This window comes from Hevea brasiliensis, chromosome 3 (assembly GCF_030052815.1).
Source record: "Hevea brasiliensis isolate MT/VB/25A 57/8 chromosome 3, ASM3005281v1, whole genome shotgun sequence".
NCBI classification, from domain to species: domain Eukaryota; kingdom Viridiplantae; phylum Streptophyta; class Magnoliopsida; order Malpighiales; family Euphorbiaceae; genus Hevea; species Hevea brasiliensis.
This window is the reverse complement of record NC_079495.1, coordinates 11,884,528-11,956,616: the sequence shown is the minus strand read 5'-3', so window position 1 is coordinate 11,956,616 and position 72,089 is coordinate 11,884,528. Positions and strand designations below refer to the sequence as shown.

The following is a 72,089-nucleotide window of genomic DNA, read 5'->3' as shown; positions in this document are numbered from 1 at the left end:
ATATTCTCGTGTATCATATCATTTACAGTTATTTATGAGATCTAAAAATGAAGTATCATCTATTGCATTCAAATAGAACTTCATAGATAATAAATTACAAGTTTTCATTTCAACCTCAAAGTTTAATTACAAGTCCAAAATGAAATACATCATGATTAGACATAATGAACCAAAATACTAGTCTATACATGGGCCCTACCAAAATACAAAAGACCGGTGAGGTGACTCTGGACAATGGCGGATCCGGTCGAGCTCACGCTGTACTCACTGCATGCTGCCGGTGATGGGACTGATCTCCAGTACCTACGCGATGGAAAATCAACGCGCTAAGCATAACGCTTAGTAGTGCATAATTTATAATAACAATAATTTAATAATTGAAATAATATCTGCAAATCATAATTTCTGGGTCTTTTACATTTTTATTGCTCTTTGGAAGTAATTAACATTATCGGGATCTTTTATGATTACTTATTGTATTTTAAGTCTTAATTAATTTTTATTAGTGCCCAAGAAACCTATAACAAATTATAAAAACTAGATGCACGGGTGTATATTGATTAAACAGCCATATGTCTATCCAGTATACGTCTGTCAGGCACGAGGCCAGCTATCGGGCACGAGACCCGTTGTCAGGCTTGTAAAGCCAGAAATAAAGTAGACACAATGGCCAGTAAGTAGGCATATAGCCTATAGAACAATCATACCAAACATATTTTGTCAGTTCATGATTTCCTCGGTAGGCAGTACTGCTATCTGTAGTCCCTAATTGGTATATCAATTTATCCAAACTAAAAAAATAAGTCTAAGTATACTATGGGCAATTAAACATTTTTAATTATTTTAGCACTATTAACTGTTACTATTTTCTGGTACTGTTCATTGGTATCATTAATTTCATATTAATAGTACATTAGTCCCAATTTACATATTCATATCATTTTTAATATTTAATTATCCTTATGAGTATTTTAATTATCATATATAGCATTTTTCCCATGAACATTTCTTTAGGTTCATGTTGATGTGTTATCTTTATCTAGGAATTTGACTAGGTTAGGATGTCTATTTAGTCACACTTCCTTCATAACAATTGCTCCTCTATGTTTAAACTTGAATTTCAATTTTTGAATCACTGAATTTGGGGTTATAGAACTCAAGTTATGGTAAAAATACCATAACTGGTCCCTTTGCCTCTAAGCTGTCCAGAATTTACAATTCCTGGTCAATAAATTTTGACCAGTCATTTGATCATTTTATGGTCATTTTTAGACTTAGGTTCCTTCACAAGATATGTTCCTCTATGTCTTAGGGACTCCCAGGTACAATTTCATAATTTTTCAAGCTTGGTATAGTGAGTTATAGTCAATGTATTAACCTGGACTCTCAGTCCTATAAGGGCAATAACCAATTTCAGGGCAGTATGTTTGACCCTCTTTTTAGGGTCTTTATACTTAGAATTTGATAAAGGTGTCTAAATCAAAGTTGTAGCCCTAAGTATCATGTTTCCAGATCATATTGGCACATCTAAAATGGAATTTCCTAGTGGGAGTTATGGCCAAATGAACACACAGGTATCAAATGGCATTCTAGGTTCAACTTAACATTTTCCAGATTTCAATTCCTAACTTTGGCTAATATTTTCCCTAGGATGCAATGGTTTCTAGAGCTTGGTCAAAACATAAAAATTGTTGTGCTATGTCTTATAAAACTTTTGGCACTAGTTTCACTCAATTTGCAGCTTTGGAGACCAAGTTATGGCATTTTTGCCAAAACTGGTCAAGCATACCAAAGGAACAGTATTTTGGACAATTTCTGGGTTGGTAGTTTTAGTGACCCAACTTGTGCTAACAATTTGACTTGGTTAAAGGCAAAACTGGGTCAAGTGGTCTTCATGAAAAGTGTAGTCCTATGTCTAAGCTTTCCATTGATGTAAATTTTAGGTCATTTGGACCAGTATAGAGAGAGTTATGACTAAGTGAACATGTACTATTCATTTGGTCATTTTTTGGGTTGGCAGTTTTAGTGACCCAACTTGTGCTAACAATTTGAATTGGTTAAAGGCAAAACTGGGTCAAGTGGTCTTCATGAAAAGTGTAGCCCTATGTCTAAGCTTTCCATTGATGTAAATTTTATGTCATTTAGACCAGTATAGAGAGAGTTATATCCAAATGAATATACTGTTCATTTGGTCATTTTCTGGGTTGGCAGTGTTTGGTCATCCGAGTTTGGGCAGATGATTTTGGCAAAATTTGGGCATGATGTCTGCATGAAAAATGGGTTATTTTGAGTCTATTTTCACCTCCAATTGGCCTCATACCAATTAGAGTCACACATTTTCAGTTATGGGTCAATAAACCCACTGGACTCATTGAGTCCAAACCTGCAGAAAATTGAACACTCCCAATATCTCAATTCCTTCAACTTCTTTACTTCAATTTGCATGCAATACACTTCTATAAGCAACAATCTCAACTCAATAGGTCAATTTCAACATTTACACCAAGTCCTCAAGCATTTACACAAACCCTAGTTTTCAAAGTTTTAAATTTTCACAAACACTACACAATCAAACACCCAAACATTTCAACTCATCACACATTCTCATGGAACCATTTTTCATCACTTAAAAGCAACAAACTTCAAGTTCCATGGCTGCCAAAAATTCAAGGGTTCTTTCCTCAAGATTTTCTTTTTGTTTTAATGATATTTATGCTTGGCTAAACATGCTTTTCATGTTTAATAAAGAGAAGAAGAGGGATTAGTGCACTAACCTTACTTGAGCTTCCCTAACTTCAAATTTCTTGCTTCCAATGGGTGTCTATAGCTTCCTTAGGGTGTGGGGAGTATTTTTTGTGAAGTGGGCTATGGGTTTTGGTGTGTAGAAGCTTGGGAAATCAAGCTTGGAAGCTTGACAACAATGGAGGAAATGAGGGAAAGAGAGAGAGAAGAAATGGAGGAAGAAGATGGAAGTGGGTGGGAGTTTGTCCTCTAGTGCCTATTTATAATTTTTTTTGAATTTTCCTAAGCTTTTTCTTTTCTTTTCTTTTCTTTTCCTTTCTTTTCTTTTCTTTTCTTTTCTTTTCTCTTCTCATTTTCCTAATCTATTTCATAAATTTTAATTAATGTTAATTATTTTATTCTCTAAATTTTTTTATTTTGACATTTAGGTCAAAATTCACCTTTGGGGGTGAAATGACCAAAATGCCCTTAGTAGTGCATATTGGGTTATTTTTATTATTTTTGTACCAATTTATAAATTCTCTAAACTTTAATTTATTTTTTTTCTCTACATTTTTCCTATATTTTCTTAACATTTATTTCTTCAATTTATGCCTCCTCACTATAGTCTAGGTGTAGTTCCAGACATTTTAACTGTCCGAACAGACATTAGTCGTCGGAACAGTAAAATGTACGGACTACCTATGGTGAGGGCGTTACAATATCTATCTTTATGGTATAAGGATGGGTATGACATTTAATTGCATTAGAGCATAGGTTTATAGGTTCTATAAGCCCTTCTACTTCTAGTGTCAATGTTATTGAGTATATCCTGATATTTTGTTCCTTATATTTGTTTTATAGGACAATGCCACCCAAAGTAGTTGGTAGTAGAGGCCATGCAACACCCTAACCCTATCTGCAGCTAGAGTAGTGTGTACATACCCCCGAGATACACCCAAGAGTATATCTCGAGGGATTAACACTCTGTTTAACAAATCTTGATTTCTTTATTTCCAATTTTGTTTCATATTAGAGAAAATAGTAGGAGATTTAAAAATTTCAAATTTATTTAAGTTATAAGAAAACCAAACTTATAAATTTTCCATCTATTTGGAATTTCTCAAATAACGAAATTTAATTTCAAATTTTAAGACAAAAATCGTACAAAGTTTTCTTTAAAATTTTAAGTAATTGTAAGTGACCTGTTAAAATACCTGTCAACATTTATCATATCAATCCAAGACACATATGAAGCCTATGTGGTTTCTTTCACAACCCATCTCACAATAACCATAATGTATACACACATCTCATTAATTGAAAATAAATTTTCATACTAAGAAATTTACAGTATGTGCATATGAAAGTGTTTACAAGATACAAGACTTGTTATAACATCCATGTAGTTTGTAGATTTTAAATAATTACACATTAAAGGATTACATTACATAACCAAAAATGCTTAATACAATGTAATCTCTTAATGTGTACAAAACAACAAGTTGTCTTCTCAAGTGTTGAGCAAAATGCTCCCTTTCGCGTTCACTCTCATTTCGGCTCTTTATCCTTTCTTTTATTACCTATGGAAAGTTCAAACAACTCTCCGCTAAGCAACTTGCTTAGTGGTGCTATAACTTAATAATATTATGTCAGACAATATGTATGCAAGCCAATCATGCATAATATGATGAATCATGTTTCTAAAAATTTTATTTTAATAATACATGTGCAATCCTACACAATTTAATTATGACATGATATAACTTTTAATTACATAAAATTCTTGCATGATTAAATTAATAGTATTTATAATTAAAGTGCATAGCATTTCATAAATAATCTTTTTCACATACCCCTTTTCATTTATTTTCTTAACCTAATTATAATGTCTAGACAATTCAAGTGACAAGTATCCTCATCATAGCATAAGCCAAGAACCATCATTATGGCATAAAGCCAAGTACCTCATCATGGCATAAAGCCAAGTTATTGTGCATAATTTCAGCAATTGACTAGTCAATTTCCTCATGCCACCTATTTCTAGACTTGTAATAGGTATACACATTATCAATATTACATGTAATTTATTCAATCAAGACATGCTCACTAATTTCCCCTTTTATTCATAACTCATTCACAATCAATATCATTAAAAACACACAATTACATTTTCCAGTCAATTCTAGTAAATAGGGCAGCAAGTTTAAAATTCTACCAAAAATCATAGAAATAGGCTTTTATTGCCATATTTTTTAGAATTCAACTTTCATATGTCTCTTTTAATCTCCAATTTGAATCATATCAAAATCAGGTCTACATCTTAAGTTATGAACAAAAATGTGTAACCTGCTCTAGACTTCAATCACATTCAGAGTAATAATAAGAAATGTAAAAATATCACTATGTAGCCCGCAAAATCGATTCTTAGCCATAACTAAAAAGTTTCAAGGCATTCATTAAGCTTTCCAACAGTTCAAGAATCACACTATTTCAAGTCCTGTAACACAAGATATGAATTTTTAAAATTGATTGTCCTGCTTCTGGAAACCATCAGGTCAGTTTTCTAAATTTAAGCAATAAAAAGTTTTTCCTTCAAACACTAACTTAACAAGTCTGACATGAAACTACAAAGTTTCATAGACATAAATATCATAGCAATCCAACTTTCCTAACTCAATTTATGAATTTTTAAAAGTAATTGATCCTGCAGCCTACTGGCAGATTCAAATCTCCACATACACACACAAGCTATTATTTTCATCAATTTACATATCTTCCTTATCCCTAATGAACTCTTTACTCGAATATGATAAAAAACATAGGTTATGGCACTAACTTTAGTTGTGAACCAGCTACTCCCCGCGCTCCCCCCCCCCCCCCCCTCCCTCCTCTTCCCTTTTCCTTCAAATATCCACCAAACCCTTTGAGGAGTTAGGGTTCTTCAAGCTTGATTAAACTAGTCTCTTGCTCCCTTTGCTTAAGCCTCCAAAAATGGGTTGATCAAGGGTTTTTGCTTGAGATTCTCTCTTCAAATTTGAGAGAATTTGGGCTATTGAAAGAAGACAAAAGAAAGGAGGAAGAAGGATGAATGGCAGGTAGCTTTAGGAGGAAGAAGATAAGGCTGATTTTTATTAGTTTTACCCATTGGTCCTTCATCCTTTACCCATGGGTCCATGAGGTGTTTCCTATTATTTTTAATCTTTTCTCAAAATTTTGTAATTTATTCAAGTTAGTTCTCTAATCTTTTGTTTGCCCCTTAACTTATTAATTAATTTAATTTGGTCCTCTAACCTTTGGTGGTCGGATTCCTAGGTATGCATGGAGGCAATTTCACATATAAATAAATTTTAAAATTTATATGAATACCTTTTAGGGTAAATTGAGGATGTTACAACCCTCTCCCACTTAGGATATTTCATCCTTAAAATAAGAATGTACCTCATTCTGGGAATAGATAAGGGTATTATTTCTTTATGTCATCCTCGCGCTCCCAAGTGGCTTCTTGCCCTGAATGGTGTCTCCATAACACTTTAACCAGGGGTGTTTACTTGTTCCTCAACTGTGTCACTTCATGTGCCAAAATTCTCATGGGTTCTTCGTTATAGGTCAAATTTGGGTTCACCTCAATTTCTTCCACTAGTAAAATGTGTAAGGGATCCAATCTATACCTCCTCAATATGGAGACATTAAAACATTATGGATTTTCTCCAACTCCAGAGGTAATGCTAGTCTATATGCTACTAGTCTAACCTCATCAATCACCTCATAAGGCCCAATGAATCTGGGACTCAATTTGCCCTTGCGCCCAACTCTTACAATTTTCTTACATGGAGAGACTTTCAAAAACACCTTGTCTCTCACTTGGTACTCGATCTCTCACCTCTTTAAGTCTGCACATGACTTCTATCTATCAGAGGTTGCTTTAAGTCTGTCCCTAATTAATCTCACCTTATCATTAGTCTCTTGAACAAGTTCAGGCCCAACATCTTCCTTTCACCAACCTCACCCCAACATAGAGGCGTCCTGCATTTTCTACCATACAAAGTTTCACAGGGAGGCATGCTAATGCTAGTTTGATAGCTATTGTTATAGGCAAACTCCATTAAGGGTAGATGTTTATCCCAGCAACCTTCAAATTCCATCACACAAGCCCGTAATATGTCTTCCACAACTTGAATAACCCTCTCTGATTACCCATCTGATTGTGAGTGAAAAACTGTACTGAAGTTCAATCTAGTCTCAAGGGCCTTGTGTAGGCTATCCCAAAATCTAAAAGTGAACCTTGGATCCCTATCAGATGTGATGGACGCAGGTACTCCATGTAATCTCACAATCTCTGCAATATACAATTCTACCAACCTTTCCAGAGAATAGTCCATCATGACTGGTAGGAAATGTATAAACTTCATCAAATGATCTACTATGACCCATATAGCATCATGATTCCTCTGAGTACGAGGTAGACCAGTGACAAAATCCATAGTAATCTACTCCCATTTCCATTCGAGCACTAACAGAGGTCGAAGTAACTCAGCTGGCACCTAATGCTCGACCTTGATCTGCTAGCACACCAAACACTTGGAAACAAATTCTATAATGTCCCTCTTCATCTCTTTCCACCAGTAGTTCTCCTTCAGATTTTAGTACATTTTAGTACTACTAGGATGCATGGAGAAAGTAAAGCTATGGGCTTCCTTTAGGATTTTCTCTTTCAATTTTGGAACATCAGGGATACATATTCTACCTTGGTACTCAATTATTCTATCCTTCCTTATAGAGTAGTCAGATTCTCCCCCCTTTTGCAAATTAAGCAAGATCTTCATTAACTGATCATCTTTCTTTTGTGCCTCTGCCACCTCATCAATTTAAAGTGGCTTTACCATATCTTGATCCTTCACTCTCAACTGATAATACCCTGACCTTAGATCAATTTTGGAGAAAACACTAGCACCCCTGAGTTGATCAAATAAATCATCAGTTCTAGGCAATGGATACCTTTTCTTAACTATGACTTTATTCAACTGTCAGTAGTCAATGCATTATCTAAGACTACCATCATTCTTTTTAACAAAAAAAAAAAAAAGGTGCTTCCCAAGGAGAAGAGCTAGGCCTAATAAAGTCTTTATTAAGTAGCTCTTGTAATTACACCTTTAACTCCTTTAGTTCTACTGGTGCCATTCTATATGGCGTCATGGAAATGGGATTTGTCCCAGGTAGAACTTCTATCCCAAATTCTACTTCCCGCTCCAATGGTAGCCCAGGCAAGTCTTCTGGAAAGACATTCTCAAAATCACTCACAGTGGGGATATCCTTAATGTTAGGACTCTCCAATTGTGTATCAACTACATGAGCCAAATAAGCCATACATCCACTCCTCGTTATCCGTTTAGCCATAGCTGCGGAGATTATATTAGATGGCATACTATGCCTTTGACCTTTAACCACAATATGAGCACATTCTGGGGTTTTGAAGGTCACTTGCTTCTATTTACAATCTACTGCTGCATGATGCCTCTGCAGCCAGTCCATTCCAATGATCACATTATAATCTTGGAATGGCATTTCAATTAAATCAACAGGAAACTCTACCCCTTGGATAACTAGAGGACAATCTCGAAATACTCTATTAACCTCAACCTCTTTCCCCATAGGGCTAGAAATAAGCACATCATAACTCATGCGAACTGGCTCTACATTAGCATGACAATACAATGCAGCACTAACATATGAGTGTGTGGATCCAGGATAAAACAGCATAAATGCAACTGAGTTAAAGAGAGAAAATATACCGACAACCACATCCGGTGCATCAGCCTCATCCTTCTATCGGATAGCATAAACCCTTGCCGGTGTACCAGAACCTCCTGGCTGATCAATAGTGGCTGATGGGGATGCTCGTGAACTGCCTCCTTTACCCCTCCTCGGTCCATCAATGGTAGGAGTCTGTGGTCTCCTTTTATCTGAACTGGGGCCATAGTAGTTCTGAAAAATCTCCTAAACATAAATTTTTCCAAAAAAAAAAAGGCAAATTTTGTAAGAAAAATATTTAAGGAGCAATTTCTAAAAACATGATTTTAAGATCGATTGGTGTGCCTCAACTGATCTGACCAGTTAGATAAATCAAATTTAAATTATTTTTGTGAATAAAGTGATTTTAGTATATTTTTAAAAAATAACAACTATCATTAATATAAAAGAGAATTTAATAATTTATTTATTTAATTACGTCGCAAATTAATTAAAAAATGTAACACTAAAATAGGTGAAAAATAGTTTAAATTAAATTAATGAAGAGAGTTTTGAATGAAAATTAATTTAATTGTAATAATAATAATAATTTATCATTATGTAAAAGTAAAGTTAATTAAGAAATAAATTTTAAATTATAATTAACGTATTAAATTAAAAAACTATAAAAATTATATATTATCATGTAGGAATATTTCGCCAGTATTAATATATTTTTTCAAATTTTGCATGCATACGCAACTCAGCAATATTTTTAAACTTGGATCATTCAATAAGTTGATTAAGTCATAAGTTGGTCCCTATAATCATCTCAATTTGTTCAATAGCAACAATTAATCAACTAAAATTTTAAAAATTATAATTAAAAATAAGGTGACAAAATACACGTTAAGGCTCCAATTGTTTCACAAAAAAATAACTTGTATATAGAAAATATTTTTTATAGAAAATATTTTTCAAAAAAATATTTTCTACGAAAATATTTTTCGTTGTTTTGTTGCAATGTTAAATTAATGAAATGTGTTTATTTTATGTATGTATAAATTTGTTCACATTTTAATAAGATCATTAAAGTTTAAAAAACGGAAAATGACTTCATCTTTTTGAAAATGGGAAGTCATTTTCCTAAAAATATGACTTAGTTTTCTCTTTGATCAGAAAAATATTTTCCGTTGATCAATTTTTTTAAGTACTCCAAACACAAAAAAATATGAAAAATGTTTTCTAGTAAAATATTTTCCATAAAACAAACATAGCCTAAAAATAAAATTTAATTACACTAAAATGTTATAGGCTTGATTTCCGGTTAAGCTAGTTATCCGATTTTTAAACAATATTAAAAAATTTAATAGTTAAATGTTTGTTAGATAGAGCTTGAAAAGAAAAATAAAACGTAATTTCAAATGCTAGTATATTATGATAGATTTAAGCAACAATTCTAAAATGTGTAACTAATTAATTTATCTACATAAATACAACCTCAAAACTGCCTATAAAAATCTTTCATTCTTAACACTTGCTATCAATAGTACACCTTCACTAATCTTTGCCAATTACCGACCCAATTTTTGTAAGGACATGTTTGGAATCACTATTTCCTTTTCTTCTTTTTTTCCTTGTCGAAATTATATAGGCTTGTGACCATAAGTAAACCAGTTTTCACACACCATATTTAGGTCTATTTTTACATATCTTACCAATTAAATTGGATAATGGCAAAAAAATATTCTGAAACTTCCTCGTTTTATAATTGTATCCTGAATTTCTTTTTTTGCAACCTGAACTATTGACAATAGTGCAATTGTACCTTCCATTAACCACACTAATAGAAATTAATAGAATTTTCTTCTTATCTATATTGATCCCGCAAATTAAACTTAAACCTTATTAATCTAATGTAATTAAAAGAGATAAATTGTTGAGGTGACAATTTTAATCTACGGGTAAACAATTATATTTTAATTTACGTGGCATTTTCTATGAAGAGATTTATTTGCTTTATATTCATTTAAGTATTATTGTTGTTGCCATTACCGCCTCAAGTTTTATGATTTAAATGATTATTTCCAAATCAATTAGTTAAATTTATCATTTAAAAATTTATTATATTGATTTTTTTATCAAAGATATAAATAAAATTGTTTTTTTCTTTAATGTTCATAAATCTCATAATATGAATATATTTATCATGAATTATTTTTTTCCCTCTTTTACAAGTTCTTAGCTAGTATGCTTGGTCAAATGTTATGCACTAATTTATAACATCTATGAATAAATCTTTACTCATTTTAGTTGAATAATATTTTAGTAAAATAATTTTGGAGAGATTAATAATTTAATTAAATAAAATTGAATTAAGATTTTATGATTTCTTAATAATTATAATTTGTAATAATATTATATATAATTTAATTAAATAAAATTAAATTAAGATTTGAAAATTTCCTAATTATTATAATTTATAAAAATATTTTTCATTTAAAATATGATATATTTAATAGAATTAATTTGAATTAAGGAGAGATTATCAGAATTATAATATAATATGTGATAATTTTTATAACCGTATATAAAAAGATCTTATTAATATCAAAATAGTTTTACCTAATGAGAATATTAAGTGTATTTAATTAATATTTATTTTAATTTTAAAAATTTTATAAATATCCTTTTAATATTTTTAATATTTCAATTAATTATAATGAAATTTATAAATGCTAAATTTAAAATTTATAAAAAAAAAAAAATTGAAGTGATATTTTAAAAATAAAATTTTAAATACATCATATGCAGTACGCGGCTATTTAGCTAGTACTAATATATTTTCTTTAAATTTAGCATAAATACGCAACTCAACAATATTTTTAAAATCGGATCCTTTAATAAGTTGATTGGTTCATCACATTATTCATATAATCATCTCAATTTGCCCAATAGTGAAAATTAATCAACTAAAAATTTAAAAATTATAACTAAAAAATTAATCAATAAGATGATAAAATATCTATTAAATGTAAAATTGAATTTGACTAAAAAGTTGTAGGCTTGATTTCCAGTTTAACTCGTTAATCCGATTTTTAAAATAATATTAAAGAATTTAGTAATTAAATTTTTGTTAGATTGAGTTTGAAGAGGAAAATAAAATGTAATTCAAATGCTAGATTATGATAGATTCAATCAACAATTCCAAAATGTTGGTTTTCGAGAGAGAGAGATATATATATATATATATATATATATATATATTAAGGCGAATGAATCTACATTTTAAATAAATAGGTAATTTGTAATATTAATTAGTAATTAAATCAGTAGGCTAACAAATCATTACAGCTATATCTAGAATTTATAGGAATTTAATTAATTATGATGTGTAACTAATTAATTTAGCCACCTAAATTATTCCAAAATTGTAGAATTTCTAAAACATATTCTAACATAAATAGAGTGTAAAACAAAGTTAGCAAGCTATAATGATTTCTTCCCATATTCATCAAATGCAACCTCACAACTCCCTATAAGAACCTTCCATTCTTAACACTTGCTATCAATAGTATACCTTCTAAATTCTTTGTCAATTTTGGCAAGGACATGTTTTGGAATCACCATTTTATTTTCCTTTTCTTCTTTTTTCCTTGTCAACATTTTTTAGGCTTGTGATGATAAGTAAGCCAGCTTTCACACACCATATTTAGGTCTATTTTTACATATCTTACTAATTAAATCGTGATAATGGCAAAAAAAAAAAATCCTAAAGTTTACTAATTTTTGTAATTACACCTTAATCTTTTTAACAATTGCATACTAAATTATTGATAACAATGCAATTGTACCCTACCGTTAATTACAAGGTTAAAAATTAATAGAACTCTCATTTTAACTATATTAGACCCCAAATTAACCTTAAACCCTAATAATCTAACCTAATTAAAAGAGATAAATTGTTGAGGTAGTAGTTTTAATTTACGGATAAACAATTATATTTTAATTAATGGGCAAATTATCTCTTTTAATTAGATTAGATTATTAAGGTTTAAGTTTAATTTTGAGGGATTAATATAGTTAAGATGAAATTTATATTAGTTTCTAATGGTGTAATTAGCGAAAAGGATACAATTGTGCTATTATCAACAATTTAAGGTGCAGTTGTTAAAAATAAAGGTTCATGTTATAATTATAGAGATGAGTAAAGTTTGGAAATTTTTGGCCATTTTTCCAATTAAATTCAGCAATTCATCTTTCTATATTGACAGGAGATGTACCCACACTTATCCAATATTTTATTTTTTTCATATATTTTTAAAATTTTTAATAGGAAAAAGATATTGAGATTTGAATGTATAATCTTATACTCTATTATTTATACTATAAAAGGTTTTCTTGGTGCATGCATGTAATTAAGCACCCATGCGTTAAATAGCAAAAGTTCCCAAAAAGGCAAATTATACCTACTGCCTACGTAATTAGAAGAACCCTAATTTGGATAAAATGCTAGAAATAGAATCCAATCTGTCACCTTTTCATGACCTATACGAATTCTGGTCATTCTTCCTTTCTTTCATTAGACCCACAGAATCCTTATCAATTCAGCGCACATAGTTATATATAGCGACTGCATAATTAAGTAATTAATTAATTATATTTCTTCTTCTTGTTTCTGAATATGTATATATATAGATGTATTCCATTCCTCTGATTACAGTGTACTCTTGTTAGCCACATACCCTTTAATTAGATGACAGAAGAGAGGAAAACAATGGGCACAGGGAAGATAGAGATGAAGAGGATTGAAAATTTAAATAGCAGACAAGTCACCTTCTCTAAGCGACGCAATGGGTTGCTCAAGAAGGCTAAGGAATTGTCTGTTCTCTGCGATGCCGAAGTTGCTGTCATAGTCTTCTCTAGTACTGGGAAGCTATACGAATTCTCTAGCACTAGGTAACTATCTATCTATCTATCTATTTTTCTTTCTCTCTTTTTTATAGATGTTATTGTTTTGATTCTAAAATCAGTTATACATACATACTTACATATCAGTTCTACATACATACATACATATACACACACCCACACACACACTAGCAGAATAAATGTTTGAACATTCTCTAGTAGAGGTTCATTTTCTTAACACCAATTGTTTGTTTATTTTGGAAGCATGGAGAACACTCTCACAAGATACTGCAAAGGCGTGGATTTAAAATGGCTTGAACTTTCTCCTGATGAACATGAAATAGAGGTATGTTAGCAACAAAAACACATATTTTGAATCATTTGAGAGTCCCTGATGAACATGATGATTGTTTTGTGAGAATCATTTCAGAAACGGAAAGCAGAAAGTGCAAAAATGAATGCACTGAAAGATGAAGTCTCACAACTACGGTTGACATGCTCGTAAGTGAGGATGAATTAGTCTGAATTTGAGGCAATTAATCTTCAGTTTCTAATAATCTAATGTTATTTACAGGCAGATGATGGGTCAACAACGTTTGATGCAATTTAATCGCCTGAGCTTCAAAGAACTGCACCACCTAGAACGTCAATTGAGTGAAGGGTTACACTCTGTTGAGGATAAGAAGGTACAATTTTAATAGAAACATTTAATCAGTATCAATAATAATTAATCTTATGTATTAAAAAATGATCATATGAAAAATCTAGATTAAATTGAAATTTATTGACAGTTAAAGTTTTCATCTGGTAAAACTATAAACAGTTTAGTACAATAAGTTTCACTTTTGTAATAATTTAGCCCCTGGTTGTTTTATTATTTGTAACAAAGTAGTCCCTTAAAATATATAGATTGCAGGTAATTAATCAAATTAACTAGCTAGAAATTTTGCCAACATGTATATAATCTCCTTAGTTTCCTTTCTTTTTATATTAAATCTTTTGATTTTTGTCAGGTGCAGATGATCATTGAAGAGAATGAAAAGCTGCGGAAACAGGTAAATTTTAATTAATTAGTCAATTAAATTATGATAAACCTGATTTAATGAAACATGTCAGTGTAAAAATATTTTCATATTTGATAGAATTTTATGTACTGATTAATTAATTATAGTGGAGGAGCTTCAACGAAGTTCATCATTGTCAAAATCAACATTGCTGGAGTTTAATCCATTCGAAAGGAGATTCTCTGTTGCAAGAACTGCTAGCAATGATGGAGGAGAGAAGGAAGAAGAAAGTGATAATGATATTTCAGTGACTTGACTGAAACTTGGGTATGTTCCATGCATCTCCATATATACTTGTTTAAAATTTAGATAAATTTAAATAAAATATTATTTTTTAGAATAATTAATTATGTTTACTTAATTTTCTTTTCAAAAATTTAAATTAACAAACAGTTAAATTAAATTATATGAGTCATCAGTTTAATTTTCAATTGAATCTTCAATTTTATCCTTTTAAATTTTATGTGAACTAAAAAAAATTACATACAAATTTGAATCAAATTAATGAAATAAATCAAAATTTATTATCTCAAATCTTAGTTAATTTTCATTCTTTTAAAACTTTTTTCTTTTTGTTGTTCTTACAGGCTGTCTTGTGATGGTAATAAGAAGAGGAAAGCAAGTAAGAGTGAGTCCATGTGTAACAATTCAGAGAGTCAAGTGGGCTCAGAGCGATTCACTATGAGAAGAAATCATTTTTATGCAATTGTTGCATGTAGAAAGAATAGGTTTTAATTTTTAATAAAGATGGAATTCATATGAACTCCATCATGATTAATTACTGAAATCGCAATGGTACTCTAAAATTCTTGTCATGAAAAGAAAAATGCTTGTCATAAAAATCTGACATCAAAGCATTTTAATTTCTTTTCACTTGATTTTTTGTCATGAATTGAATAATATCATGGTTTTTTTTTCCCCACCGAATTCATAATAACTCTGTTGTAGCGTCAATTAGAACATGATAATTTAGCTTTAAATGTAATAAGCAGCTTGCTTATTCACATAAATTTGGCGACAACCAAACAAAAACTTTTGGTTGAACAAAAAGGGAATGGGACAGAGTGAAGACAAGGATCAGAGTGCTTTGATACTTATGAATGTGCATTTACATCTTATAAATATTTTACCATCGATGTTAGGGGTTTACAAAAAAACTGCTAAATCAGAAAAATCGATCAACTCGAATGAATCTAAGCTGAAGTTAATGATTTTATACATTTAAATCTTGGTTACATTTTGAAAATAATTATAAATCGAATTTTCAGTTTGATTTCGGATTAACATAATAAAAATTTAATCTAAACCATGTGTGTATATATATTATATTAAAGAAACATAAAAATAACATTATTTTATTTTTTTCATTTTTATTAACTAATAAATTTTAAATTAATATATATATATATATATATATATATATATATATATATATATATATATATATATATATAAAAGGTTGGATGAGAGTTGAATTATAAATCTAAAAAGTATTAAAAGAAGTGAAAACCATAAAATCAATCCAACTCGTTTAATATGAAAATTGAATATATGTTATTATATAATTTAATTTGTTCATATTGGTTTGAATATCGTTTTGAATATTGTTAAAACCAACTTTTTGAATTTGGTTTAATGAAATACAGGAAATCCATCCAAATCTAGCCATGTAATATAACATTCCTAGCCCATTAAACAACTAATAAGAGCCCATGAAAAAATAATTTTAAGGGCCCATAAGAAATCTCTAGAAAATAGTAATAATAATAATAATAATAAGCTAAAATGAGCAGATGAGGGCGTAGTCCAATTTTTTTTCGAGCAGAAGCAGGAACTCCACAACCACTAAGCTAAATTTCCCTTTGCTCCCTTCCTTCACTTCCAGTTTTCAAATCAACCCATAAACCCACAAAATTCAATAGTTAAACACCCATTTCAACAAAAACCCTAACCCAAAACCCATTTTCCACTTGCAAGAGTAGCATATTCAATTTTTAAATGGGAAAGTTCTTCCTTCTTTTCTTGCTAATTATTAAAATTTATTTTGATATTCCATTGTTCTATGGTAAGTCCTTGGCATGAGATTATGAGGGAGATAGGTTTTGTATTAAATTAGTGGGTAAAGTTTTATTTTGAAATGATTGGTTTCTAGGGTTAATGAAAATGTAATTTCTAGCTAATAGGTGTGTGCTCTTTAATAGGTGAAATTGAAAGTTGATATTTTTTATATGGAGAGGATTGGATTTAAATTTTTAAGTCTTAAATGCTAGGTTGAGAATGGAGAAAATTAAAGTATGAGGTGGTTGATTTTAGAAATAATAATGGATATTAATTATATTCATGTTAGCAAGAATTTTGATTTAATTTTGGATGATATTTTAGCATGAAGTGCTTAAGGAGAGGAAAGATATGTTGAATGGAGAAGAAGAAATAAATGAAAGAAAAAGGTAGATTTTTATAAATATTTTGTGTAGGCTTGGAATTGGCATTTTAAATTAATTGCAACATATTGAGGATTGCTGAGCATTTGGAATAATTTTAGGGAAACATCCACCGGAATGCTGTTAGATTTTTTTTTTTTTAGAATTTTGAAAAATGAGTTATGCATTTCACCTTCCATATTCTCATTCTAGATTTAAATTCATTCATTGATTCTTTTTTTTTTTTTCCTCTCTAACCTTAGGAGAGGATCTAGTTCTGTAGTATCCTAGGGGAGCTCCACTGGTCTAAGCTCCATTATATATGTTTTTAGTACAGGTGAGTAAATAAATATGTAACACTAGTATTTTATTAAACATATCTTTATGTATTTTATTTTCGTCATGCAAAAATGGGAATGGATAATGGTAGATTTGTGTTCTTTAATAAATAAAATGATTAACTTTACAACTGAATAAATTGCTGAATATACTATAAGTATGCACCAAATAGATAGCATTTTAATGACAGATGGTTTATTTTCAGCTCAACTTATACTTATACTGTCTTTGGGACAACGCTTGATATACACATAGCCTTTGGGGCGTATATCAAGTGGTCATCCTTTAGGAGTAGCTCTACACATGTGTATGACTAGCATTTTGATTTCTCTTATGCCGTTAGTGTCATCATAGAGTCCAAGATGCTAGCATTGCTATCAGGTGCTGGCATTTTTATTTTTATTACACTTGAGATGCCAGCATTATCTATAAGAAAGCATGTTATGATTGTATGCGGATTTTATAGATTTTATGATGTTTTAGCAAATTTATTTAGAATCATTGTTACAACAAATATTTTATTTCAACTTAATTATGTGATTTTAGACATATGATATTTATTGAATTTTCTTAATTTAGCATCGCATGTTATATTAATAAGTATAAAAACCTTATATGTTCCCCTTTTGTTATTTATTTATCCACTCACAGAGTGGTTGTACTCACCCTTTATATTGTTTAACATTTCATATTCTTTTTGTTGATTCTACTTCTACTAGTTCTTATTCATTAGTATTGTCCTTTCTTTCACTTCACCAACTATAGAGTTTAGTGGACGTCGAGCCAATATTTTCCTTTTGTAAGACTCTTTCTTTTTGGATTGTAATATATTAATTTATATGCTCAGGCTATTAGACATTTATGGTCTATAAATATTATTTTAATCCTCACAGAGAGGATAATTATGCTCTAATGTAATAGTTATGCTTACTTAGCATGAAGTCACTCTCAAGTATATTTTTCCAAGTTCTGAACATGTTTATACATGTTCAACTAGTTATATTTTTAAAAGAGACTTTGTCAGTTTTTTGAGTTACATCTATCTTTATGGGATAGGGATGAGTATGACATTTAATGGTATCATAGCATAGGTTTATATGTTCTATAAACCCTTCTACATCAAGTGTCAATTTCATTGATTTTATCCTGATATTCTGTTACTTGTATTTGTTTTACAGAACAATACCACCCAAAGTAGTTGGTAGTAGAGGCTATGGTGTTAACCATGGCCGTGGTGCTTATAGAATTAGATTACTTAGTGTTGGCCAACCTCATAGGAATCCTGCAGTTCCACCTCCAACTCCAAAAGAGGTGGCAGATCATGAGTTACATAAGTGTGGAGATGAGCATGGTAATGCCGCTTCTCATGGGGTTGTATCGGTGCATATCCAGTTGCACTAACACCACCAGCCCTAGCAATTGCACCTCCTTTTGCACCTACAGCTGCACCTCTTATTCCACCTATAGCACTAGCAATCCCTTTTCTTTTGAACATAGATCTTAGTGCTTTTTGTGGCACAGATAGTTACAGCAGATATTAGAGCTAAGCCTACAGATCCATGGGAGGTAGTGGACCGTGATAGACGTTTGGAGGCTTATGAATTTGAAGGTTCTTCTATTGCTGATATTGCATATAAATGGTTGATGTGACACCCCTTGCCCTTCTACAGTATAGTCGAGTAAGATATGTCATACAGTGTACCGGAACACCCTATTTTATCTCAATAATTTTATTCTTCCTTAATTTATTTTTATCATAGTTATGAAGTATAATTTGTGAAATATAATTCATTTAAGTCATTTATTGAAATTATAATTTATTTGAGGTTTCGCAAATTTTATAGAAAATCCGGCAGAGTGCCGGCTAAAAATGGATAAAAAAGTTCTTCGGAACCTGTGAAAAACACTTCCAAAATTTTCAATCAATCCCAAACTCCATTTCATCAACAAAATCTCAGTATTTTTCAACACTATTTCCATTTCTCAATCATTCATTCATATGATATTCATGTAAAAGTCATCAATAAATATTCACTTTTTCATTTACAAACACAATTTCCATAATTTACATCAATACTAAAATACATTACATAAGTCTTAATTACACATGAGAAAATAAAAGTTAATTACAAAATACCAAAATAAAACCTAGTGTCCTCCTACCAATGCACTGATGACGGTGAGGTGACATGGACACTATGCAGAGTTGCAGAAGATCTCACCCAGTCTGTGGTCTACTGGGCTCTCGATCGGTCTCTCCAGAACCTACGCGTGGCAAAAAGCAATGCGCTAAGCAATAATGCTTAATTGTTCCAATAATAAAATAAAAAGAAATTACAGAAAATAAATATGCAGTGCATGTCCTGATGTCTTATGCAGACAATTTTTCTATCATTATTGGTAATCTTATTTATTTTGTACTTGTTATATTCATAATTTCATTAAATTTATCCACTTCCATTTTTTGGTTGCCCAAGTAACCTATCTTTGGATGATTTGGATAAGCGGGTAAGCCTTTGGGTATCTAGTACCTCGGGCCGTCATACCATCGGTCACATATGCATCTCCCGGTGTACAACAGAACAGCTAATAAGTTGTAATAACATTAGGCACAAGCCCAAGTATCAACACAATGTCAGAATGGCTAAAAGCCATAAAATCACATATTAACATAATGCCATGTGCAGTGCTGCTAACTGAACCCTATTGGCATGCCAACCTATCCAAACCAATCTTGCTAGGTGTACTAGGGCATGTTACACTTTTAAACTTTACAATTCTTGAAATTTAAGTTTAGGTGTTACTATTCATTTCATTAGTCAACTAAAATGTTGACTTTTACATAGACAATAGGTACATTGGTTCTAATACTCCCAACATACCACATTTTGTATTCTAAATTTGTTGGTATTGGTTTCCAATACCATTTCTAAGCTTAGTGTTAGTTGTTCAAAATTTTTAGATTTCAAACCTTGTGTTTACTGTTCCATTGGTCATTTTTATAGTAGGAATTTGGCAAAGTTGTCTTCATGAAAGTTGTTTCTTATTATGTCTAGTTACATTTCTTTTTTTTAATCACTCCATTTGGAATTTTGTAGCTCAAGTTATGGCCTAAATAACTGGCCGGATTGCAAACTTTCCAAATTTTCTGGACTGACCAAATCTACAATGTTTTGTGTAGTGATTGCAGGTCACTTTTTGAATATGTTATGGTCAAATTTTGGGTTAGGTTTATTCATGAAAGTTGTAGGTCTATATCTCAGCTTTCTGCTGGTAAAATTTTAGGTCAATTGGACCTTTCTACACTGGGTTATGACCAAATGAATAAACACTATTTATTTAGTTATTTTGCCCAGGCAGAATGCAAGTCACCCGGATTAGGGTAATTTTTAGGTTAACTTGGTTTGGTTTTCTGGGCAAGGTTTCTATACCAAAGTTGTGCTATTATGTGTCTAGTTTCATGTCCAATTGGTCTTGCACCAATTGAACCTCTACAATTCCATTTATAACTGTCCAAACCTGCTGTACTCATGCTCAGTCCTACAGGTCAGCCAAGGCAGCTCACCCATACACAAATGCCAATCCTCAACTCACTTTATTTCCTCATCATACACATTCAAATGGTCACTAATTGACCATTACAAGGTTAATGAACCATCACATGAGCAAACCCTAGAATTGTTCAAGTGTCCAATTTTTTTTCATTTCATACATGCACAATTCTTGCATTTCACTTAATTATGTTCAATACCCCATCCACTACCAAAGGCTGCTCATAACCATTTTTCTACCAAGAAAAATCATCAAACCCTAGTTAACCCTAGCTGCCAAAAATTGTAAGTTTCACACACACACTTGTTTGCTTTATTTCCTTATATTTCCTACACAATTCATGCCATTGAACATGAATTAAGGCAAAAGGAGTAATAGTTGGACACTAATCACAAGTGAGCAGAATTTTCTCCCTTCATAACTTCAGTTTCTTGGCTTTTCTTGGTAGCCAATCACCTTGCCAAGTTGTATAGACAAATTTTATTAAAGTGGACTTAGGGTTTCAAGTGAGATTTGGGTGGGTTATAAAGCTTAGATAAGCTTTAATGGTGGGAAAGGTTAGGGAAGAGGAAACGGCACAAAGAGGTAGGAGAAGCTGATGGGTTTTTTTTTCTGATTTTTCTTTCCTTTTTGTCTTCTTTAATTACTTAATTTAGTGGCTTTTAATTTTGATTGGTGGAGATAGAGGTGATGACATCATGTGATGTCAAAATTCAATTTTTCTTCATTTTTCCTTTCTTTTCTTTTCTACTCATTTTCAATTTGATTTTTAGCAATATTTATTCACATTTTATATCATGATAATTATTTACTTAACTGGACAAGTCGGCCAAAAATCACCTCTAAAGGCGAAATGACCAAAATGCCCTCCGTTTGGCTTAATAGACTAAAATTGTCTGTACTAATTAAAAAATTTTTCTAAGCATTTTCTTGGCATTCTAATGCCATAGGAACCTCAATGACCCTTTTTTGGAGTCTCAAAAATTATTTTATGAATTTTCTCTCGGGTCTAGGGCTCCTAATTGCGAGAACCGCAACTTCCCACTAGGTTACCCATCGCTAGGGCACCAGCTCATTTAACTTGGTTGTATTTTATTTCTAAAATTTTTCCTAAATTTTTCTTATTAATATTTGAGTTAATTATGGTTCCTCAATTTAGTTTAAATATTTTTCCGGACGTTCTAGCTGTCCAGATCGACACTAGTCATCGAAACGGTAGACTGTACAGAGTTGCTACAAGGAGTGTGTTACAGTTGAAGAGAATGATAAAGGTATTTGATTTGATGAAATTATCAAATATAGATAGGATGGATAATGTACATGGGCTGCTATAGGGTAAGGCATATAGTTGATTTGATGGCATACACCATAGACATGGGACTAAATTGACATGGGATAGATTTATGTTCCAATTCTATCATGAGCATTTGATTGAGAGCTACAAGAAAGGGAAATAAGATGCCCTTTTCAGGTTATTTTAGGGAGTCTTTTAGTAAGGGAGTATGTTGACCAGTTTCAAGATCTCTATTATTTATTTTAAACATCTTACCTTCTGAGGAAGCTAAATGTGACAAATTTAGACAGAGTATGCATGTTGGCATTAGATCATCCATGACTTGGTTTAAGGGTGGTAATTTCCATGAATTAGTAGAAATAGCTTTGAATGCTGAAAAAGTGAAATAATAAGAGAAAGAGTATGAAAAGAAAATGAGTAGGAAGCATGGGTAAAGTTCCTCATAAGGGTTCAGAGAGAGACAAGCTAAGAGAGGAGGTAGTTTATCTCAATCTAAAGTTGACTATAGTAATAGTGGCAGAGGTTCTCTTATGAATACAAGATAACAAATTACTCAACCCCAGGCTAGTCAGGGTTGAGTGGCACAGTCAATAGGTAGTTCCTTTGGGGCATAGAGAAAAAAAATAGGGACAAGGAAATAGTTCTGGCTCTGAGCAGAAGAAGAGATGTCTTCCATAGTGTGCCATTTGTGGCAAGGACCATGATTGAGAGTGTAGGAAGTTTGACTGGGACTATTTTGAGCGTGGTGCTCAAGGACATTTTAAGAGGGATTATCCTTTTCTTATGGCTAAAGGTAGTGTTTTTAGGCATGGATCAGTGGCACCCAAAAATCTACGAACTGATACAACACCACTACACTACAATATATGTTGGACCTAGTGTGAGTTAGGCTAGTGGGGCTATTTCATTTGCTTAGTCTAAACCTACAACAAAACTTGGTAGGCCCCACATGTAGGCTAGAGTCTTTACTATGACACAGCAGGAGGCACGAACATCTCTAAATGTAGTAATGAGTATGTTAAATATTTTTGGCAAAGATGCACACATTCTTATAGACCCTGGGTCCACTCATTCCTTTGTATCTCAATCATTTTCTATGCCTGCCAATAAAGAGTTGAAATCCTTAGATGATGGTTTAGTTATGGGTACTCTAGGTGGAAAGTTTGTTGTATGTGAGCATGTGTATAAGGACTGTGTTGTCAAGCTGGGTGATCATGAGTTATTAGTAGACTTGATTCCCTTTCATCTCTAGGATCTTGATGCTATCCTGGGCATAAATTAGTGATCTCACCATCATGCCACTTATCTCACCATCATGCCACAGTAGATTGCTTTGAGAAGTTGATGGTGTTTGATTGTCCTAAAGAGTACAAGTTCACTTTTCATGGAGAAAGGCATTTTCTTCCTTCTTGTGTGATTTCTACAATAGCTGCTAGGAAGATGCTTAAGAAAGGTTGTCATGCATACCTAGCCATATCATTAATAGTAGCCTAGAAAGGCCTAAGTTAGAAAACATACTAATAGTGTGCAATTTTCTTAATGTTTTCCCTGATGAGCTTCTTGGGCTGCCTCTAAATAGAGAGATTGAGTTCTCCATCAATCTGAACCCAAGTATAACTCTTATCTCTAAGGCACCATATAGAATGGCTCTAGCAGAGTTGAGGGAGTTAATAGTGTAGTTGCAAGAGTTACTTAATAAACACTTTATAAGGCCTAGTGTTTCACCTTAGGGAGCTCCTATGTTGTTTGTGAAGAAGAAGAATAGTTCCTTGAGATTATGCATTGATTATAGGTAGCTAAATTGAGTTACAGTGCGTAATAAGTATCCTCTAGCATGAGCTAATGATCTCTTTGATCAACTTTGAGTTGCTAAAGTGTTCTCTAAGATTGATTTGCAGTATGGGTATCATCAATTGAAGATCAAGGTGTTTGATGTACCTAAGAGGGCTTTTAGAACTCATTATGGGAACTATGAGTTTCTTGTTATGCCTTTTAGGTTAACCAATGCACTAGCTGCTTTTATGGACCTCATGAATAGGGTGTTTAACAACTTTGTCACTGTGTTTATCGATGACATTCTGCTGTATTCTCATAGTAAAGAAGAACATGAGAAGCATTTGTGTATTGTACTACAAACTTTTAGAAGCAAGCAATTACATGCCAAGTTAAGTAAGTGTGAGTTCTGGCTTGATAGAGTTGTCTTTTTGAGGTATGTTATTTCAGCAAATGGTGTATTTGTTGATCCTAAGATGATTGAGGCAATATTCAATTGGGATCCTCTAACTAATGCTATAGAAATTAGGAGTTTCTTGGGCTTAGCAAGGTACAATCGCCACTTTGCCCAACATTTCTCCATCACTATAGCACTATTGACTAAACTACTTAGGAAGAATGTAAAGTTTGAATGTACAGATAAATGTCAAGAAAGTCTTAAGAAGTTTAAGACATGTTTAACTTCAGCTCTAGTTTCCACTCTACCTTTGGGAGTAAGCCGGTTTGTGGTGTATAGTGATGCTTCTCGCAAGGGTTTAGGCTGCGTTCTAATGGAATGTTGGAAGGTGATAATTTATGTTTCTAGACAACTTAGACCACATGAATTAAATTATCCTATCCATAATCTAGAACTAGTTGTAGTTGTGTTTGCCTTAAAGAAATAAAGGAACTACCTTTATCGTGAGACTTGTCAGATTTTTATAGATCACAAAAGCTTGAAGTATTTCATCACAAAGAAAAGAGTTGAATTTGAGTCAAAAGTGATGGATTGAATTGCTTAAGGACTACGACTGTACTATTAAATATTAGCTAGGTAAGGCTAATGTGGTAGTTAATGCCCTTAGTTGCAAGCCCTTTAAAAATTTAGCTCATCTTATGGCTGTTCGACTTCCTTTGTTGTTGGAAATTCAATCCTTAAGGGTATAGTTAGTAGTGGATAATGCAAAGGCATTGTTGGCAACTGTCAATGTTAGGCCAATTTTGGTGGAAAATGTTAGAAAAGCACAAAACCAAGATGAAAAATTGGGCAAGATCATTAGTGAGGTGAGAAATGGCACGATACTCATACAAACTTTTCCCTAAGGAAGGATGGAACCTTGATGTTTGCTGATAGATTATATGTACCTAAGGAAGAAAGCTTGAAGAGAGAAATTATAGAGGAAGCTCATTGTTCTGCTTACTCTATGCATGTAGGTAGAACTAAGATGTATCAAGATCTTGGAGAAAATTATTGGTGGCCAAGTATGAAGAAAGAAATAGCAGACTTTGTGTCGAGATGCTTGGTGAGCCAACAAATTAAAACAGAGCATCAACATCCAATGGGGAAGCTGTAGCCACTTCCCATTCCAAGAAGGAAGTGGGAACACATTACCATGGATTTTGTTTCTGGGTTGCCTTGTAATTCACAAGAGCATGATACAGTGTGAGTGGTAGTTGATAGATTGACCAAATTAGCACACTTTTTGCCTATCAGGATGAATTACTCTCTAGACAAGTTAGCAGAAATCTATGTAAATAAGATTGTAAGACTTCATGGTGCTCCAATTTCCATTGTTTTATATAGAAATCTAAGATATTTATCTCGATTCTGGCCTAGCTTGCAATATGCTTGAGGCACTAAGGTGAAGTTTAATACTTCCTTCCACTCATAGATTGATGGTCAATCAGAACAAACTATTCAGACCTTAAAAGATATGCTTAGGGCATGTGTGATGGAATTTAAAGGAAGTTGGGACAAGTATACGAGTTTAATGGAGTTTGCTTACAACAATAGCTAGCATGCTAGTCTTGGTAGGCATCTTACGAAACGTTTTATGGAAAGGGATGCAAAACACTATTGTTTTGGACTGAAGTAGGAGAAAGAAAGCTAGAGGGTCCAAAAATGGTGCAACACACTACAAATAAGATTCAAATGATTAGAAGTAGATTAAAGGCTTCACAAGATAGGCAAAAGAGTTATGCAGATATAAAGAGATGAGATATTGAGTATAGTGTAGGTGATAAGTTATTCTTGAAGATTTTTCCTTAGAAAGGGGTTATACATTTTGGAAAGCATGGAAAGTTGAGTTCTTAGTTCATATGGCCTTATGAGTTTTTACAGAGGACTGGACCAATTGCTTATCATTTAGCTTTACCACTAGAGCTGTCACGAATTCACAACGTCTTCCATGTATCCATGTTAAGAATATATAAAATTTGGTCCTTCTCATGTCCTTTAGAGATAACCTATCGAGTTGAGAGAGGATTTGATTCATGAGGAAGAATTAGTGGACATAACTGCTAGAGAAGACAAAGTTCTAAGGAATAAGGTAATTCCTCTAATTAAAGTCCATTGGAACAACCACTTTAAAAAGGAAGCCACTTGGAAAAGAGAAGAGAATATATGGCTCTAGTATCCAAACTTGTTTGTTATACCTGGTAAATACATTTTGAAAATGAAATTTCTCTAACATTCTTGGCCCATTAAACAAGTAATAAGTCTCATTCTTTTTCGAGCAGAAGTAGGTAGCTCTACAAAACCACTAGCCAAATTTCCCTTTGCTCCTTTCCTTCACTTCTAATTTTTAAATCAACCCATATACCCATAAAATTCAATAGTTAAACACCCATTTCAACAAAAACCTAACCCAAAACCCATTTCCCACTTATGAGAGTAATATATTCAATTTTTAACTGGGAAGCTTTTTTTCTTGCTAAATTTTGATATTCCATTGTTCTATGGTAATTCCTTGGCATGAGAAATGAGGGAGATAAGTTTTATGTTAGATTAGTGGGTAAAGTTTTATTTTGAAATAATTGGTTTCTTGGGTTAATGAAAATGTAATTTCTAGTTATTAGGTGTGTGCTCTTTAATAGGTGAAATTAAAAGTTGGCATTTTTCATATGGAAGGATTGGATTTAAGTTTTTAAGTCTTAAATGCTAGGCTGAGAATGGAGAAAATTAAAGTATGACGTGGCGTATTTTGGAACTAATTTAATTATATTCATGTTAGCGAGAATTTTGATTTAATTTTGGAAGAGATTTTAGCATGAAATGCTTAAGGAGAAGAAAAATATGTTGAATGAAGGATAAATAAATGGAAGAAAAAGGTGGATTTTTATAAATATTTTGTGTAGGCTTCGAATGGGTGTTTTAAATTAATTGTAATGTGTTGAGGATTGTTGAGCTATTGGAATTTTTGGGAAACGTCTGGTTTATGCCATAATACTGCCAGATTTTTTTTTTTTTTGAATTTTAAAAAAAGAGTCATGCATTTCACATTCCATATTATCATTCTATATTTAAATGCCTTCCTTGATTCAATTGTTTTTATCTAACCCTAGGAGAGGATCCAGTTCTTGTAATAGATACTAGGGGTGCTACATCGGTCTAAACTCTATTCTTCATTTAGTATAAGTGAGTGGATAAATATATAACACTATTATTTTATTAAATGTATCTTTATGTACTTTATTTTCTTTATGCAAAAATGGCAATGGATACTGGTAGATATGTGTTCTTTAATAAATAAAATCAGAATTTAACTTTACAGTCGAATAAAAGGTCGAATATACTCTAAGTATGCACCAAATAGATAGCACATTGATGACAGGTGATTTTTTTTTAGCTCAACTTATATCTATACTATCTTTGAGACAACGCTTGATATATATATAAAGCCTTTGACGTATATTAGGTAGTCACCTTTTGGGGGTAGCTCTGCACATGTGCGTAACCAACATTTTGATTGCTCTTGGGTCGTTGGTGTCATCATAAAGCTCAAGATGCCAGCATGGTTGCCAGCATTTTTATTTTTATTGCACTTGAAATGCCAGCATTAACTATAAGGAAACATGTTATGAGTGTATGCGGATTTTATAGATTTTATGATATTTTAGCAAATTTATTTTAGAAACTTTGTTGTAACAAATGTTTTATTTCAACATAATTATGCGATTTGAGATATATGACATTTATTCAGCTTACTTAATTTAGCATAGTATATGGTATTAATAAGTATCAAAACCTTATATGTTCCCCCTTTGTTATTTATTTATCTATTCACTGAATAGTTGTACTCACCCTTTATATCATTTAACATTTCAGATTCTTTTTCGGTGATTCCACTTCTAGTAGCTCTTGTTCATTAGCATTGTCCTTTCTTCCACTTCACAAACTATAGAGTCTAGTGGAGGTCAGCCAACATGTTCCTTTATAAAACTTTGATTCTTTTTGGATTGTAATATATTAATTTATAAGCTTAGGCTGCTAGACATTTATGATCTGTAAAAATATTCTTTTGAACCTTATAGAGAGGATAAGAGAGGATAATTATACTCTGACGTAATAGTTATGTTTGGTTGGTGTGAAGCCACTTCCTAGTATAGTCTTCCAAGTTCTCAGCCGATTTAGACATGTTCAACTTGTTATATTTTTAGGGGAGACTCTGTAAGTTTTTTGAGTAACATCTATCTTTATGGGATGGGGATGGGTGTGACATGTGCAGCCCTAATTGATAGAATTAAGAAGTTCATTGAAGAGAATGAAAAGCTGCGGAAACAGGTAATTTTAATTAATTAATTAATTATTGATAAATCTTATTTAATGAAACATGTGAAAGTGTAAAATATTTTCATGTTTGATAGAATGTTATGTAATGATTTATTAATTATAGGTGGAGGAGCTTCAAAGAAGTTCATCATTGTCAAAATCAACATTTCTGGAGTTTAATCCATTTGAAAGGAGATTCTTTATTGTAAGAACTGCCAAAACTGCTAGCTATGACGGAGGAGAGAAGGAAGAAGAAAGTGATAATGAGATTTCAATGACTTCACTGCAACTGAGGTATGCTCCATTTATGCATCGCCATATATACTTGTTTAAAATTTAGATCAATTTAAATAAAATATTGATTTTTTAGAAAAATTAATTATGTTTACTTGATTTTCTTGTCAAAAATTTAAATTGACAAATGGTTAATTTAAATTGTATGAGTCATTAGTTTAACTTTCAATTGAATCTTCAATTTATTATTTTAAAATTTATGTGAACTAAATTAAATTACATACAAATTTGAATCAAATTAATGAAATGAATCAAAATTTATTATCTCCGATCTTAGTTAATTTTCATTTTTTAAAACTTCTGTTTTCTTTGTTCTTACAGGCTGTCTTGTGATGGTATTAAGAAGAAGAAAGCAAGTAAGAGTGAATCCTTGTGCAACGATTCAGGAAGTCAAGTGGGCTTAGAGTGATTCACTGTGAGAAGAAATCGTACTATGCAATTATTGTATGTACAATGAATATGTTTTCATTTTTAATGGGATTCATATAAACTCCATCATGATTAGTTACTACCATAAAATCATTGTAATACAACAATTGTACTCTAAAATTCTTGTCATGAAAAGAAAAAAATGCTTGTCGTGAAAATATGACGTCAAAGCATTTTAATTTCTTTTCACTCGATTTTTGGTCATGAATTGAATAATATCAATTTTTTTTTTCCACTGAATCCATCACAACTCTGATGTAGCATCAATTAGAACATGATAACTTAGCTTTAAACAAAAACTTTTGGTTAAACAAAAAGGGAATGACACAGAGCAAAGACAAGGATCAAAGAGTGCTTTGATACTTATGATTAGGGCTGAGCACGGTTCTTGGGAGAACTGAACCGAACCTGTGAACCACACCGAATTAACAAAAACTGTACCAAACCGAATTTATTTTGATACTTTGGTTCTATTCTGGTTCTTTACTAAGAACTGAATCGGAACTGTATCGAAATCGAACTGAAACTATACTGAATTGGAATCGAACCGAGAACCGAATTTATATATATGTTTTTCTATATTTTTTTTAGATATATTATATACTTTCAATATAATTATATATACTTATGTATGTATATATTATTATGAACTACATATAACTTAATATTACATTTCATTTTTCTATATTTTTTTAATAATTTTAGTTATAAATACATTAAATTACCTTATTTTTCTTAATTATAAATATACTATTATCTTATATATATATATATATATATTAATTCTTAATTATATTTGTATCCTATAGTTAAATATTATATGATTAACAAATAATTAAAATGTATATTATATGATATATTATGTATTAATAACTCAACTCAAAACTTAAATGCTGATACAAATATGACTTTTTAAGGAAGTAATTACATAAAATTATTTTAAGAATCGAGAACCGAACTGGAATCGTACCAAATCAAATCGGAACTGTAACGCCCTCACCGTAGGTAATCCGTACATTTTACTGTTCCGACGACTAATGTCTGTTCGAACTGTCAGGATGTTTGGAACTACACTTAAATTATAGTGAGGAGGCATAAATTAATGAAATAAATATTAAAAAAAATATAGGAAAAATTTTGAGAAATAAAATAAAATTTAGAGAATTTATTAATTGGTATAAAATAATAAAAATAACCCGATGAGCACCATAAAGGGCATTTTGGTCATTTTACTGCTAGATGTGATGTGACGCCCCTTACTCGTCTACTATATAGTCGAGCAAGAAATGCCACATTCGGTGCTGGAGCATCCTATTTTGTCTTGTCATGTCATGTCTATTGTAAATTTTAATGTCATTTAAATTAGGTAATTCATGTGTAGATTTTATATATATATATATCTTATTTCTGTGGAGATCCGGACCGAGTCTCCCCTGTTTTATTAGCGTCTGGTGGGTTTTCACTAATCACCTGTTAACGTGTCCACATTCATTTCACACATTTTCCTATCATGTTCTCTTTTATCATATCATTCACAACTATTTATGAGATCTCAAAATGAAGTATCATCTATTGCATTCATATGGAAATTCATAGATAATAAATTACAAGTTTTCATTTCAATCTTAAATTTAATTACAAGTCCAAAATGAAATACATCATGACTAGACATAATGAACCAAAATACTAGTCTATACATGGGCCCTACCAAAATACAAAAGACTGGTATGGTGACTCTGGTTAGTGGCAGATCTGGTCAGAACTCTGTCCGAACACTACTGTGGCGGCTGCTGATCTTCAGTGCCTACGCGATGGAAAACCAACGCTTAGTGGTGCATAACTTATAATAACAATAATTAAACAATTGAATTAATATCTGTAAATCATGATTTCTGGGTCTTTTACGTTTTTATTGCTCTTTGGAAACAATTAACATTATCGGGATCTTTTATAATTACTTATTGTATTTTAAGTCTTAATTAATTTTTATCAGTGCCCAAGAAACCTATAACAAATTATAAAAGATGGATGCACGGGTGTATACTGGTTAGACAGCCATATGTCTGTCCAGTATACGTCTGTCAGGCACGAGGCCAGCTGTAGGGCACGAGACCCGCTGTCAGGCTGTAAAGCCAGAAAAAAGTTAGGCACAATGGCCAATAGATAAGCATGCATATAGCCTGTAGAACAATCATATCAAACATATATTGTCAGTTCATGATTTGCTCTATAAGCAGTACTGCAATGTGTGGTCCTTAATTGGTATGCCAATCGATCCAACTATATACATATAAGCCTAGGCATACTTTGAGCAAATTAGTACTATTAAGCACTTATAGTTTTATTATTTCATGCTATGTACTATTAAGGGTTCATAACATATTTTTATTTCACTTCATGTATTACCTATGCTTAATACTATTTTCATGTTATTATAATAGGAACATAGGTCCCAAGCACTTATTCGTATAACTTATGTATTTATCACTCTCATTATTTTATGTCATGTACTATACATATTTATAGTATTGTTATTTCATATATGATGGAAAGATAGTTTCCAAGTGTATTTTCCTATGACTTATGTGTTTAGCAAACCATTTAGGTAAATTTACATTTTATGTATCAACTAATTTCATGTCACCTTATAGTGGAAAAGTAGGTTCCACATACCTATTTCATGTAATTTAGTGTTTAATGGCTTGTTAGGCTTAAATTCCTACTATAAGATAATTTATCTCATGGACCTTTCTTTAGTTTCAGTTTTTGTGTCTTACTTTTACCTTTCCATATAATCAGTTTGTAGCCACTGTTCGGCTACACTTCCTTCATGGAAGTTGTTCCTCTATGTCTTATCTTTATTTTCCCTTTTGAATCATATCAATTTGATTTTCAGAACTCAAGTTATGGTCGAATAACCATAACTGACTCATTCCCAGATTCTAGTTCCTTAACTAGGCAGCTTTTGGACTTAAATTTTACCTAATTAATGGAACAGGTTGCAATCACTTTTAGGCATGGTGATTTTCATAAAAATTGTTGCCCTATTTCTTATGATCATTGAGAAATTTGTATCACAATTTTTCAAGTTTTGTGGAATTATTTATGGCCAATTAACTAACCTGGGTTCATGTATCCTGTGCCAACAGGGGCTCAGTTTAGGACAGTGATTGCAGGTCCCTTTTTGAGATTCTTAAATTCATAATTTGAGGATGGTTCCTGAAACAAAGTTGTAGCCCTATTTCTTAGGTTTATAGAAAGGTATGGCTCATCTTAATTGGATTTTTCTAGTGGGAGTTATGACTAAAAGACTATTCTGGGGTCAAGTGAAGTTTGGTCAGATTGTAGGTTTTGATATAGTGACTTATTCTAACTGTTTGACCTAGTTCTCTCATTTTCTGGGTTTTGGTCAAAACACCAATTTTGTATGTCTGTGTCTTGTGGACATTTTTCCACTGGTTTCATTACATTTGAGTTCTTGTAGACCAAGTTATTGTCATTTTGCCAAAACTGATCAGGTGAGGTTAGGTCCAGCAGTTTCTAGGTAACCTAATTCTGGGCAGTTTTGTGACCCAACTTGGGCTAGCAATTTGGTTTGGTTTTTAGCATTTTTGGGCTCAGTGGTCCTCATGAAAATTGTAGCCCTATATCTAAGCTTTTCAATGGTATCAAATTCAGGTCATTTGGACCAATGTAGAGGGAGTTATGACTAAATGTGGTCATTTTCTGGGTTTGGTGCAGGTTAATCTGGATTTGGGCAGTATATAAGTCAAGTTTTGGACAAAATTTGGGCATGGTTTCTTCATGGAAAATGGGCTATTTTGGGTCTAGTTATACCTCCAATTGGCCTCATACCAGTTGGAGTCACATATTTTCAGTTATGGTTCAAAACTCATGTTGAACTCATTGAGTCCCAAAACCTGCAGAAAACAAGCACTCCCAATTTCAATTTCCTCCATCTTTCTTACTTCAATTAGCATGCATAGCACTTCTATAAGCAACAATCTCAACTCAACCAAGTCAATTTCAAGCATTTACATAAAGTCCCCACATCATATACATAAACCCTAATTCCAATCACCTAATTTACAGAAACTCAATTCTTTTACACTTCTTATCATATCAACTATTCAAACATCCTTATGGAACTATTTTTCATCATTTAAAAACAGCAAACCTCACAAGATTCATGGCTGCCAAAATTAGGGTTCTTCAATTCCTTTTTATTTGTTTTCATTTTCATAGAATACTCACTCATCTCATCATTCTTATAAGATTTAAAGAAGAGAGGGAGTGGTATTTTTGCACTTACCTTATGACCTAACTTGCAAACTTCAATTTCTCTTCTTCAAATGGGTATCTAAAGCTTCCTTATGGAGTGGGGAGAATTATTTGTGAAGAGAGCTATGGGCATTGATGGGTAAATGAAGAGGAAATCAAGCTTTATGCTTGATAACAATGGTGGGGAGGGAGAGACCAAGAGAGACAGCAAGGATAGAGAGAGAAGAGGAAGAAGAAGATGGTTGGTGGGGTTTTGTCTCTTGTGGGTATTTATATATATACATTTATGTGTACTTTATTGTTTTTAAATTTCATAAGTCTATTTCCTTTCTTTTCTTTTCTTTCCTTTTCTTTTCTTTTCTTCTCATTTTCCAAATTCAAATTCATAAATTTAATTTATGTTAATTATTTTATTTCCTAATTTTAATTTAACATTTAGGTCAAAATTCACCTCTAGGGGTGAAATGACCAAAATGCCCTTCATGGTGCTCATCAGCTTATTTTTATTATTTTATATCAATTAATAAATTCTCTAAATTTTATTTTATTTCTCAAAATTTTTCATATATTTTTTTAATTTATTTCATTAATTTATGCCTCCTCACTCTAGTTTAAGTGTAGTTTCAGACATCCTGACTGTCTGAACAGACATTAGTCGTCGGAACAGTAAAATGTGCAGACTACCTACGGTGAGAGCGTTACAATTCTTTCTCTCTAAATAAAATTTCATCCTCGAAATTTACACAGTGTAAATAATTGAGGGACCGCTATCTCCTTGTCTTTTCACCTTTTTGTGTTATAATACTTTACTTTTTCTTTAGTCTGTCTTATTAATCCTAGTTCTACAATCTTATTCTTATCTCGATTTACTATTGAAAATACGTAGCTCTACACAATATTCCTAAGTCGGTACTGTAATCTGTAGCTTACAGTACAAACATCAAGAGCATTGCATAGTTACCACGGTATATCCCAATAGACTAACTCTTTTTTTTTTTTCCTCAACTAGTTCTGTACTTATCTTATTTCATCTCATACACAGCCTCCTTCTCATTTCCATCTATTATCTATGATACGATCCTTTTCGATTGATAATCTACCATAACCTTATGGTTCAAAGGGTTGGTGACAAGCATGTCATCTTCTAACCCATCTCTCGGTATCATCTTTTAACAGGAGGTACAATGCATATATAGGGGTGAACATAATTAGGGTCTATCAATACATATTTAAAGGTGTTATAATTAGAAAATGTACCTCTGACAACGTCTACCAGGTCTAGCTCCTCTCGAGCAATAGCGTGCACACGTGGTGCTACTTCAGCCTTAGGCTGTTCTATAGTCTCAGAAGCTCTCTGTGATGTACCAGCTATCTTTGGTCTCATCGGTCTTCTACCCCTCTGTACTGTTGGGGCAGACCTCTGAGTCTGTGGTGGAGCTGTGGGAGCACTCCTCCGTGGGCAATCTCTCAAAAAATGCTCTATGGACCCACATCTGAAACATCCACCCATTAGCAATCTACACTTTCCTCTGCGGTTCTTTCCACAATGTGTACAAACTGGCATCGGGGTTGATCTCCGTGCTATAAGACCCGCAGAATTGCCAACTGATACACCCATCTAACCTCCTCTCCTCGGGGCAAATCGGAACCTCTGCCTCTGTTCTCTGCTCTAAATCTGATCCTAAGACCCCTTGGGTCTCTTGCTCTCTATGCTTGATTCGCTGGGTGGCAGTCTGGACCCTTTCTTACCTTGCTGTCCCTCCTGAACTGCTCATCATTTCTAACTCTCTCTACTGGGGTCCTATTTACTGGTTGGGGAGGTGGTGGCATAGCTCTGGTGACTTGACGGAGCAATTGAGTCATTTGCTCTAGGAAGGCCTACTGTGTCCTTATTAAAGTACCCAATGATGGTTCTGCTCTACTGCTACTGCGCCCTTGACTAGACACAGGTGCAGGTGCATGACTCTCTACCTCTTCCTCTATCGATTTTTGAGACCCATGCTCTGACGGATCGGATGCCATCGATCCTATAAAACAGAAAAAAAAACATATCTACATTAGTGTCACCTCGATTCTATCTAAAGGCTTATGCATGTGATGCAACTATTTCTTTCTATCTATCTAGGTCTAGGACCGCCTAAACCTCTACTCTGATACTACTAAAATGTGACGCCCCTTACCCGTCTACTGTATAGCCGAGCAAGAAGTGCTACATTCGGTGCCGGAGCACCCTATCTTGTCTTGTCATGTCTATTGTAAATTTTAATGTCATTTAAATCAGGTAATTTATGTGCAGAATTTTTTTTTATATATATATTTTATTTCTGTGGAGACCCGGACAGAGCCTCCCCTGTTTTATTAGCATCAGGCCGGTTTCCACTAATCAACTGTTAACATGTCTATATTCATTTCACACATTTCCCTATCATACTCTCTTTTATCATATCATTCACAACTATTTATGAGATCTCAAAATGAAGTATCATCTATTGCATTCATATGGAAATTCATAGATAATAAATTACAAGTTTTCATTTCAATCTCAAATTTAACTACAAGTCCAAAATGAAATACATCATGACCAGACATAATGAACCAAAATACTAGTCTATACATGGGCCCTACCAAAATACAAAAGACTGGTGACTCCGGTCGGTGGCAGATCTGGTTGGAACTCTGTCCGAACACTACTGTGGCAGCTGCTGATCTTCAGTACCTATGCGATGAAAAACCAACGCGCCAAGCATAACGCTTAGTGGTGCATAATTTATAATAACAATAATTAAACAATTGAATTAATATCTGTAAATCATGATTTCTGGGTTTTTTACGTTTTTATTGCTCTTTGGAAATAATTAACATTATCGAGACCTTTTTATAATTACTTATTGTATTTTAAGTCTTAATTAATTTTTATCAGTACTCAAGAAACCTATAACAAATTATAAAAGCTGGATGCAGTGTGTATCGTTAGATGACTATATATCATCGATATACATCATCGTGCACGAGGCCAGCTGTCGGGCACGAGACCCGCTGTCAAGCTTGTAAAGCCAAAAATAAAGTTAGGCATAATGGCCAATGGGTAGGCATGCATATAGCCTGTAGAACAATCATATCATACATATATTGTCAGTTCATGATTTGCTTTATAAGCAGTACTGCTATCTGTGGTCCTTAATTGGTATACCAATCAATCCAACTATATACATATAAGCCTAGGCATACTTTGGGCAAATTAGTACTATTAAGCACTTATAGTTTTATTATTTCATGCTATGTACTATTAAGGGTTCATAACATATTTTTATTTTACTTCATGTACTACCTATGCTTTATACCATTTCCATGTTATTATAATGGGAACATAGGTCCCAAGCACTTATTCTTATAACTTATATATTTATCACTCTCATTATTTTATGTCATGTACTATACATATTTATAGTATTGTTATTTCATATATGATGAAAACATAGTTTTCAAGTGTATTTTCCTATGACTAATGTGTTTAGCAAACCATTTAGGTAAATTTACATTTTATGTATCAACTAATTTCATATCACCTTGTAGTGGGAAAGCAGGTCCCACATACCTATTTCATGTAATTTAATGTTTAATGGCTTGTTAAGGTTAAATTCCTACCATAAGATAATTTATCTCATGGACCTTTCTGTAGTTTTAGTTTTTGTGTCTTACTTTTATTCATATGATCATTTTGTAGCCACTATTTGGCCACACTTCCTTTATGGAAGTTGTTCCTCTATGTCTTATCTTTATTTTCCCTTTTGAATCATATTAATTTGATTTTTAGAACTCAAGTTATGGTTAGATAACCATAACTGACTCATTCCCAGATTCTAGTTCCTTAACTAGGCAGCTTTTGGACTTAAATTTTACCTAATTAATGGAACAGGTTGCAGTCACTTTTAAGCATGGTGATCTTCATAAAAATTGTTTCCCTGTTTCTTATGATCATTGAGAAATTTGTATCACAATTTTTCAAGTTTTGTGAAATTATTTATGGCTAATTAACTAACCTGGGTTCATGTACCCTGTGCCAACAGGGGCTCAGTTTAGGACAGTGACTGCAGGTCACTTTTTGAGATTTTTAAATTCATAATTTGAGGATGGTTCCAAAAACAAAGTTGTAGCCCTATTTCTTAGGTTTTTGGAAAGGTATGGTTCATCTCAATTGGATTTTTTTAGTGGGAGTTATGACTAAAAGACTGTTCTGGGATCAAGTGAAGTTTGGTCAGATTGTAGGTTTTGATGTAGTGACTTATTCTAGCTGTTTGACCTAGATCTCTTATTTTCTAGGTTTTGATCAAAACATCAATTTTGTAGGACTGTGTCTTATGGACATTTTGCCACTGATTTCATTACATTTGAGTTCTTGTAGACCAAGTTATGGTCATTTTGCCAAAACTGCTCGGTTGAGGTTAGGTCCAGCAGTTTCTGGGCAACCTAATTCTAGGCAGTTTTGTGACCCGATTTGGGCCAGCAATTTGGTTTGGTTTTTAGCATTTCTGGGCTCAGCGGTCTTCGTGAAAATTGTAGCCCTATATCTAATCTTTCCAATGGTATCAAATTCAGGTCATTCGGACTAGTGTAGAGGGAGTTATGTACTATTCATTTGGTCATTTTCTGGGTTTGGTGTAGGGTAATCCAGATTTGGGTAGTATTTAGGTCAGAATTTGGGCATGGTTTCTTCATGGAAAATGGGCTATTTTGGGTCTAGTTTCACCTCCAATTGGCCTCATACTAATTGGAGTCACATAGTTTCAGTTTTGGTTCAAAACTCATGCTGGACTCATTGAGTCCCAAAACCTGCAGAAAACAAGGACTCCCAATTTCAATTTCCTCCATCTTCCTTACTTCAATTGGCATGCATAGCACTTCTATAAGCAACAATCTCAACTCAACAAAGTTAATTTCAAGCATTTACATAAAGTCCCCACATCATATACATACACCCTAATTACAATCACCCAATTCACACAAACTCAATTCTTTTACACTTCTTATCATATCAACTATTCAAACATCCTTATGGAACCATTTTTCATCATTTAAAAACAGTAAACCTCACAAGATTCATGGCTGCCAAAATTAGGGTTCTTCAATTTCTTTTTATTTGTTTTCATTTTCATGGAATACTCACTCATCTCATCATTCTTACAAGATTTAAAGAAGAGAGGGAGTGGTATTTTTGCACTTACCTTGTGACCCAACTTGCAAACTTCAATTTCTCTTCTTCAAATGGGTATCTAAAGCTTCCTTATGAAGTGGGGACAATTATTTGTGAAGAGAGCTATGGGTTTTGATGGGTAAATGAAGAGGAAATCAAGCTTTAAGCTTGATAACAATGGTAGGGAGGGAGAGACCAAGGGAGACGGCAAGGAGAGAGAGAGAAGAGGAAGAAGAAGATGGTTGGTGGTGTTTTGTCTCTTGTGGGTATTTATATATATACATTTATGTGTACTTTATTATTTTTAAATTTCATATGTCTATTTCCTTTCTTTTCTTTTCTTTCCTTTTATTTTCTTTTCTTTTCTTCTCATTTTCCAAATTCAAATTCATAAATTTAATTATGTTAATTATTTTATTTCCTAATTTTAATTTGACATTTAGGTCAAAATTCACCTCTAGGGGTGAAAATGATCAAGTTTGCAAGTTGGGTCACAAGGTAAGTGCAAAAATACCACTCCCTCTCTTCTTTAAATCTTGTAAGAATGATGAGATGAGTGAGTATTCCATGAAAAAGAAAACAAATAAAAAGGAATTGAAGAACCCTAATTTTGGCAGCCATGAATCTTGTGAGGTTTGTTATTTTTAAATGATGAAAAATGGTTCCATAAGGATGTTTGAATAGTTGATATGATAAGAAGTGTAAAAGAGTTGAGTTTGTGTAAATTGGGTGATTGGAATTAGGGTTTATGTGTATGATGTGGGGACTTTATGTAAATACTTGAAATTGACTTGGTTGAGTTGAGATTGTTGCTTATAGAAGTGCTATGCATGCCAATTGAAGTAAGGCAGATGGAGGAAATTGAAATTGGGACTGCTTGTTTTCTGCAGGTTTTGGGACTGAATGAGTCTAGTATGAATTTTGAACAATAACTAAAAATATGTGACTCCAATTGGTATGCGGCCAATTAATTGGTGGTGAAACTAGACCCAAAATAGCCCAGTTTCCATGAAGAAACCATGCTCAAATTTTGTCCAAAACTTGACCTAAATACTGCCCAAATCCGGATTACCCTGCACCAAACCCAGAAAATGACCAAATGAACAGTACATGTTCATTTTGTCATAAATCCCTCTACACTAGTCCAAATGACCTGCATTTGATACTATTGGAAAGATTAGATATAAGGCTACAATTTTTATGAAGACCACTGAACCTAGAAATGCCAAAAACCAAACCAAATTGCTGGCCCAAGTTGGGTCACAAAACTGCCCAGAATTAGGTTACCCAGAAACTGCTGGACCTAACCTCACCCAACTAGTTTTGGCAAAATGACCATGACTTGGTCTAAAAGAACTCAAATGTAATGAAATCAGTGTGAAAATGTCCACAAGACACAAACCTACAAAATTGGTGTTTTGACCAAAACCCAAAAAATAAGAGAACTAGGTCAAACAGTTAGAATAAGTCACTACATCAAAACCTGCAATCTGACCAAACTTCACTTGACCCCAGAACAGTCTTTTAGTCATAACTCCCACTAGAAAAATCCAATTGTGATGAGCCATACCTTTCCAAAAACCTAGGAAATAGGGCTACAACTTTGTTTTAGGAACTGTCCTCAAATTATGAATTTAAGAATCTCAAAAAAGTGACCTGCAGTCATTGTCCTGAACTGAGCCCCTATTGGCAGAGGGTACATGAACCCAGGTTAGTTAATTGGCCATAAATAATTCCACAAAACTTGAAAAATTGTGATACAAATTTCTCAATGATCATAAGAAGTAGGCCAACAATTTTTATGAAGATCACCATGCCTAAAAGTGACTGCAATCTATTCCATTAATTAGGTAAATTTTAAGTCCAAAAGCTGCCTAGTTAAGGAACCAGAATCTGGGAATGAGTCAGTTATAGTTATCCGACCATAACTTGAGTTCTAAAAATCAAATTGATATGATTCAAAAGGGAAAATAAAGATAAGACATAGAGGAACAACTTCCATGAAGGAAGTGTGGCCGAACAGTGGCTACAAACTGATCATATGGATAGGTAAAAGTAAGACACACAAACTGAAACTAAAGAAAGGTCCATGAGATAAATTATCTTATGGTAGGAATTTAACCCTAACAAGCCATTAAACACTAAACCACATGAAAGGGTATGTGGGACCTATTTTCCCACTATAAAGTGATATGTACATTTCAAAAAAATAAGTAATAATGTGTAATTACTCAACGTGATATGTAAAGTCAAAACAGTGAAACTGAACCTAAAGAAGGGTTCTTGAATTAAATTGTTTTTAGTAAGAACTGATTCCTAATAAGTCTCTACATGCTAAATTACATGAAATATGTATGTGGGACCTACTTTCCCACTACAAGGTGACATAAAATTAGTTGATACATAAAATGTAAATTTACCTAAATGGCTTGCTAAACACATAAGTCATAGGAAAATACATTTGGAAACTATGTTTCCATCATATATGAAATAACAATACTATAAATATGTATAATACATGACATAAAATAATGAGAGTGATAAATACACAAGTTATACGAATAAGTGTTTGGGACCTATATTCCCATTATAATAACATGGAAATGGTATAAAGCATAAGTAGTACATGAAGTGAAATAAAAATATGTTATGAACCCTTAATAGTACATAGCATGAAATAATAAAACTATAAGTGCTTAATAGTACTAATTTGCCCAAAGTATGCCTAGGCTTATATGTATATAGTTGGATCGATTGGTATACCAATTAGGGACCACAGATAGCAGTACTGCTTACAGAGCAAATCATAAACTGACAATATATGTCTGATATAATTGTTCTATAGGCTATATGCCTATCCATTGGCCATTTTGCCTAACTTTATTTCTGGCTTTACAAGCCTGCCAGCAGGTCTCGTGCCCGATAGCTGGTCTCATGCATGACAGACATATACTGGACAGACATATGGCTGTCTAACCAGTATACACCCGTGCATCCAGCTTTTATAATTTGTTATCGGTTTCTTAGGCACTGATAAAAATTAATTAAGACTTAAAATACAATAAGTAATCATAAAAGATCCCGATAATGTTAATTATTTCCAAAGAGTAAGAAAAACGTAAAAGACCCAGAAATCATGATTTACAGATATTAATTCAATTGTTTAATTATTGTTATTATAAATTATGCACCACTAAGCATTATGCTTAGCGCGTTAATTTTCCATCGCGTAGGTACTGAAGATCAGCAGCCGCCACAGTAGTGTTCAGACAGAGTTTCGACTAGATCTGCCACCGACCAGAGTCACCTTACCAGTCTTTTGTATTGTGGTAGGGCCCATGTATAGACTAGTATTTTGGTTCATTATGTCTAGTCATGATGTATTTCATTTTGGACTTGTAATTAAACTTGATATTGAAATGAAAACTTGTAATTTATTATCTTTGAATTTCCATGTGAATGCAATAGATGATACTTCATTTTGAGATCTCATAAATAGTTGCGAATGATATGATAAAAGAGAATATGATAGGGAACTGTGTGAAATGAATATGGACATGTTAACAGGTGATTAGTGGAAATTCACCAGATGCTAATAAAATAGGGGAGGCTCTGTCTGGGTCTCCACAGAAATAAGATATAAAAAAAAATTTCTACACATAAATTACCTGATTTAAATGACATTAAAATTTACAATAGACATGACAAGACAAGATAGGGTGCTCCGGCACCGAATGTGACACTTCTTGCTCGGCTATACAGTAGACGGGTAAGGGGCGTCACAGGAACCGAAGAACTGAGAACTGTACCGAACTAAAACCGAAACAATGAAAAACCGAATTAGAACAGTACCAAAATTTTGAAATTTTGGTTCAGTTCCGGTTCCTAGGTAAATTCCGAACAGAATTGGAACCGAACCCCCTTACTTATGATTGTGTATTCACATCTTATAAACAAACTACTAAATCAAAAAACCTGATAAACTCTGTTAGAATTATGACTCAAAATCCTAATGGGATTTGGAGAGAGATCTTTTCCTAATTTGAGTAGGAGAAATATTCCTCAATAGGATGGAGGAATATTTCCTATAATGAGTAGAACTCTTATTTTAGTGTTATTCCTAAATTGAGTATGACTCCTAATCAGATAAAGATTGAGGGAATTAATACTATAAATAGGAGAATAATGGAAAATGTTATTTGGCTTTTGCCCATTGAAGAGAGTGGCTTTCAGCCCATGGAGTGAGGTTGTCACCCATTGTAGAGAGGGGCTTTGCCAACTGCTGAGGATTTGGCTCTGCCCATTGATGAGAGGCACTTTCCTATTGCAGTGGAGAGAGGCTTCGGCTTAAGGTGGAGTAAGGACATAGAATTCAAGAGGAAGAAATTCTTATCCATTAGTGAGAGGGCTTTTGCCCATATAGTTAAAGGCACCCTTTGTGGTGTAGTATTGTAATAGTAAATATATTGGGTTATATCTAGAAGAGATTGAGAGGGACTAACTAATATATTTATTATGAGCAGTTTTATGTTATATGGGTTCTCTTGGGTGTAATTGATTTATGGGTAGTATAGCTCTAAGCTTGTAACGATGATTTATTTATTATTGATAGTGGAAGATGGCATCCTCATGGATGTAACCCTATGTTGAGAGGGTGAACCACGTAAATATTGATATTTTGTATGTTTACTTTATTTTTTTACAATTTATATGCTTCCGCGGTGCACAACAAACTCAAATGAATCTAAGCTTAAATTAATGGTTTTATACATTTAAATATTAATTATGTTTTGAAAATAATTATAAAATGAATTTTTGATTTGGATTTCGTAAAAATTTAATCCAAACCAAATGTGTGCGTGCGTGCGTGCGCTCGCGTGTGTGTGTATATCTATGCAAAATGATCGATAAGAGTTGAATCATAAAAGTCCAAAAAGTGTTAAAAGAAGTAAAAATTGAATCCAACTGGTTTAATATGAAAACTGAAAATATGTTGTTATATAATTTAATTTGTTAGTTTCAGATTGAATATTGTTAAAATTGACTTTCTTAATTTGATTTAATGAAATACAGTAAATTTGCCCAAATCGAGCCATGTACTATAACATTCTTGGCCCATTAAACAAGTAATAAGAGCCCATGAAAATAAAATTTTAAGGGCCAATAAGAAATCTCTAGAAAATAATATTTCTAATAATAATAATAATAATAATCTGAAATGAGCAGATGAAGGCTTAGTCCCGTTCTTTTTTGAGCAGAAGCAGGAGCTCCACTAACCACTAGCCAGATTTCCCTTTGCTCCTTTCCTTCACTTCCAATTTTTAAATCAACCCGTAAACCCACAAAGTTCAATAGTTAAACATCCATTTCAACAAAAACCCTAACCCAAAATGCATTTCCCCCTTGCAAGAGTAGTATATTCAACTTTTAAATGGGTAAGTTCTTCCTTCTTATCTTGCTAATTACGAAAGTTTATTTTGATATTCCATTGTTCTATGGTAATTCCTTGGCATGAGATTATGAGGAAGATAAGTTTATATTAGATTAGTGGGTAAAATTTTATTTTGAAATAATTGGTTTCTAGGGTTAATGAAACTGTAATTTCTAGCTATTAGGTATGTGCTCCTTAATAGGTGAAATTAAAAGTTTGTATTTTTTTTATATGGAGAGGATTGCATTTAAGTTTTAAGTCTTAATTAAATACTAGGTTGAGAATGGATAAAATTAAAGTATGAGGTGGTTGATTTTGGAACTAATAATGGATATTAAATATATTTATGTTAGCAAGAATATTGATTTAATTTTGAAGGAGATTTTAGCATGAAGTGCTTAAGGAGAAGAAAAATATGTTGAATGAAAGAGCAGAAATAAATAGAAGAAAAAGGTGGATTGTTATGAATATGTTTTGTAGGCCTCGAATGGATTGTAACGTGTTGAGGATTGTTGAGCTTTTGGAATTTTGGGGAAAGGTTTAGTTATGCCAGAATGCTACCGGAATTTTTTTTTAGAATTTTCAAAAATAAGTCATGCAATTCACATTTCATATTCTCACTCTAGATTTAAATTTCTTCCTTGATTCAATTTTTTTTTCTCTCTAACCTTAGGAGATGATCCAGTTCCTATAGTAGATACTAGGAGTCCTCCACTGGTCTAAGCTCCTTTCTATCTTTAGTATAGGTGAGTTGATAAATATATAATACTTATATTTTATTAAATGTATCTTTATGTATTTTATTTTCTTTATGCGAAAATGGGAATGGATAATAGTATATATGTGCTCTTTAATAAATAAAATGAGAATTTTACTTTACAACAGAATAAATAGCCAGATACACTCTAAGTATGCACCAAATAGATAGCATCTTGATGATAGGTGGTTTATTTTCTGCTTAACTTATATTTATATTATCTTTGAGACAATGATTAATATACATATAGCCTTTGGAGCATATATTAGATGCCCTTTAGGGATAGCTCTGTACATGTGTATGACTAGCATTTTGATTGCTCTTATGCCATTAGTGTCATCATGGGCCCAAGATGCCAACATTGATCTCAAGTTGCCAGTATTTTTATTTTTATTGCATCTGAGATGCTAGCATTATCCTTAAGGAAGCATGTTATGAGTGTATGTGATTTTACAAATTTTATGATATTTTAGCAAGTTTATTTTAGAAACATTGTTACAAAAAATGTTGAAATGATTTGAGATATATGATATTTATTCAGCTGAATTAATTTAGCATGGTATGTGGTATTAATAAGTATCAAAACCTTGTTTGTTCCTCCTTTGTTATGTATTTATTCACTCACTGTGTAGTTGTACTCACCCTTTATATTGTTTAACATTTCATATTCTTTTGGTGATTTTACTTCTCGCATCTCTTGTTCATTAGCATTGTCCTTTCTTCCACTTCACTAACTATAGAGTCTAGTGGAGGTCAGGCCAACATGTAATTAAAAGGTTTTATTGGTGCATACATGTAATTATGCACCCATGCATTAAATAGCAAAAGTTCTAAAAGGGGAAAATATGCACCTACTGCCTAAGTAATTAGAAGAACCCTAATTTGGATAAAATGCTAGAAATAGTGTCCAATCTGTCACCTTTTCATGCCATTGTTTAGTGGCAATGTTTATCATCAAGAATGTAAGGTTTCGAGTTTGAGTTATAGTCAAAATTAAAATTAAAAAAAAAAAGTGAATTATTAACCCAATATCTATGAAAAGAATATATATATACTAACTAGTAGAATAAATGTTTGAACAGTCTCTGGTAGAGTTTCATTTTCTTAACACCAATTGTTTGCTTATTTTGGAAGCATGAGAACACTCTCACAAGATACTGCCAAGGCATGGATTTAGAATGGCTTGAACTTTCTCATGATGAACATGAAATAGAGGTATGTTCACAGCAAAAACAGATATTTTTAATCATTTGGGAGTCCCTAATGAACATAAAGATTGTCTAGTGAGAATCATTTCAGAAACAGAATGCACATAGGGCAAAAGTAAAGGCACTGAAAGATGACCTCTCACAGCTACGGTTGACATGCTTGTAAGTGATGAAGAATTGGTCTGAATTTGATGCAATTAATCTTCAGTTTCTAATAATCTAAAGTTTATTTATAGGCACATGATGGGTCAACGACTAGATGGCCTGAGCTTCAAGGAGCTGCAGCACCTAGAAGATCAATTAAGTAACGGGTTACTCTCTGTTAAGGATAAGAAGGGACAATTTTAATATAAACATTTAATCTGTATCATTAATAATTAGTCTTATAATACACTAGAAAATTATCATGTGACAAATCTAGCTAAAATTTTAGCAACATTAGCCAAAATTGAAATTTTAGTGGTCATTAGAGCTGAAATTCATCTGGTAAAATTTACAGTGAGTGAGTTGAAAAATGTACGAGTTTAATTATTACATCACATTTCACTTTTATAATAATTAGTCCACATAACTTTATTATTTGTAACAATGTAGCCTTAGATTTGCATGATTGCTTTGATTTTGGTTGATTAGTTGAATTTTAATAGGACTATTTTATTAACGTAAACATATTGTTAGAAGAAAGAATACAAGGAATGAAGGAAATGATTGTGTGTTTGTCTGTGTCTTATTTACAGAGATATTACATCTATTTATACATGAGAATATGAGCTAATTTAGACAATAATAATAATTGTTGTAATTATGCTACACAAATATCCTATAATCATGCTAATTATTGTAATTATGCTATACAAATCTTTTATAATCATGTTAATTGCTGTAATTATGCTAACACATATCTTAGGGACTAAAAAAAAAAATAGAGAGATTAAACTGCGATTTTTGTTATATCTCAATGAGCCAAAAATTATTTTGGTTAATTTATGAACTAGAAATATAAATATTGAATTATACAATTTATTTATATGAAATTTGAGATTCTGTTGATAAATTTAGAAAAGAGGGACTTCTTATTTCTGTAATTCAAGAGCTTATAATTAAACTGAGTAGCTGATGATAATCACTACTGGCTAGAAATTTTGGAGCAGCTAAAAATATCTAGGTTAATCTTACTTAAGACCCAATAAAACAGAGCTAATTAAATCTTTTTCAAATGCAAGGCTCCCTATGATTGTGGTGTGTATGAGAGGATATCACCAGTTAGGATGATGGTGAATATATAAAATATAAAGCGAAAAAAACTTGTTTTGTTCTTTGAAAATGGTGGTTAGTTTCCTAGAAAAATATAGCATCAAAACCAACCCTACAAGCATCTATACTCCACCAACTATTTATAAGTTTGAGAAGGACCCCAGGAGCAAGATTGCCCATTTCTTAAGAGACCTTCATTTTGCATAAGCTTGAGTTATCCAGATCAGATGGAGAAGTTGATTTTGATATATAAATAGTAGGGGAATGGAAGAAATAGTCAGAAAGGAAAAGTGCTTGTCGATACCCAGACAGGAACCGAGGAATCAAAGATTGGGACTTTAACAAGAAAGAGGGAAAGAAAATATTACCCTTTACCCAAAAAATGGTTTGATCTCAAAAGGGATAGAAGTAGGAAGCTCAAGATTCAGATTAGAAGATGTTTGAGCTTTTGAAACTAATAATGCTAATTAAATTTAATGGAAAGCGACAAAAAACATAACAAACAATATCTGTTCAGGAATCGAGAAAATGAAATAATCATAGAGACTAACCCAACGATCCAAAAAATACGAAAATTAAGCACCAACCAATATGAAATTTATATAAAGAAAATAAATTAATCATACAAAAACAACCTAGAAAGTAAATAAAATGTTTCCAATAAATGATAGTAATAATAGTGTGCAGCTTAGATAATGAACAGGAACAAGTGAATTGTACTAAATATTCAACCGAGAAGAGAAAATGACTATAAGTCTATAACTGATAATAGCATTTTACATGTTATGGAAAAAATCAATAAAAAGAAAATAGAACAATTTCTATGCAAAACCCAAAACTGGAAAGCCAACAAATTTTGGTTGGGTTTTTATGGTAGAGCCAAAAGAAAGACCCGATCCAAATGGGTAAAAAGAAAAAGGTAACTTTTTTATGAGAAGAAGATCAAAAAAGAAAGGGACAACACAAACAAGAATTTAAGAAAAAAATCTAATTATTTATAAGTTAGTCATCTCAAATGAATACGGAGTGTTAAAAAGAAGACCAAGCTGCTAACTCTCTGCTTATGTTCTGATTAGTAAATTCCTGCAATGGAAAGAAATGATAAAATACACATATTTTTACCAAGCAATAAATGATTTAGGAATTTTATGAACATATTGATATCAACAAATTATACACATAGTGTATGTATTATAGCACAAAATAGGAATGGAGCAAAAAAGAAGAAGAAGAAGAAGAAGAAGAATACCATTTAACTTGGCAAGCTTGATCAACTTCCTTAAATCTCAAACAAAATTTTAATGATAGGATGTAACGCCCTCACCGTGGATAGTCTGTACATTTTACTATTCCGACGACTAATGTCTATTCGGACAGTCAGGATGTCTGGAACTACACTTAAACTATAGTGAAGAGGCATAAATTAATGAAATAAATATTAAAAAAATGTAAGAAAAATTTTGAGAAATAAAATAAAATTTAGAAAATTTATTAATTAGTATAAAAAAATAAAAATAACCTGATGAGCACCATGAAGGGCATTTTGGTCATTTCACCCATAGAGGTGAATTTTGACCTACATGTCAAATTAAAATTAGGAAATAAAATAATTAACATAAATTAAATTTATGAATTTAAATTTGAAAAATGAGAAGAGAAAGAAGAAGAAAAGAAAAGGAAAGAAAAGAAAAGAAAGAAAAAGAAATAGACTTATGGCATTTAAAAAAAATTCATATATGAAATACCTATTTTTAAATGATATTAAAAATTTACAATGAACATGACAAGACAAGATAGGGTACTCCGGCACCGAATGTGACACTTCTCGCTCGGCTACACTGTAGACGGATGAGGGGCGTCACATAAGACCTAAACAACATCTCCTTTATATAAAACTTAATAATGATAATGATTTATCATAAATATAGAAGTGGATGCAATGTATGGATCACCACCAACATTAATCTTGATTCTAAGAAATGTGCACCTCATTGTCAAGGAGTCCAGCATCTTGGTGCTAATGGTAGCGAGGAGTCTAGATTTAACATTCACTTCCCTAACACTTCTGTTATAACAAGCACATAAATTTAAGGTACACACAAATTGCACAATTACACAGTATTGAAAATAGAAGAAGAATGACACAGGATTTAACGTAGTTTAACCGTAAGGTCTATGTCTATGGGCAAGACAAGAGAAAAAATTTCACTATGATGAAAAGAGCAAGATACAATCAATCAGAACTCTCAAACCCTAACCCTAGTGTGTTTTTCGAATATCTCACAACTCTACCGCAAAGGGTAGAATATTACAATATTTATACTGGTCCATACTGCGGGAACGTTGCCCCCGCACCCCCAAGGAGATCAGTGGTGAGCTTCGAGCTCGGGCTTATCAGCCCGTGCCCTCCGTTACCACCACAGATCTCACTTTTTATCCCAATCGGGTCGCAGCATGAAACTTTTGGGTCGAATAATAATTCAGGTCCATGAAAAATATATCCAAATTTCAAGCCACAAAAATAACAATTCTTCCCCTTGGCTTGAATTCCCTTTATCATCAACAAAATAACCACAAAAATACTTTCTCTTGCCATATGCCCTCGCAAGGGCATTACTGAGCACTACAAACACCAACCAAGTCTAGGTAATGCCTAAACTTGCTAATTGAAACTCCCTTGGTCATCATATCTGCTGGATTATCATGTGTAGAGACTTTCTGCACAACTACAGTCTCCTGAGATACAATGTCCCGAATGAAGTGATAACTGACATCAATGTGCTTAGTTCGCTCATGGTACATCTGGTTCTTTGTGAGATGTATTACACTCTGGCTGTCATAAAATACTGTTGCCTTGTTCTGTATCAACCCAAGATCACCCACCAAACCTTGTAACCATAAAACTTCCTTTACTGCCTCTGTTAAGCCCTTATATTCAGCCTCTGTGGTAGACAAAGCAATTGTAGCTTTCAATATTGCCTTCCAACTGATAGCACTTATAGAAAGAGCAACAAATAACCTGTTAAAGATCTCCTCTTGTCTAAGTTTCTTGTAAAATCTGAATCCACATAGCCAATAACTGAATCGCTCATCTTGGCCCTGCCAAATCTCAGACCAACATCTATAGTACCCTTCAAATACCTCAAAATCCATTTCACTGCCTGCCAATGCTCTTTCCCAGGACACACTATGTATCTACTCACAACACTAACAGCATGTGAAATGTCAGGTCGGGTGCATACCATAGCATACATGATGCTACCAATAGCACTCGAATAGGGAACACTGGACATATGCTCCATCTCCTCATCTATTTTGGGTGACATGTCTGCATATAACTTGAAATGGCCAGCAAACGAAATAGTCACAGGCTTAGCATTATTCATATTGAAACACTTAAGCACTTTCTCAACATAGGTCTGTTGAGACAAGAAAAGCTTCCTAACACTTCTATCCCTGGTAATTTCCATTCCTAATATCTTCTTTACAGCACCCAAATCTTTCATCTCAAAGTCATTACTGAACTGCTTTTAGCAGCAATAAGCATGTCATCCACATACAATAGCAAATAAATAAAGGAATCATCTGAAAGCTTTTTATGATACACACAACTGTCATATGAACTACGATTAAAGCTATTACGAACCATGAATGTATCAAATCTTTTGTATCACTGCCTAAGAGACTATTTCAGACCATATAAAGATTTCTTAAGCAAGCAAACATGGTTTTCCATACCTGGAATGAGAAATCCCTCAGGCTGAGTCATATGAATTTGCTCCTCCAACTCTTCATGCAAAAATGTTGTCTTTACATCTAATTGCTTAAGCTCTAGATCATGATGAGCAACCATAGCAAGTAAGACTCTGATAGAACTATGCTTCACAACTGGAGAAAACACTTTATTAAAGTCAATCTCCTCCTTATGAGTGAAGCCTTTTGCTATCAACCGTGCCTTATATCGAGGCACTTCAACCCCTGGAGTGCCTTCCTTTTTCTTGAACACCCATTTGCAACCTATCACTTTTTATCCCTTAGGCAATGTTACAAGCTCCCAAGTTTGATTCTTGTGAATAGATTCAATTTCTTCACTCATAGCACCGACCCACTGATTTGCACCTGAACAAGAAATAGCTTCTCCATAATTGCTAGGTTCATGCACATTAACTGTTTCAGCAACTGACAAGGCAAACATAACTAAATCTACATATGTATATCTCTATGGTGGTTTAATCTATCTTTTCTCTCTATCAGTTGCAATGCTATATGGTTCCTATTGCTGTTGCTCAGGTGCATCCTCTTGTTGATCAGGATCTTGCACCTCATTCTCTGAAGCACTGGACTGAACTGCTGAAGTATCAATATAAAGCTCCACCTATTCTCTGACACCGTGATCTAATTCTGCTATTGACTTATCCCTCTGGCTATCCAATGAAGTAGACTTACTAAATATCACATCCCTACTGATAATTAATCCTGGAGACTTTGGATCATTGCACCACAGCTTGTAGCCTTTCACTCCAGATGCATACCCTAGAAATATGCATTTTCTTGCCCTCGGCTCAAGCTTAGCATCTCTCACATTAGCATAAGTAGGGCAACCAAATACTCTTAGCTGAGAGTAATCAGCAGGTGAACCGGACCAGATCTCAAAAGGAGTTTTGCACTCAATAGTTGTAGATGTAGATCTATTAACCATGAAATAGGTTGTATTAATTGTTTCATCCCAGAAATCCTTTCCTAATCCTGAATGTGAGAGCACGCTTCGTGCTTTGTCACAAAACATTTTGTTCATGCGTTCTGCAATACCATTCTGTTGTGGTATCCTTGTACAAGTGTGATGTCTCACTATACCTTTATTACTGCAAAATGAATCGAACTCACGATTGTAAAATTCCAACCCGTTATCAGTTCTAAGATGCTTGACCTTTTTTTTCTGTTTACTTCTCAATCATCGTCTTTCACTTTACAAAGGTTGAAAATGCCTCATCTTTTGTTTTCAAAAAATACACCCACACTATCCGAGAGTAATCATTAATCAAAGTCATGAAATACCTAGCACCGCTCTTGGAAGGGATTCTGTTAGGACCCCATAGATCTAAGTGGATATAATCTACCGTTCCTCTAGTCTTGTGCACTGCCTTTTATCGAACTTCACCCTGGTTTGTTTGCCAAACACACAGTGTTCACAAAAGTCCATAGATTCTGTTTTCTGCCCATCCAATAAATCCAGCTTGCTTAACATAGATAATCCTCTTTCACTCATATGATCAAGACGCATATGCCATAATTGAGTCTAATTCTGATTATTGCTTTCGGATGCTACTGCAGCTTCCCCTGAAACTGTACTGCCCTGAAGAAAATACAATCCTGAAACTAAACTACTCTTCATGAGTGCCATAAAGCCCTTGCACACTTTGAGAACTCCATTCTCTGCATGGTATCTGAATCCATGAGAGTCAAGTGTCCCAAGAGAAATCAGGTTCCTCTTTAGTCTTGGAACATGCCAACACTCTATAGTTCTGACAATGCCATCAAATATCCTCAATCTGATGTTACCAATTCCTTCAACAGATAATGCACGATCATTGCCCAGAAACACCTTGCCACTCATCTGTTTATAAGTGACAAACCAGTTTCTGTGTGGACACATGTTATAAGTAGCACTAGTATCAAGAATCTAGGAATTTTATCCATGATCTGAACTCACACATAAAATTTCTCCAGCACTGTCATCACCATCAGAATTAATAAAACTATCAACCACATTCGTAAAACTTTCTAGTTGCTTTCCCTTTTTATTTTTCAACTTGGGATAGTCTCTCCTGTAGTGACCTTGCTCTCCGCACTCAAAATAGTTGGCCTTTTTCATTCTGAACTTAGATATGGCCTTAGATTTCTTCATGCTAAAAGAACTCTTCCTTGAATGTGTTCTTCCCCTGCTAACCAAACCTTCCACCTCAAATCTTTCTCTATTATCTGAAAATTTCTTTTTCAACTCCTTCGATTTTAGAGAATTACTAACATCGTCTAGTGAAATACTATCTTTTCCATACAATAGAGTATCAACAAAAGTTTCATAGGAGGGTGACAAAGAACATAACACAATAAGGGCCTAATCCTCACTATCAATCTCAATATCAATATTCATTAGGTCCATAATGATTGAATTGAATTCATCTAGATGTTCTTTAATGGGCGAACCTTTGCTCATTCTCAGATTGTAAAGCATTTTCTTCAGATATAAGCGATTGGTCAACGATTTGGCAGAGTACAACTCCTCTAATTTCTTCCATGCCGCAGATGCTAAGCTTTCACCAGCAATCTCCCATAGGACATTATCAGTTACGCTCATGAAAATCGCACTCAAAGCTCTCTCCTTTAGATCAGCCTTCTCCGTCTCTTTCATACCTTATGGAAAGTTACCCTCGATTGCCTTCCATAGACCTTGTAGGATCAAGAAAGATTTAATTTTAATCTTCCACAGATTGAAATTCGATCTACCATCAAACTTCTCCATCTTATACTTCGTTGAAGATGACGCCATCTGTAAACCCTAGGTTTTGCGCACAAAGCTCTGATACTAGTTTGTTATAATAAGCACGCAAATCTAAGGCACATACACAAATCGCACAATCACACAGTATTGAAAATAGAAGAAGAATGACACAGGATTTAACATGGTTCAATCGTAAGGTCTACGTCCATGGGCAAGACAAGAGAAAAAGTTTCACTATGATGAAAAGAGCAAGATATAATCAATCAGAACTCTCAAACCCTAACTCTAGTGTGTTTTTCGAATGTCTCACAACTTTACTGCAAAGGGTAGAATATTACAATATTTATACTGATCCATATTGCAAGGGCGTTGCCCCTGCATTCCCAAGGAGATCAGTGGTGGGTTTCGAGCCTAAACCTATCCCCCCGTGCCCTCCGCTACCACCACAGATCTCACTTTTTATCCCAATCGGGTAGCAAAGCGAAATTTTCGAGTCAAATCAAATTTCAAGTTCATAAAAAATATATCCAAATTTCAAGCCACAAAAATAACAACTTATAATCCCAGGCTCCCCACTCTCCCCATTCACAATGCATGTATAAAAGCAGAAAGAGATTATCATCCACACTTCCATTGAATTTCATGTTGTAGGAACCATCCTACTTGTTTTTCCCCAAACCTTTTCAGTGAAATTGATGACTAGAAAAGGAAAATAGGATGTAGGAAAAAAAAATTCCTAATTTCTGCATCTACCATAACGAACACTTTGTATCAGTTAGGAAAAACCCCTTGTATAGAGTTCCAAAATATTAGAGCTAATAGAATAAAAATTCAACAAGCAACAATTTTGAAAGAATCAACAACAATAGATAATTTAAACTCTAAAATTCACTTGTTAAGAACCCAATCTCCTTGACCTGAATTTGTTGCTCATTTTGGATGAACAATTCCTCAAAACACAAACAAGCAAGCAAAACCACCACTACATTCCTCCTCTTTCCTCTTCTGTTTCTTTGTTGAAATCGACTATTACTATAGATGACGATATGTGAAAGTTCAAAGCTTTCTTTTGGTTGGATGAAGGAAGGTAATTTTCATTAGATTTTGTTGGAAAAGGAAGTCACTGTAGCATCAGGTTAGGGATGAGATTTGCGGTAACGGACAATGTAAAAAGACGAAGGTTAAGAAAGCCAGAGAGAAAGTAGAGAGTCTTTGCATTAAAAAAAAAAAAAAAAAAAAAAGAAGACTTTTCTGCCAATACCTTATTAGCACGCGCCCTTTATTTTCTCCATTTATGGCAAAATTTATATTTTCGCCACTATTGTTGAACAATCAGTGATAATTTTCAATTTTGCTATTATAATAATCTATTTGCTTAGTTTTAGTGGCAATCTCCACTAATTATTTGCCACAAAAACTGTATTTTCTTTAGTGATTGCAGGTAATTAATCAAATTAACTAGCTAGAAAATTTGGCAACATGTATGTAATCTCCTTAATTTCCTCGTTTATATAACTTAAATCTTTTGGTTTTTCATCAGATGCAAAAGCTCATTTAAGAGAATGAAAAGCTGCGGAAACAGGTAATTTTAATTAATTAATTATTGATAAACCTGATTTAGTGAAACTTGTGAAAGTGTAAAATTTTTTCATATTTGATAGAATTTTATGTAGTGATTAATTAATTATAGATAGATGAGCTTCAACGAAGTTCATCATTGTCAAAATCGACAATGCTGGAGTTTAATCCATTCGAAAGGAGATTCTCTGTTGCAAGAACTGACAAAACTGCTAGCTATGACGGAGGAGAGAAGGAAGAAGAAAGTGATAATGATATTTCAGTGACTTCATTGCAACTTGGGTATGTTCCATTTTTGCATCTCCATATATACTTGTTTAAAATTTATATTAATTCAAATAAAATATTAACTTTTAGAAAAATTAATTATGTTTGTTTAGTTTTCATGTCAAATTTAAATTGACAAACAGTTAATTTAAATTATATGAATCATCCGTTTAATTTTCAATTGAATTTTCAATTTTATCATTTTAAATTTTATGTGAACTACATTAAATTACATTTTATTATTTCGCATCCTAATTAATTTTATTTTTTAAAACTTTTGTTTTTTTTGTGCTCTTACAGGCTATCTTGTGATGGTAATAAGAAAAGGAAAGCAAGTAAGAGTGAATCCATGTGCAATGATTCAGAAAGTCAATTGAGCTCAGAGTGATTCACCATGAGAAGAAATTTTTTATGTAGTCACTATCCGCACAACTAATAGGATTTAATCTTTAATAAAGATGGGATTCATATGAACTCCATCATGATTAGTTACTACAATAAAATTGTTGTAATACAACAACTGTACTTAAAAATTTATCTAATAAGAGAGAACCTTTTTTAGTTTACGGTTTCAAGAAGAATAAAACACGGGTATTATAGAGAGGGCTTTGATACTTGAGTGTTATTTTATGTAGTTTGAATTTTAGATATGTATTCATGAACTTAAATTGTGACTCGAACCTTGAAAGCTTTGAGTTGTGAGCCGATTGAAATAGAAAGTGAGGTCTTGGATGATATGGATGAGCATAAATATTGTAATATTTTACCCTTTTGCAGTAGTTTTGTGATATATTCAAGAAACACACTAGAGTTAGGGTTTAAGAGTTTTGAGTAATTGTATCTTATTTTTTTTCATTATAATAGAACTTTTTCTCTTATCTTGCCCATGGATATTAATCATACGGTTAAACCACATAAATCTCGTGTTATTATTCTTCTCTTTTCTATATTATGTGATTATACAATTGTGTGTGTGTCTTAGATTTGTGTGCTTACTATAACAAACTAGTATCAGATCTTTGTGCACATTATTTAGGGTTTACAAATGGCATCATTTTCAATAAATTATAAGGTGAAAAAGTTTGGTGGTGAATCAAGTTTTAGTTTGTGGAAGATTAAAATCAAATCTTCCTTGATCCTCCAAAGTTTATGGAAGACAATCAAAGATAACTTTTCAAAAGGGGTACGAAAGAGATGGACAAGGACAATCTGAAGGAGAGAGCCTTGAGTGTAATTTTCATAAGCATTACTGATAATGTCCTACATGAGATTGCTAGTGAAAACTCAATGTCTGCAGCATGGAAGAAATTGGAGGAGCTATATTCTATCAAATTGCAGACCAATTGTTTCTATATGAAGAAAAAACTATACAATTTGAGAACGAGCGAAGTTACACCCATTAAAGAACATCTGGATGAATTTAATTGAATCATTATGGACCTAAAGAATATTGATATTAATAGTGAGAATCAAGCCCTAATTGCATTATGTTCTTTACTACCCTCCTATGACACTTTTGTTAATACTCTATTGCATAGAAAAGACAGTATTTCACTACAAGATGTTAATAATTCACTAAACTTGAAGGAGTTAAAAAAGAATTTTCCAAATAATAAAGAATGGTTTGAGGCGAAAGGTTTGGTGAGCAGGAGATGAACACAGTCAAGAGACTGTTCTTCCAGCAGGAAGAAATTTAAGGCCAAATCTAAGTTAATAACCAAAAAGGCTAATGGTTTTGAGTGTGGGGAGCAAGGTCATTATAGGAGATACTGTCCCAAATTGAAAAATAAAAAGGAAAAATAATCAAAAAGTTCTGTGAATGTGATTGACAAGTTTAGCAATTTTGATGGCGATGATAGTGATGAGGAAATTTTATCCATGAGTTCAGACCATAGACAGAATTCTTGGATTCTTGATACTAGTGCTACTTATCACATTTGTCCACACAGAAGCTAGTTTGTCACTTACAAACAGATAAGCGGTAAGGTGTTTTTGGGCAATGATTGTGCATTACCTGTGGATGGAATAACTAATATCATATTGAGGATGTTTGATGGCGTTGTCAAATTTATGAAGTGTTGGCATGTTCTAGGACTTAAGAGGAACCTGATTTCTCTTGGGACACTAGAATCTTATGCATTCAAATACCATGTAGAGAATGGAGTTCTCAAAGTGTGTAAGGGCTCTATGGCACTCATGAAGAGCAGTTTGGTTTTAGGATTGTATTTTCTTGAAGGAAGTACAGTTTTAGGGAAAGCTATAGTAGTACCCAAAATCAATAGTTAGAATTAAACTCAATTGTGGGATCTTTGTCTTTATCATATGAGTGAAAAAGGGTTATCTGTTTTGAGCAAGCAAAATTTGTTAGACAGGTAGAAAACAAAATTTGTGAAATTTTATGAATATTGTGTCTTTGGTAAATAAACCAGGGTGAAGTTCAACAAAAAAAGGCAGTACACAAGACCATAAGTATAGTGAATTATATCCATTCAGATCTATGGGGTCCTGACAGAATCCTTTCCAAAAGCGGTACTAGATACTTTATGACTTTAACTAATGATTACTCATTTGGGTGTATTTTCTGATAACAAAAAATGAGGCATTTTTAACTTTTGTAAATTGGAATATCATGATTAAGAAGCAAACAAAAAAGAAGGTAAAACATCTTAGAACTGATAATGGGTTGGAATTTTGCAATCAAGAGTTTGATGCATTCCACAACAATGAAGGTATAGTGAGACACCACACTTGTATAAGGACACCATAACAGAATGGTATTGTAAAACACATGAACATAATGCTTTGTGACAAAGCATAAAGCATTCTCTCACATTCAAGTTTGGGAAAGGATTTTGGGCTAAAGCAATTAGTACAGCATGTTTCTTAGTTAATAAATCTCCATCTACAACTATTGAGTGCAAAACTCCTTTTCAGATATGGTCCGATTCACCTTCTAATTACTCTCAACTGAGAGTGTTGGTTGCCCTGCTTATGCTCATGTAAGGAATGGTAAGCTTGAGTAGAGGGCAAGAAAATGCATATTTTTAGGGTATGCATCTAGAATAAAAGACTGCAGGTTATGATGCAATGACCCAAAGTCTATAGGATTAATTATTAGCATGGATATGACATTTAATTAGTTTGCTTCATTGGACAGTCAGAGGGAGAAGTCAATAGTAGAATAAAATCACGGTGTCAGAGAACAGGTGGAGCTTGAGGTTGACACATCAATAATTTAGTCCACTGATTCAAAGGATAAGGAGCAAGTCCTAGTCAAGAAAAGAATGCACCTGAGCAACAACAACGGGAACCATATAGCGTTATAATTGGTAGGGAAGACAAATCAAACCCCCATAGAGATATGTATATGTAGATTTAGTTGCGTATGTCTTTTCAGTTTCTGAGATAGTTGATCTGCATGAACCCAACAATTATAGAGAAGCTATTTCTTCTTCAAATGCAAATCAATGGGTCCTTGCTGTGGGTGAAGAAATTGAATCTCTCTACCAAAATCAGATTTGGGAGCATCTCTGATTTTGGGTCGATTCATAAACCGAAACCGCTAACCCGATCTAGTCCTAGTCCAATTCATGGATCGAATCAGGTAGTGGCCAAGTCTAGTTCCTTGATTTGGGGGTAGGGATGGCAACGAGTCAGGTTTTTGTAATACCCAATCTGACCGAACCCTAATAGGACAGATTTGCGTAGTATATAATTGGGTTTGAGATAGATTTGACTTTGAAATTTAATACCTATAATAGGTTCGGGACGGGCTCAGATTTTACGTGTTGGGTATCCATTATACAACCCATTTATATAAATATTTAATTAACTATATAATATATATTTTTTTATAATAATATTTATAAAAATAATATATTTTGTTTTATATAAAATAAAATTGAAATATTTTATAGAATTATTAGTTTTTTTAAACATAAATTATTAATAAAAATAATTTTTTGTGTAGATTTTTAATTAAAATATATAAAATTAATTGGGTTCGGATATTTTTCAGATAATAATAATTGGGTTTGGGATAGGTTCAGATAATTGATAATAAATTTTAATCTAGTTTGGGATGAATTCTGGTTTTGAGAATATTAATCAGGTTTGGTTTCAAATAAGGTGATTTTGGAGGTACCCTACCCATTGTCATCCCTATTTGGGAGTGATTTCACAACATACATTACATTATTGCAAATTTTATTAATGGAAATCTAGTTACTTGGAGAAGCAAAAATGCATAGTATAGTAGCAATATCAAGTGTAGAGACTGAACACAAAACAAAGGCTCAAGGTGTTTGTGGACTTTTGCGGATTCAAAGATTGTTACAAGATTTATATTTATAGGATGAGATTAAACAACTTTACATTGTAATAATAAGACTGCCACTTGTATTGCTTGCAATCCAATTCAACATGATTGAACAAAGCCCATTAAAATTGATCAACATTTTATTAAGGAGAAATTAAATCATGAAGTTCTAGATAACTCTTCTGTGACTTCTAAAAATCAATTACTGATATTTTCATGAAGAAATTTAGTAGTGAATATTTCCAAGGTTTCATTTACAAGATAGGCGTGCAAGATATCTATGCACCATCTTGATAGAGAGTGTTGATAACATTTTTCCTATTTTGGATTTTTTTTTCTTTATTATATATTTCCTAATTAGGCCTATATTTAGGTATCTTTAATTAATATTTATTTTAATTCTTAAAACTTTTAAATATCCTTTTTAATATAACACTACAAGAATTTGTTAGAATAGAAAGTAAATTTTATAGTAAAGTAATATCAATTTGATATTTGAAACGGCTTTTGAAACGAAAATTGAGCAGGACGGGTCAAATATATTAGAGCTAATTAGCAACGGAATTGAAACCAACAGTTAGTTTCTAATTTCTTATATTTAGAAACCAATTGCTTTCAATTTCAAAGTTAAGGTATCTACTTATTAAATTTGAAGGCCAAATTAGAAATTAATTAATTCTAGTCAGTTTCTAATTTCTTATATTTAGAAACCTATTAATTTCGGTTTGAAAAGTTAAGGTATTTTGCTTATTAAATTTCAAGGCCAAATTAGAAATCGATTCCAATCTGTTTATGATTCCTTATATTTAGAAACCAATTGGTTTCAATTTGAAAAGTTAAGGTATTCTACTTATTAAATTTGAAGGCCAAATTAGAAACCAAATCCGATGGACTTCTGATTCCTTATATTTATAAACCAATTGATTTCGATTTCAAAGTTAAGATATTATACTTATTAAATTTAAAGACCAAATTACAAACCAATTTTGATAAGTTTCTAATTCCTTATATTTAGAAACCGATTGCTTTTGATTTCAAAAGTTAAGGTATTCTACTTATTAAATTTGAAGGCCAAATTAGAATCCTATTCTAGTCGGTTTCAAATTTCTTGTATTTAGTAACCAATTGGTTTTAGTTTAAAAAGTTAAGGTATTCTACTCATCAAATTTAAAAGCCAAATTAGGAACTGATTCTAGTCAGTTTCTAATTACTTACATTTATAAACTGATTGCTTTCAGTTTTGAAAGCTAAGGTATTCTACTTATTATCAAGCTATTAAGGGCCGGGGGGGGGGGGGGAGGGTGGTGGGTGAAAGAATAGTAGGATTTATGGCATTGGATCCCAATCTGCCACAACTCTAAATGATTGTCTGGCTGCAATGGAGGAGAGAGACTGGCAGCGCGACAAGACGTGAGAGGAGTGCATGCAATAAATGATGTAGTATATGATAGCGCAGATAATGCGGGGTACATAGTCTACAATCTGAGCTTCGAATACTACTCATCCATATGATGCTAGAGACGTGATGACATTGTTGATGATGATTAGCTTGTTCTTTTGTTCTTATGATATTTTACTTTTTCATACAAACAATAGAAATGTAATTTGAAAAAATGTGCAATGTACACATGCAGCTAGTAATTAGGGATAAAAATAAATTTGCATGCTTATAAACACTAGATCAACACATTTAAAATTAATAAATAAATAATCAATTTAACTATTCATCATTGCCAAAGTTCTACAATATGACTAATTATAGATTGACATTCATGATTTTGCAATGATCAAAGCAATTTCATTTCAAATAGAAAAAAAAAAAAATTCAGACAGCTTTTAAGGAATCAATGTAAAGAGATAAAACAAAAGCATGGATACAAAAAAAGATGAAATGTCGTAACTCTAATAAAAGTGATCAATCCAAAAATTTCATCACAGAGAAGAGTAAAAGTGACAATTCAACCATCATAAAACACAACTTTAGTTGTATTTCCTACTTTCTAATGAATCATAAGCACTGCATGTGTATTAATTAACATACTAAACATGTGTGTTAATTAACATACTAAACAAATTTAAACATACATTTAACATCTTTATGATGAACATAATAAGCATGCACTTGCAACCAACAAAAATAGCAAACAAATAATGAAGACTTACAAAAGCACTACAAATATAACCTGTGCTTTAAAAACAAATACAACACTTACCCCAATAGGTGCAACTTATGGGCACTATATAAAAGAAAATATGTAATAAATATAGTGGCTAATGTAAAGAATTTTGACATGTAAACTATATTAAGGAATTTGATTAAATTAGATGCATACCTAATGTCCGAGCTCCATCAGTGCAGTGGATACTTCCTTAGGCAATAATCCATGAAGGCCAGCAGTGAGCAACCTTTGTAGTAATACATGACAATCATGTTTTTTCAATCCAATCACCTTCCCCTCATTGACGTTAACACATCTAGAGATACTGGAAGCATAACCATCAGGAAATCTCACTAATTTTAGAAATTTGCAAAATTCTTGTTTCTCCTCCTTAGACAAAGTGTAACATGCTGGTGGAACTATATATAAGCCATCACTTCTTCTCTTCAAATGTAAATCCTTCCTTATTTTCATGTCCTCCAAATCAAGTCTAGCCTTTAAAGTGTCTTTTGTTTTGCCATCCAAGTTCAACAAAGTTTCTAAGATGTTGTCACATATGTTCTTTCCAATATGCATCACATCTAAATTGTGCCTTACTTTTAGTTTACTCCAATATGGCAAATTAAAAAGAATGCTCCTTTTGGTCCAATTCAACTCTTTAGGGGTCCGCTTTCTCTTTCTACTATTTGAGTTCTTCCCATAATCAAGATCTTTCACATGCCACAATTGTTGCAACACATCATCCCTCGATAATTTGATTGGTTTAGACCGATATTCTGCTTTATTATCAAACTTCTTACTTCTCCTCCAACAATGATCTTGTGGCAAGAATCGATGATGTCCTATATAACATATTTCACTCCTTAACTTATGAGAACATGTTTGTTGGTTGCAAATGGGGCATGCCATGTATCCTTTAGTACTCCATCCCAATAAATTACCATAAGTAGGATAGTCATTTATTGTCCACAAAATAGCTGTATGCATTTGAAAACTTTTTTCAGCAAAAGCATCATATGTTCGAACACCATTGTCTCACAAATCTTTCAATTCATGTATCAATGGTTGCATATACACATCAATATCCCTGCCTGGTGCTTTTGGACATGGGATGAATAATTATAACATTGAAAAAGGCTCCTTCAAGCACAACCAAGGTGGCAAATTATATGGCACAAGGATAATTGGCCACATGCTATATGAATTGCTCATACTACCAAATGGATTAAACCCATCAGTTCCTAGGCCTAGTCTAACATTACGTGATTCAATTGAAATCCATGGATACTGTTTCTTAAAATCTTTCCAACCTAAAGAGTTAGCTGGATGCCTTAAGAACTCATCATTAATGCGCTTAGCGTTGTGCTATCTCATATCTTCAGCAGTTCTTCTTGACATAAATAATCTTTGCAATCTTGGTATAAGAGGAAAGTAACGCAATATCTTATATAGAGTCTTTTTACCTCTACCATCATTGAGCCAACACCTTGAAGTACCACATTTAGGACACTCTTGATGATTTTCAAAGTCTTTCTAAAATATAACACAATCATACATACATGCATGAATAGACGCATATCCCAAACCTAATCCCCTCAAAAAGTGCTTTGACTCATAATGAGATTTTGGAAATGTTTCACCTAAACTTTAACAATCCAAGCAACATGTCAAATGATTTGTTGCTCCATTTGTTATACATTTTTAAATGGAGCAGCTTAACTAGAAAAGACAAAGTTGTGTACTTGCAACCTGGATACAATTCTCTCTCGGCCTCATTCAACAATTTCGAAAAACTAAGAATTGAATCTTCCATCATATGCCCTTGGACTTCACCTTCATTGACAAATTCTAAAGAATTTCCTATAAAACCCCCTAAATCTTCCAAAATCTAATTCATTGCATCATCCTCTTCATCATCAATGAATAGTGTCCCATCACCATCAACACCATTTTCTTCATGAACACCACTAGAAATGTTAAAATCAACACATTCTCCATGAAAGATCCACCGAGTGTAAATTCTATCTATGTGTCGAATTAGCAAATGATCATAAACTACTTTATAGTTTTTGATGAATAAATTAAGACAATCTACACATGGACATTGAATTTCACATTCTTTACCAAAACAATCTTCTACGTATTGCGTAAAGGACTTAACTCCTTGCACATATTCAGTAGACTACCTTTAAACGATCATCCACACCTTATCCATGAAAATAAAGCAACTACAATACATAAAATCAAAATTTAGAATTATATACCAAATGAATCACCATTTAAAATTTCACACAAATTGATAGAAGTGAAAATTTGGGTCATGGCAAACAAATCAAATTTAAGAACCTAATAAAAATTTGAGCATTAAACTAACCCAAATTTTTTGCAAGATCCTAAATTGGAAATTTAGATATAAATAAATAGAATGATTAATTTCAAATAGAGTAAGGAAATCATAAAAACCTGATGCTCAAGTTCTGCAAGATAAAATGCGACAAGGGTATTGAACTTAAGTAGTCACAATTTTGCTCTTTGTACCTCAATCGCACTTTGTTCTTTGTTGCCTATAGAAAATCAATATAAGAAATCTCTGTTTTTTGGAAACTTGTGAATTAATTACTTTAATATAAAAGTTGCAGAAATTTAATAAAAAAAGTGCAAGATTTCAATTTGAAAGTGCATGAATTTAATGTTATGATTGCAGAAATTAACACATAAGTGCAGAATTTCAATTTGAAAATGCAGAAATTCAATGCTATGATTGCAGAAATTTAACACATAAGTACATGATTTCAATTTGAAATTTAACACATAAGTGCAATTATTCAATTTGAAAGTGCAGGAATTCAAAATTGTGATTGCAAAAATTTAACACATAAGTGCATGATTTCAATTTGAAAATGCAGAAATTCCATGCTGTGATTGCAGAAATTTAACACATAATTGCAGGATTTCAATTTGAAAGTGCAATTATTTAATATAAAAATTACATAAATTTAAAATAAAAGTGCAGGATTTCCATTTGAAATTGCAAAAGTTCAATACAAAATTTGCAGAAATTTAATATAAAAGTGCATGATTTCAATTTGAAAGTGTAGAACTTCTATAAGAAAAAATTACAGAAATTTAATTCAAAGTGCAGTATTTAATTTTAAAATTGCAGAAATTTAATTAAAAAATTACAGAATTTCATTACAAACAAGTGCAGAAAATTTAATATAGAAATTGGAAAGTGCAGAAATTCAATTAAAAAAATTGCAGAATTTCATTACAAATAAGTGCAGAAATTTTAATATAAAAATTTGAAAGTGCGGAAATTCAATTGAAAAAATTACAGAATTTCCCTATAAAGAAGTGCAGGATTTTTAATCTCTGGAAAAACTGATAGAAATATAGAATGAATAGTGATTTATAAACCTCAAAGTATTGTTATTGACCCATTAGGCCTTGAGTAACAAGAAAGAAAAAAATTCAATATATAACTATATATGTTATATTTATAGTGAGAAAGACCTGCAATACAAATCACTTTCCAAAAGCTAATCCATGACTTTAGTAGATTTGCAACCTGCAATTATAAATGAAACTCATAATATACGATGTAAAGATGCAGTCACATGGATATATAATATAAGGAGAGTTTATTGTAAGATTTATATGCAAAACAATATTTAAGTAAAGTTGTTAATGTGATCAGATACTAGAAAGGGACCAAAAACTTTGAAATGCAAGTTATTGCAACTAAACCAAGAGTAGAACACCAACATCAATACAAAACCAAAAACAACAAAACCAAGAAGTAAAGCACCAAAAATCAGTTCAAGTCCAAACAGATCCAAAATTACAAGAATACATATATATATATATATATATATATATATATATATATATATATATATATATATATATATATATATATTTATATATATGGAGACAAATAGAGAGTGAAGCTTGCAAATAGGTGAGAACAAAGAGCCAAATCCCAAAGAGAGCTGGCCAATACAATCTGTAGGTGAAAATTACCTTGGAACAGGCTGGACAACTAGGAATTCAACAAAATTACAAGAATTTAGCTGCAACAGTATGAAAGTAATGCCCAAAAGCCTTAACAATGAAATTCAATGATTAATGACAAAAAAAAGTCAAGAAGTAGCCAACGCAACCTCGAGAAATACTTAAACCAAGGAACCCACTAGCAACTGAACCCAAATCACAAAACAAAAGAGATAAGGATTTGGGTAATTCCTGTCAAAGGAATGATTGGTTATAAATGAATTCAATTGAGTTGATTAAACTTAAATGTAAAATTATTCTAATAGAAAACTTAATATTTGATATACATCTAATCCAGTAAACTAATTCAATATGTTATTAATCCATTCAACATGCTGAAACAAGTGCTATACCTTCTAAAATTTAAATTATGCAATCACTATATGAGTAGATAGACAAGTAGAATAATATCTTGTTAGGTCATTTGTTTACACAAAGCAACAAGAAACCAAGCAATTAAACAAAACTTAGGATACAAGCAATTAAACAACAACCCAATTGTAGGCAACTAAAGCCCAACCAAGGATTCCAATAAAGCTACAACAAAGACCCCAAACAAAAGCACCAAGAGGAATGTCAACTAGCATCATAACACAAGGAAAAACACAAAAAGCAAATAAAATGTAGACAAAGCCAACGAAAAGAATAGAGGAGCAGCAAAACAAAGGAAAAACACTACAATCCAAAGGGACAAAAGAGCATAGCCATATTGAAATTAAAAACATAGTAGAAATTGATGCCCGCGGATAATGCCAAAATAGGAAATGCCCAAAATCAACATCACCCAGCAGATAAAAAGGACCAAACCAAAATAAAACCCTAAAACCAAACTCAACCACAAAATAACCCAAATTTGGCCAATTTTTCAAGAGTATAGAACTAAGTAACAAGTACTCTCTAGATTTAACTTCCTTGTGCATCAACTATAGCCCAAAACCACAACCATGCATCCCTGAAAACACCTTATATCCATGCCACAAAAAATAATCTCCTTAAGCGTACCTCATTTCGCTAAGTAATATGCCAGTAAGAGCCTCTTGTATTGAAAGATTAATAGAGACCTTAAGAAGAAAAACCCAAATAAAATGAGATACATTGAAGTTCGATTGACAGAATAAAGATAGAAGGAGAGGAAAATTGAAGGTTGGTTACCAGGGATTAGGTGAGTGAATGAATTTGGGTTTCCTTTACCAGTTGTATATTCTTTAACTAGGGATTAAATGGGTTTTTCTATTAGTAGCTGATTCTTTGCTCGCAGAAGTGAAAATTTTAGCAGGTGAATTTGGCACAACAACAAAATTTATATTGACCATTTTGCATTCTTCATTAATTTTGTTTATAATTATTTTATTATATTATTAGGTGACAAATTTATTTCATCGTTAATTCTTATAATTAAGGACAAAACATAAAATCGTCACTACATCATAATTTTTAGAGATGAAATTTTGAGAATAGTTGAGAATAGTTCATAAGGCAAGCAAATAAAGATTTGGCGGGAGATATTTAGTGACAAATTATATTTTTCATCGACAAATATAATTATTGCAAATGAATATCTATTTCGTAGCTAAATGTTATTTTTTCTGTGACAAATGTTCAATTTCATCTCTATAAGTCGATTTTATTTGAGACAAAATATAAATGTCGTCCCAATCCGCTTGTTTCTTGTAGTGGGGTGATAAAATATACATTAAAAATAAAATTGAATTGGACTAAAAAGTTGTAGGCTTGATTTCCAGTTTAACTAGTTAATATAATTTTTAAAACAATATTAAAGAATTTTATAATTAAATTTTTGTTATAATTACCATTTGTAATACTAAATGGTAATTAAATTAGAAAGCTAGGAAATCATTACAAGTGTATCTAGAATTTGTAGGAACTTAATTTATTATGGTGTGTAACTAATTAATTTAGCAACCTAAATCATTCCAAAATTGTAGAATTTCTGAAATATATCCAAGCATAAATAAAGTGTAAAACAAAGTTGGCAAGTGTAGAATAATTTTCTTCCCATATTCATCAAATACAACCTCACAAATCCCTATAAGAACCTTCCATTTTTAGCACTTGCTATAAATAGTAAACCTTCTAAATTCTTTGCCAATTTTGGTAATGATATGTTTGGAATTACCTTTTTATTTTCCTTTTCTTCTTTTTTCCTTGTCAATGTTTTTAAGGCTCGTGATTATAAGTAACATAGATTTCACACACCATATTTAGGTCTATTTTTAGGTATCTTACTAATTAAATTGGGATAATGGTAAAATTCTAAATTTTACTTATTTTTGTAGTTACACCCTAATTTTTCTTTCAACAATTGCATGCTGAGTTATTAACAACAGTGCAATTGTACCCTGCCTTATTCACATGGTAAAAAATTATCAGAACTGTCATGACATGATACCACTAGCTAGATTGATACACTTGTATTATATAGATATTTTTAAACACATTTGTACAGTATTTTGCGGCATTTAGATAGGTAAATTCATGCATAATCACCAAATTCATTAACTTTTGTAAATTTCATCACTCTGCACTAAATTATATATTTTCTGCATATTTTCAAGTGTTTTGGGGAAGTTTCAAAGCATAGGAGTAAAGAATGAGGCTTGGAAAAACTCAAGAAGCAAAGCATTATTGCTAATACATAGTACACGAGTCGTGTAAACATACCACAGACCCATGTAACTTGCAGTCAAGAGAAAACCAAAGAGGTTAAAGAAGAAACACAGTACACGGGCTATATAACACGACCCGTGTAACTTGCGGAGACCCATGTAAGATTCTGCGTAGCAAAGCTCGAAGAGTTCCTGGAAGAACAATACAACATAGGCCGTGTAATTGGACCTGTGTGAATAGTCGAGACCCGTGTAACCTTCTGCTCTGACACAAGATGTAACCTTCTAGCTCTAGTAAGTTACATGGCCCTAGGCCATGTAGTGACACACAGGCCGTGTATCAATCGACGGCCAGTTTCCCGATTAGGTTGCAGCTCCAGTTTTTACAGAGAGAACAGACTCTTGATGCCTTGGGGACTCTAAAACCTAACCCTAGAACATTCAATATAAATAGAAGCAGTAGAAAACAGAGAAGGGGGATCCCGGCATTAGCATCTTCAAATACATCTTCATTATTCTCTCCAAGCTGTCTTGAAGAATAGTGCATTAGCATTAAGGACGAGTCCTCAGCCGCAGTTCCACAAGTTCAAAGCCGTAGATTCTCTTCGATTCTTTTGTTCTATTTCTCTATGCTACTTTTATGTTTTTTTATTTCATTTTTTTTATGTTTGCTAAACTCACCATGAGTGAGTAGTTTCTTTATTCTGGAATTAGGAGAGTAACGCTTGTAATCATTATTATGGACAAATATTGAGTTTCATTTATTGGATTTGAGTTTTGTTCTTTGATTTAATATTCTGTGTTCTTAATGCATGCTATGTGACGGTACCCGCTTAGACATGATAGAAGATATTAATTAAAGAACCAAAAGGTGAAGATTGGTATTAGAAAATCAGAGTATTGAACTTAGGAAATCTGACCTAGAGATAGGCTGATAACCTTTGTGGATTTTCATAATTAATCACAGATCTTAAAGGATTTTTATTAGGATTAATCACCAACGAAAGTAGGGTTTAGCTCTAATTGAAACACACCTTAGGTGCCTTGAGAGAGGATCTAAGATATCTTAGGATTAATTTCCATTAAAGCAACGATCCTTAATCCAATGAATGAACAAGATTAAATCCGTAATAAGGTTAAAGTGTGAAATCTTAATTCTGGAATTGTTTTAAATAGATTGTTTCATTTTAAGTTCGTTATCCTTTTAGTCTTTAGCATTCAAAATAGATCAGATTCACTCTCCTACTTTATTCGATAGCCTAGACAGTCAAAATTACTGTGTAGTTTGATACTTGTTAATTAAATTCCTCGTGGGATGATACTTTACTCACTAGTTTATTACTTGTTAGCGATCCATGCACTTGCGGGGTTGAAAAACCAGCAAACAAGTTTTTTACACCGTTATCGAGAAATTTAACTGATTTAGGCATTTTCATTTATTATTTAATTTTACTTAATTTGTTTTTATTCTTTTATTTTCTCTCAGATATTTGGTTTGGTGCATGACCAGAACAAAGCCAGAGGAATAAGTCTTGGACTTGGATCCTGAAATAAATAGGACTCTAATAACCATTAGGAGAGAAAGGAAACTCCAAGAATAAGATCAAGGAAATCTAGAAACTCTAGTAGTGGCCGATAACAACACAGGTCAAGACTCTTGAGGGACTATAGAGCTCCATCTATACAAGGATTCCAGCCTAGTGTTACAAGACCCATAGTGGAGGCCAACAATTTTGAACTAAAATCAGCATGGCTCCAGATGATCTAGCAAACCCAGTTTGGAGGTTCACCTACAGAAGACCCACACTACCACCTCCAGTGCTTTCTTGCCCTATGTGACACATTCAAGATGAATGGAGTCTCTGATCAGGCTATAAGACTCAAAGCATTCCCATTCTCCCTTCGAGATAGAGCAAGGAAGTAGTTACTTTCTCAACTAATTGGAACATTCACCACTTGGGAAGACCTCTCATAAGCTTTTCTAGCAAGGTATTTCCCACCTGTAAAAACTGCAAAGTTGAGGGTTGAACTCAACTCTTTTAGGTAAAAGGAAGGTGAATCACTCTATGATGCATAAGAGAGATATAAAGACCTACAGAGGAAATGTCTACACCATGGCATAAAAGATTAGCTCCTAGTTCAGAATTTCTATAATGGGCTATTGCCCTTTATAAAGAGTACAGTAGATTCAGCTATAAAAAGTGATCTGATGGAGAAAATAGTAGCATAAGTGCTTGAACTTCTAGAGAGGGTCGCTTATCACAACTACGAGTGGTCAAATGAAAGGGAAAATACAAGAAGAACAGCAGGGATCCTGGAAGTAGATGCCCTAAGCATGATAAATGCTCAGTTTGACCAACTAACCAAAAGGCTTGATAGAATGTAAGCCAATGCTATAGGGATGAACAACCAACACTGCGACAACTGCGGAGGAGGGTTTATGACTTTGAAATGCATTAACTTCAATGACCCCTCTATGGAAAAACTGAACTATGTGAATAACGGAGGAAACTTTAACCAGAGGTAGCTCAACAATCTATACTTAAACACCTACAACCCTGGATGGACAAACCATCCTAACTTCTCATGGTCCAACTCGCAGAATCAGCCCATGACAAAGCAGCAAGGGTATAGACCACCAGTACCTCCAGGATTTCAGAATAGAGGACAAAACCTTGCACAGCCACTGCCACTTCCTCAACCTCAACAGCCTGAACCAAAGTTGACTATGGAATCCATGATGGAAGGCTTCCTAGCATCCCAATAACAGCAGAATGAAATGATAAAGTAGTTAGCTTCTAAAATGGACCAATTAGCCACACACAACAAGATGCTTGAAAACCAAATTGCTCAATAGGCAAGTTCTTCAAGCAAGGCTGTTGGTAAATTGCCAAGTCAACCATAAATGAACCCCAAAGAGCACTGTTAGGCAGTTACCTTGAGGAGCGATAGAACATTAGAAAAATAACCATCAGAGGAAAAATCAACTGAATAAACCTCTGATGAATCTGGCAGCCAAACAAAGGAGAAAAAAAAGAAAAAGCTAAAAAGGAGCGGGAAGAGGAAGCAAAGAAGAAAATGAAGTTACTATAGCCATATCAACCTCCTCTACCTTTTCCCCAGAGATTCCAAAAGGCTAAACTGGACAAGCAGTTTGAAAAGTTTTTAGAAGTTTTATAGAAACTCTAC

The 72,089-nt window shown here is 32.8% G+C and overlaps 3 protein-coding genes across 4 annotated transcripts; all 3 read left to right on the top strand.

Moving 5' to 3' along the window:
* Positions 1-13,186: 13,186 nt before the first annotated feature.
* Positions 13,187-18,835, top strand: LOC131178308 (agamous-like MADS-box protein AGL18). The gene is made up of 9 exons (XM_058143258.1): positions 13,187-13,410; positions 13,627-13,712; positions 13,803-13,863; positions 13,937-14,048; positions 14,376-14,417; positions 14,534-14,673; positions 15,014-15,154; positions 18,364-18,565; positions 18,707-18,835. The coding sequence occupies exons 1-9, from the start codon at positions 13,208-13,210 to the stop codon at positions 18,833-18,835; spliced, it is 1,116 nt and encodes a 371-aa protein (XP_057999241.1). The 5' UTR covers positions 13,187-13,207.
* A 9,650-nt stretch (positions 18,836-28,485) lies between these two features.
* LOC110652106 (uncharacterized) lies at positions 28,486-29,257 on the top strand. Its single transcript, XM_058143257.1, has 3 exons — positions 28,486-28,566; positions 28,679-28,848; positions 29,170-29,257. Exons 1-3 carry the CDS (start codon positions 28,486-28,488, stop codon positions 29,255-29,257), a joined length of 339 nt encoding a protein of 112 aa, XP_057999240.1.
* A 14,725-nt stretch (positions 29,258-43,982) lies between these two features.
* On the top strand, positions 43,983-56,304 carry LOC110631500 (agamous-like MADS-box protein AGL15). 2 transcript variants are annotated; one of them, XR_009147569.1, is made up of 8 exons: positions 43,983-44,184; positions 44,854-44,926; positions 46,072-46,152; positions 46,237-46,307; positions 46,382-46,449; positions 55,439-55,480; positions 55,589-55,758; positions 56,044-56,304. XR_009147569.1 is itself a non-coding variant. In XM_058143879.1 (4 exons), exons 1-4 carry the CDS (start codon positions 44,140-44,142, stop codon positions 46,491-46,493), a joined length of 309 nt encoding a protein of 102 aa, XP_057999862.1. In that variant the 5' UTR covers positions 43,983-44,139; the 3' UTR covers positions 46,494-46,810. The 2 variants fall into 2 exon arrangements, 1 of the variants encoding a protein (XP_057999862.1); XM_058143879.1 differs by lacking the exons at positions 44,854-44,926; positions 55,439-55,480; positions 55,589-55,758; positions 56,044-56,304 and having other exon boundaries at positions 46,382-46,810.
* Positions 56,305-72,089: the final 15,785 nt, after the last annotated feature.

What these genes read in the sequence shown, in the direction of transcription:
- LOC131178308 (XM_058143258.1), top strand. Translation starts at nt 13,208, where the DNA reads ATGACAGAAGAGAGGAAAACAATGGGCACAGGGAAGATAGAGATGAAG. An exon ending in ACTCTGTTGAGGATAAGAAG is followed by an intron (nt 14,049 to 14,375) that starts GTACAATTTTAA and finishes GATTTTTGTCAG; the next exon opens with GTGCAGATGATCATTGAAGA. An exon ending in AAAGTGATAATGATATTTCA is followed by an intron (nt 14,674 to 15,013) that starts GTGACTTGACTG and finishes TTGTTCTTACAG; the next exon opens with GCTGTCTTGTGATGGTAATA.
- LOC110652106 (XM_058143257.1), top strand. Translation starts at nt 28,486, where the DNA reads ATGGGGATGGGTGTGACATGTGCAGCCCTAATTGATAGAATTAAGAAG. An exon ending in ATGAAAAGCTGCGGAAACAG is followed by an intron (nt 28,567 to 28,678) that starts GTAATTTTAATT and finishes TATTAATTATAG; the next exon opens with GTGGAGGAGCTTCAAAGAAG. An exon ending in ATGACTTCACTGCAACTGAG is followed by an intron (nt 28,849 to 29,169) that starts GTATGCTCCATT and finishes TTGTTCTTACAG; the next exon opens with GCTGTCTTGTGATGGTATTA.
- LOC110631500 (XM_058143879.1), top strand. Translation starts at nt 44,140, where the DNA reads ATGCATTTCCCCCTTGCAAGAGTAGTATATTCAACTTTTAAATGG. An exon ending in TATATTCAACTTTTAAATGG is followed by an intron (nt 44,185 to 46,071) that starts GTAAGTTCTTCC and finishes TTATTTTGGAAG; the next exon opens with CATGAGAACACTCTCACAAG. An exon ending in CAGCTACGGTTGACATGCTT is followed by an intron (nt 46,308 to 46,381) that starts GTAAGTGATGAA and finishes GTTTATTTATAG; the next exon opens with GCACATGATGGGTCAACGAC.